The sequence below is a fragment of the Sphaerodactylus townsendi genome, linkage group LG03 (assembly GCF_021028975.2).
Source record: "Sphaerodactylus townsendi isolate TG3544 linkage group LG03, MPM_Stown_v2.3, whole genome shotgun sequence".
Lineage (NCBI taxonomy): Eukaryota > Metazoa > Chordata > Lepidosauria > Squamata > Sphaerodactylidae > Sphaerodactylus > Sphaerodactylus townsendi.
In genome coordinates this window covers 17,972,185-18,042,622 of record NC_059427.1, presented here as the reverse complement: position 1 = coordinate 18,042,622, position 70,438 = coordinate 17,972,185, and the positions used below count along the sequence as shown (strand labels likewise).

The 70,438-nt window shown below is 46.2% G+C and overlaps 4 protein-coding genes across 4 annotated transcripts in view; 2 read left to right on the top strand and 2 right to left on the bottom strand.

Annotated features, from left to right (window-relative positions):
• LOC125429648 (zinc finger protein 135-like) overlaps window positions 1–7,411 on the top strand; it is a 16,996-nt gene extending 9,585 nt beyond the window's left edge. The window contains exons 4-5 of the mRNA XM_048490939.1: window positions 1,926–2,150; window positions 3,292–7,411. Coding sequence (XP_048346896.1) covers window positions 1,926–2,150; window positions 3,292–6,278 — 3,212 coding nt within the window. The 3' untranslated portion in view covers window positions 6,279–7,411. The remainder of the gene's footprint in view (window positions 1–1,925; window positions 2,151–3,291) is intronic.
• Window positions 7,412–12,697: 5,286 nt separating this feature from the next.
• On the top strand, window positions 12,698–31,287 carry LOC125427728 (zinc finger protein 624-like). Its single transcript, XM_048487281.1, has 5 exons — window positions 12,698–12,749; window positions 15,308–15,546; window positions 22,111–22,231; window positions 24,572–24,775; window positions 27,348–31,287. Exons 1-5 carry the CDS (start codon window positions 12,698–12,700, stop codon window positions 30,404–30,406), a joined length of 3,675 nt encoding a protein of 1,224 aa, XP_048343238.1. The 3' UTR covers window positions 30,407–31,287.
• Window positions 31,288–40,931: 9,644 nt separating this feature from the next.
• LOC125429464 (E3 ubiquitin-protein ligase TRIM39-like) lies at window positions 40,932–53,553 on the bottom strand. The gene is made up of 7 exons (XM_048490594.1): window positions 53,429–53,553; window positions 52,003–52,435; window positions 48,553–48,648; window positions 46,163–46,393; window positions 43,967–43,989; window positions 43,491–43,597; window positions 40,932–41,901 (listed from the first exon to the last, which is right to left on the bottom strand). The coding sequence occupies exons 2-7, from the start codon at window positions 52,378–52,380 to the stop codon at window positions 41,309–41,311; spliced, it is 1,428 nt and encodes a 475-aa protein (XP_048346551.1). The 5' UTR covers window positions 52,381–52,435; window positions 53,429–53,553; the 3' UTR covers window positions 40,932–41,308.
• A 7,385-nt stretch (window positions 53,554–60,938) lies between these two features.
• LOC125427663 (zinc finger and SCAN domain-containing protein 2-like) lies at window positions 60,939–66,247 on the bottom strand. The gene is made up of 2 exons (XM_048487200.1): window positions 66,204–66,247; window positions 60,939–63,211 (listed from the first exon to the last, which is right to left on the bottom strand). The coding sequence occupies exon 2, from the start codon at window positions 63,198–63,200 to the stop codon at window positions 61,632–61,634; it is 1,569 nt and encodes a 522-aa protein (XP_048343157.1). The 5' UTR covers window positions 63,201–63,211; window positions 66,204–66,247; the 3' UTR covers window positions 60,939–61,631.
• Between the last annotated feature and the right edge of the window lie 4,191 nt (window positions 66,248–70,438).

Here is a 70,438-nt window from a genome sequence, read left to right as displayed (position 1 = left end):
AAGTAACTGCTGCTGTTGGAAATGTGTTTTAATGGGGTTAAGCTTTATTTATGCATTTTATGTGCTGTTATTGAGAACAGTTGCACTGTGAGCCGCCTCGAGCCCTTCGGGGGTGAGGTGGCCTATAAATCCAATCAGTCAATCAATCAATAAATACTGAAACCAGCAAGCTGATGAAGAGGTCTGGTGGAATGACCATGCCCGGTTGCTTTGGGGGTGGGTGGGGTGGGAGCAGCTGGCACCTGCTGTTGATTTAACAGGGCAGATAAAAAGATCTGTGGAAATTTCCTCAGAAGGTGGCTGTTCTCTTGATACCACTCGTTTTTCATACCTGGATTATAGCTCAGTTTGGGCGGGTCTTTCACGGAAACAGCAGGGAGCTGCAATGTGACACTCTCCTTTCCTGCCGCCTGAATTCGAATCAAGAGCCCCATGGTTGCTTCTAAAAGTCGTGGATCCCCAGGGCAGCATTGCCTTTGGTCCTCAGCTGCCTCTGATTTCAAGTGCATCGGCAGCAGAATGTTGAGAGTGATCCAGATGTTGCAACCATGAGAAAATCTTGTAGTCAAAATGAGAGAGCTGGTCTTGTAACCGCTCAAAAAAATGGGCATCGATTGGCTCGCGTGTTGTTTCAGCCGTCCTGGAGAAAAGAGGCCTGTTCCTTTAAGAGAGGTTTTTTATTGGATGTTCTCTATCAGGTGATGTCGTCTACTGTTTCAGCTGCTCAGTTCCACACATTAAACCTCTGTTAAAGGGACAGGACATTTTTCCAGGTCTTTTGGAAGCACTGTGTTTTACAATCCAAACCAGGAGAAGTTAATTAATTAAAATATTTATATCCTAATTTCCACCCCATTAAAGGCTCAAAGCAGATTAAGGCATCATTTGCCCCGCTTCCATTTTTATCATCACAACTACCCTGTGAGGTAGGTTAGGCTGAAAGGGAGTGACCGGGCCAAGGTCACCCGGCAAGCTTCCTTGGCAGAGCAGGGATTCAAACCAAGGTCTCTAGCTACTACACCATGCTGCCTGTCCTCCCCCAATATTGCAAAGACTATTTAACTTTTGTTGAAGCCTTTATATATTTCCCTTTCCCAAAATATCTACAAGCAGATCTTGGCAAGTTTACATGAGACCAGCTTTTTATTATTATTAATGCTGCATCTAAGATGGTTTTCTAAATTTATCTATTAAAATAGCTTATCTTTTTTTAAAAGCCTGCTTGTTTACTGAGGACTACCTTTTAAATTGACCGAAATATAACAGATCAGCATAGCCAGTTACATGTTGATTCCTCAGTGCAAATCTCCTTAATCTGCACCACCATATTGCAAAATTCAGAATCCGGGCTGGATCTCTATGTTGTTCTCATGATCTGCTTCTTAGGGCCTAGCGTGGTGGAGCGGTTAAGAGCGGCGGACTCTTATCTGGAGAACTGGATTTGTTTTTCTACTCCTCCACATGAAGCTTACTGGGTGACTTTGGTCCAATCACAGTTCTCTCGTGAACTCTCTCAGCCCCACCTGCCTCACAAGGTGTCTGTTGTGGGGAGAGGAAGGGAAAGGAGGTTGTAGGCTGCCTTGAGTCTCCTTACAGGAGAGAAAGGTGGGATATAAATCCAGACTCCTCTTCTTCTAGTCTGGGGCTATTCTGTAAGGATCATTTTAAGCTGCTAAATATTCTTCTGTTTTTCAGTGCTCTGGCTCAGGTCTTACCAGCCTGTTAATTTCAACAATGTTTGTGCAGTTTAAAAAAGCAGTATTTAGGGGTGTGTGGAAGGTGACTCCTTGGTCAGTTTGCTTTCCTAGGAACAGGAAAGCTGGAAAGCTCTGACTGACTGGGAGAACTGTTCCTCTACTTTATTTCTTTTTTCACACAGAAGAATTGATTGATAACTCATTCACTTGCTTTTCCTCTTCTTTCAGCCCCTCCTCTTCAGCTACAAGCAGGATTTCCAATCCACAAATCTGAACTACTGGCCCGTCTGGAGCCAGAGCCACAGGCCTGGGCCCCACAAGTCCAGAGGTCCGACGACAGTGCTGAGGACCAGCCAGCTAAACAGCAGCTGACCAGGAGTCCAGAGCCAGGGACGTGGTGGAATTCCTACCGGAGCCCAGTGAGCGTGCCCAGTTCAGACTCATCTTCTTCAGGTTAGGAGGACTGGCATCTTTGTAGAAGGCCTTGCTCAGAGCTGCCTACACAGTTGTGTCCTTGGGGCCACATAGAACACCTTTCTACGCCATGAGGTGAAGAGGAGTGATGTGCAGTTAATTAGAGGAGATGCCAACAGGCCTGGAGAAAAATATCCTACCCCTTTAACAGAGTCGTAAGGCGTGGAAATGGGTAACTGAAGCTTTTTCTGGAGTGGCGGTAAATAATAAGCCACTATAAACAGCCACAACATTTTTTCTCCTGCCAGTTGGCTATCCTACCTAACATACACACTGCATGGCGGCTGCTTTCCCAGGGTTAAATAGCAGGGCCTTGGAGATCAATGCTTATTCCAGGATAACTTTTTGTGAGTCAGAGTTCACTCCATATGCAGTTTTTGTTGAAAACAATTAAATTGCTACTCTTGAGTTCAATTGACGAGGCTGTGGGGAGAAGTTAGAAAGGGAGGACCCAATGAAAAAGTACCCACTCGATTCACTCGAAAAAGTACCCACTCAAAGTAGTTGCAAGCTGCTCTCACCCACTGATAGATTCATGAGGTAGGCATAATATGGGATGTAGTAGGCACAAAAAATACCAACAGATATTAATACATTATTATGATCCAAGATGAGCACACAGACACATTGATGATACACAGTCTACAATGATCGTCTTAAACAGTACTCAGTATCAGTAATCTACAGTGATTAAAATATAAAATTAAATACTGGGTCGTTAAAACTGAACCACAGTTTTCTGCCTGATGGAGCATGTCATTGCACAGAAGGCAGTTTCATTGGAGCTATTGGCAAGGAGCACGGAGATATAACACTGGTTTCATATGAGACACATTAAGAGAATTCAGTAGGACAGTACCAAGATAGTACAAAGGTACATCTTATGCTTGTAACAGGTGGATCATGCTGAGACATTAGCAGCTGTAGTGAATGAAGAAATGAAGATCTTTATTCAGGCTTGAGATGGGGTGCGTGTGGCTCTTTTGTGTGGTGGCCGACACAGAGATGCGTGCAGTCGATTTTCATGGGTATTTTTGTGAGTGAGTGAGTTATTGAGATTTCCTGCATCCTCTCCCTGCCTGCTCAGGGGACTGACTTCTTTCTGTCCTTATCCCGGCAGATAACGAATCATCAAGCGAGAAAGAGGAAGAGAGGAATGTTAAGACAGAAGGTCTGAGGATAACAAAGCCTCGGGCGGCTTTGCTGGGCAAATGTGAGTTGCAGCAAGAAGGCTGTGAGTCTTGGCAGACAGGACAGCCGCAGGACAATATGAGGATGCCATTTTGTTGGACGAGTGAAAAAGGCAGAGGATTCCTTAAGAGCAGAAAGAGGAAGTCAGGAATGGATCCCGAGAAGAATCTGTTTGTGTGCCCCCATTGTGGGAACGGCTTTAACAGGAAATCGTCACTTAAGAGGCATGTGGAAACAATCCACGATGGAACCAAACTTTTTGAATGGCCACCCCGTAGGAAAAATGTTCTTGAAAAATCAAACTCTGAAACCCATGTGAGGAAACGCCTGAAAACCTCCCATTCGGGAAAGGAACCTTACGAATGCCCTGAGTGTGGGGAAAGCTTCCAGACGAGTGCCTCTTTCACCAAGCATCGAAGGACTCACACCAATGAAATACGATTCCAGTGTCCTGCCTGTGACAGAAGCTACATAAAACAGCGGTATCTTGTCAAACATCTGATAACAGCTCATTCAGGAGCCTATCTCTCCAAATGCCCAGACTGTGGGAAAAGCTTTCTCGGCGAGGGAGATCTCAGTATGCACCAGACAAAAATCCATGGGGGAGGAGGTTTCCATCAGTGTCTGGACTGCGGGAAATGTTATCAAGAGAAACTCTCCCTAATTAGTCATCAGGCTTTGCATACAAAGCAAGATCCCTTCAAGTGCCCAGAGTGTGAGAAGACCTTTGTGTGTAGCAGAAGCCTGGCTAACCACTGGCGCATCCACCAAAAAGAGAAACTTCATAAATCTCTGAACCAGGAGGGAAGTGATACGGAGGAATCTCTTTATAAGTGTCCTGATTGTGGAAAGTGTTTCAAGGCCGAAAGATGTTTTGTGAATCATCAGAGAAACCACATGAAGGAGCAACAAAGTCTACAGCCTGACCAAGGGGAGGTCTTGAAGGTGGAAGTACAAGATCCAGAAATCCACACAGAAATGCAATGCCATACAGAGTCTGCTTGTAGAAAATCACTTGGAGCCCGTTTATCCCAGCCAGAGGCTGAAGTGGAAGAAATGCTCCATAGGTGTCCTGATTGCGGGAAGATCTTCAGGGACAGTCAATGTTTTGCTAATCATCGGCGCACGCACATTAAAGAGGGAACATCTGACAATGCTGACAGTGAGGAAACAGTTGAAAAAAGAAAGCTACCCCAACAGGAACAGCACCTTAAAGGAAAACCCTATCAGTGCAGTATTTGTGGGAAGTCTTACGCAACCCAGTACAATCTCAACAGGCATCAGCGCATCCATGCAGACAGAAGACCCTATAAATGTACCATCTGTGGGAAAACATTTTCCTACAGATACAGTCTAGCTCTTCATGAAACCACCCACAAAAAAGGAAAAGCCTGTCCACATAAATGTTCTTATTGCGGAAAGGGGTTTACCACTGAATCATCCCTCTCGAGGCACCTACAACGGCATCTAATGGGAAGGCCTTATCAGTGTAATGTCTGCGGGAAAGCCTTCCCCTACAAATATTCTCTCACTCACCATCAGGAAATCCATGTGCAAGGACAGGCCCATAAATGTCTTTTCTGCTATAAAGTCTTCAGAACCAAACATTCCCTTCAACGACACAAGCGTATTCACATGGAGACAAGATCCTACCAGTGCTCTGTCTGTGGAAAAGCCTTTGCAACAAAATATTCTTTCTGTAGACATCAGGACATGCATTTGAATGGATGTCTTTCCCCCAGCAGTGGGAAAGGTCAAGTTGATGGCTCAGCCCTGGCAGTAGAACAGGCAAGTGATATAGATGAAAACTCCAACAACTGGTCTGGCAGTTCAACTCTTTCTGGACACCATGTGGAAGAAACCCCTGTTGAATGCGCCAAGAGTGCAGATGGCTCCCCGCTTGCTAGATGCCAGAGTGTCCATGTAGAAGAAAATCCCTCTAAAGCGTTAGACTGTGAGGGAACCTTTAGAGATCACTCTGTGTCTCTTCAAGGTCAAACTTGCCATGCCGCTATGAATGCCAGCAACGGGACTCATACTTCAGCAGGTGCTGAGCATCAGGGAGTCCACATGAAAGAACCAACTGCTGAATTCTCCAACAGAGTTGACAGTGATATCTCCACTAAGGACCAGAGCACCCACTTAAAAGAAAATTCCATTAAAGGTTTTGATGATGGTGACATTGTCAGGGATCACTTGATGGTCACTAGATTTCAAGGTAGCCATGCTGAAGAAGATGTCCTCAAAGGGACTTACAATTTTGTCTACCCTAGGCAAGAAGGAGCTTGTATGGAAGACAGCGTCCCAGACTCCTCAGAGAAGAGAGAAGTGTTCACAGCTAGTCTAACCCTTAAAAAACTTCAGAACATCCACAGAGGAGTAAATCCCATTCCAGCATTAGATGGAGATGCACCTTGCAAAGATAGCTCAACCCACTCCAGCCTTCAAGGCCAACAAAAGTATACTTGTTCTTACTGTGGGAAAACTTGCAGAGACAGATATTCTCTCAATAGACATGAGAGAACCCACTCGTCAGAGAGGCCATATCAGTGCAAAGAGTGTGGGAGAAGGTTCCGTGAAACCAAAAACCTTATCAAGCATCAGCTAACTCATTCAGACCTCCGTCCCTATCCATGCACCGAATGTGGGAAACATTTCAAATCCAAGTCCAACCTTGGTAAACATGAAATGGTCCACAAGAGACCTTTTAGCTGCTCTCATTGTGGCAAAAGACTCACCACCAGAACAATTCTTAAGAATCACCTGAGAACCCACACAGAGGAGAAACCATTTAAATGTAGTGAGTGTGGCAAAGATTACAAAACAAAGACAGCCTGCAAGAAACACAGGGAGACACATTTCAAAGAGGGCTCATCAGAGGTGCCCAAAGTGGATCCGTCCAATCAGATTTTTTAAGTCTTGTTTTCCATGATGTAATGTGACAGTCACTGATTGACTATATGAGGTGCTTCAAGACTCAACCTAGGGAGTGTCAGGGCATAAACATTTGCATATTCCAGAGGGGTAGCTAGGTTACTATTTTGCAGCAAAAATAAACCGGTATTTTGGGACACCTTAAAGGTGTAACAAACTTTTATTCTAGCATAATTTTTCTGGACTAGAGCCCACTTTTTCAAATGCTGTGAATGCATACTCAGAGAAACCCGGGATCTTCATAAAAGGAAAGGTAATCCGCTACCTCACAAACACTGCCTTTACCTGTGCAGCCTGAATGCACCTATTGTCTTAACACAGGAAATGATGTTCTTGTTGCCACTTCCAATTATACCCTCCTGTTAATTTCACTCAGGGCAGCATGCATGGTTTACCCTCCCCTGTAACTTCACAACCTTCAGGGTAGGTTAGGCCAGGAGAGTGACTGAGCCAAGATCTTCCAGTAAGCGGCAAAGGAATTGGAATCCAGGTTGTCTGGGCACAGAACTAGATGGGACTGTGTCCTGGGGACGCACCACTGTTTTAACCACTGGGGAACTTTTTTTTAGCAGTGCTGCAGGGGCCCACTTCTGGTCAGACTATTAAGGGGGGGGGGTCTCTTTCTTTCCCTCCTGCACTATTTGTCTAACTTGGAATGGCAGCTGGAGAGCATTATTTACTGATATCCACCCCCTCCCCCAGTGTCATTCTGGTGCATCATAGGGGAATGTAGGTGCTTCTTCTCCTGTGATGGTTGCAACTTGAACTGGACCCCCATGGCTCTGTTAAACAGAGTTCCCCAGAGGGAGTTCACTGCTCCAAAATGGCAGGGCATCTCTGGGGCATCTGATTTGGACCTCAGAGTCTTTCACTGTGATACCATTCTGACTGTCAGTACTGTCAATATTGAAGCTTACTGAGGAGACAAAGGTGCGGGAAAGCAAAAGAGGAAAATGGTGAGAATAGTGAAGTAGCTTCTCAAGCTAGCTGGGAAGAGTGGGGACTTCCCATAATTCCTCTAAAGCATCATCCTTCAAGGGTGGAAATGAAGTATTGGAACCTGTTGTTTAACCTGACAGGTCAAGTCTGATGTGCAAATGGTCTGAATCCCAATTCACAGTTTGTCTTTACAATGTGTGCATATGTTGGACGGACTCAGGAAATGGCATATTGACTAAGACTGGGGGCATCAGTCTGAGAATGAGAACACAGAATTGCAACAGAATCCAGTGTCTGCAGACCTTCAAAAATGATATAGGTTGGACATATTCCAAGCCCCATTTTAATTATTTGTAAATGAAGCTCTCTCTCTCTCTCTTCCTCAGATAACTTACCGGTACTTTAGATACCAAATTCTAAAAAAGACCTGCTCACTTGACCACAGAGCATTTTCATTGCCTTTCAAAATATGTGGAATTAAAATGAGCTGTTTCCACCTTAGGTATGTTGATGTAAGGGATCTTTTATCTCCTCATCATCCCCATTTTGGTGGTGCTGTCCTATTTATCTCCCCCTCCGTCATTAACTCTGTCTCGGTTCTTGTCCATGGCTCATGTTAAAGTTTGGCAAAATGCTGTCTGGGGTTACAGTTCCTAGATATGCCAATGAGTGAGTGAACAAGACCACAATACCCCTTGGCCCCACTACCAAGTGCCCTCACTTGCCCACAAGCATGGGGTATTGTTGGAGCTGCCTGCAACTGGGAGGCTTGAGTTTGTTATTTGGAGTGGCCATCTCTGTTGCAAGGCCTGCTCTTGGTTTAATATGAGCTTGGTAGACACCACACATCCAGGTTCCTCAGCAGAACGTATAGCTCAGGAGCATACTTCTGGCAACGATTTTGTAGGCCCGAAACCAGATTCCCTACCCTGACCTGAAATGCCCAACAGAGGAAAAACATCTGAGGCAAAAAAAAACCTGACACAAAATGCAAAGTTAAAATACTGAAATTGCTCACGTGCCAACTCCCAGTGGTACAGGTTTGTTAAATAAATTGTCACAAAATAGCCACATCTGGCAGGAATCAAAATATTTCCTAAGAGAATTTTGCGCCATTTCTACTGTGACTCTAATAGGAGAAGATTAATTCTTACCCCAATGAGTGGTCTCGCTGCATTAAGTACAGGTTTTCTTCATAAAACTGTTGCCAGCAACTTGGGGTGTGTGTCTTTCTAGATAAGCCTAGCCAAATATTAGTATTCGAAAAAAGGGGGATCTAATTGCAGATCAGTTGAAACAGACACCAGGAAAAACATGGATCTAGCAATGGATCTTGTTGAAAGGAAGGAATGATTCAGAGAGACACATCTTAATTTTTTTTTAATTTCCATGAGCAGCTGAAAAATGTACAATATGTATTCCTTTATGTGTGCAAATGGGCATTTCAGCAAAGCTTCACAAAGACCGCAATTGTAAGCACAGTTACTTGGAAACACCCTCTCGATGATGAAGGATCTCTATATTTAGATCAGTATGAAAATGAAAGGGTATACCTAGTTTTGGGGAGGAATTTCAGAAATGCCTTCATTTCTAAATTTGTCCCTTTAAAGTGTGTATATATTTGTGTGTGTGTAATCAGAACTGTGACCTCCACCCTTTTTTGGCATACTCCCCTCTCCTTCAGATTGAATGACTTGTGTATTCATTGTGTTACATGTGAAACGCACAACTGTTGGGCATAGTTCTAAAACAAAACAGATCTTGGGTGGTATAGCCACTTCTGGACTTGACCATTTTAGACTGCATTTGGTAGTAGTGATAGATGGGAAATTGCATGGCAAATTCTTCCACCATATATACTTTTTAAAATATACTTTTTAAAAATACTTTTTAAAACCATTGCCACTGGAAAACTCAAAGTGAAAGGGAAGAGTCCTTGTCTTTTCCTTGACATTTTAGGTTTCCTGGGGGGTGCACAATTTTTCTGTCACATCAGGTACATCCCCCAGGTAACTTGGCCATCTCCTCTCCTGATTCTGAGAACTAGGCCTGAGAGAAAGTTTCAATGACTACTAAGTTTCATCCATCCCATTTTCTCATGGGTAACTATTCTATAGTTTTTGAAGACAAGTTCTATTCAGAGGGCAGATGGAGAAACTGTCCTTACGTCTGTCCACTATCTAGCCTGGTTCCCTCTTGTCCTAGAGAATCTTGCAAGAGCTCTCAGGAGTGCTTCCTTATTGTTCAGACAAGGCCAAAATGGCTGTATTCTTTAGTCCAACTGTGGGGTTTTCCTATCCAGCAAAATTCTGAGCGGGTTGTAGCCGCTCAGACAGTTTCCTCTTCATGAGAATCCTTGGTGATTTAATGACTTCCTCACAGCAATGTTTCCAGAGGAGCTTTCAAAGAAACAAATGGAAAATCAGCGATGCTTTTTAACAAAATATCGAGAACTGATGACAAGCTCAAACAGTTGTGTGTATTTTAGTGTCTGCATAGTTAGTATTAAAAAAAGGTTAAGCTGAATAAAAACTTTTTTTAATGTTCGGAAACTTATACCTTCCTATATCGAACACAGATCTTAAATAAAACCAATACTTCCTGCAAAAGGCATAGACTTGTGGATGAGTTTATGCTATTCAAAAGTCATGTGTCACAGAAAATGAACTGCAAATACCTTGAACTGAATGGCTGCTAAATGTTACTGCTTCATAAGAATTAGACTCTTGGTTCTGGTGGGTTTTCCGAACTGTGTGGCCGTGGTCTAATGGATTTTGTTCCTAACGTTTCGCCTGCATCTGTGGCTGGCATCAGGATTGGTTCCCCACCGTGTGATATGGACAATATACCACACGAAACTTTCCCTTCTCACTTAGGCTGATTCCGCATGGACCAAAAACAGTGGTGTGAAAACGGTGTGAAAATGGTGTAAAAGGGTTTAAAGCAGTGTAAAAGGGTTTATAACGTTTTCACACTGTTTTCACACTGCTGTTTTTGACCCATGCGGAATCAGCCATAGACAGTGTGAAACAGACTTTTCTCTGTGATACACCTCTGAAGATGGCAGCCACAGATGTTTTGTTTTTAAGTGGCAACTGACGTTGCGGTTTTCAATGCAAGAGCTATTCAGAGGACTACCCAGCTTATGGGGAAGGCATGGATGGATGTGAATCTCACTTGTTCCTTTCTCCCCAGTGTTACTGGCAGCCCCAGTAACTTTTATTGTGATTTCAGAGTGATTTCAGCTTTGGCAGCAATGAGCGAATGCAGAGGCAGGCTGCCTTTAGAGCAGAGGTTCTTTATTGCGATTTCAAGCTCTTTCCAGGCCAGACTGCCCTGCACAGAGCAAAACCCAGACCTTTTATACAGTTTTTCACCCAATCAGAGGGGAAAGGGGGCAGTCCTCATCCCCATAGTACAAACAAGGAAGGGGGCAGTCCTCTGTCACATAATACAGAAACAATCTAAAACAAAGAGGAGGAAGACAATCTTTTGCTTTTCCTGATGGGATTAAGCCCCAAAAGAAAAGGCTGCACCTTCTTGCCTGAGGCGAGTTCCTTGGGATTCTGTCAAAGGAAAAATCAAATTGTCCAATGGGTCTTGAGATCCTGTTAGCGGAGAGTTCAAATAATCCAATGGGAAGTAGGGTGACGTCTTCCAAACAGCCAAGGCACACCTTAATCCGATCACTTGTAAGTACAAAAAGTCTCTTGTTTATGTTGATGGGTTTACCTGCCAGGCAAGTGGCAGGAGGGTGTTGTCCAGTTACATATCCTGGCTGACTTCTAAAACTCTGTCTCAAGCAAGGTAATATTACAAGCAAAGCAATATCAATTTAATGCCAAGGGATCTACAACGTATCTAAAGGTATACATATATCAAGAATAAAGACAAGAAAAGAGTTATTTGAGCAATATCCTTATTTCTATGCCTATTTCTTTAAAAGTCTAAACAATTGCATTCTTCCAGGCAGATGCTTGGATTGGCTTCATGGGGGAAAAACTTAAAGGCCTAAACAAATCCTTTATTAGTACTAACATATACATACATATAAAGGCCTAACAAATCCTTTATTAGTACTAACATATATATATGGAGTAACCAGCCGTTGAATGGTGCCCCCTTCTGTTCTCGCCTCTGTTTATATCTTTTTTATTGACAGAGCCAGCAGTCTTCCCGTTTGGGGAGGGTTTTAAAAATGGGTTTTGCTGGGCGCCTTTGACTTTGGCTCATTCCGCACATGCAGAATAATTCACTTTCAAACTGCTTTCAGTGCTCTTTGAAGCTGTGCGGAATAGCAAAATCCACTGCAAACAGTTGTGAAAGTGGTTTGAAAACGCATTATTTTGTGTGTGCGGAAGGGGCCTTAGACTTTAAATTTTGTATTAACCGCTGTTTTTAAAAGGGATTTAGTAATTTATTTGTATTGAAATTTAATTGTTTAGTCTTGATTGTGTTTAGTTGTATTATGATTTAATTTTGTTGTACACCGCCCAGAGCCCTTCGGGGATAGGGCGGTATACAAAACTAAACAATAAATTAAATAAATAAATAAATAAAAAGAAAGAAAACATCAAAAGAAAAATATCAAAAGAAAAAAGAAAAAGATTTAAATGAATACTATTCTCATTTGTACATTCCTTAATCTAAAGTGTGGATATTTATATCTTCTCAGGCACACATACACACACCCTTGGGCTGGCTTCCTGGAGGAGAACATTAACACATCCTTTATTGAAGAAGCAAGCCTTTATTGGCATATTGGCATATTGAAGAAGCACGCCTTTATTGGCATAGACAACAGTACAACAGTAATAAAAAACAGATTAAAAAGCATATACAATACAGATTAGTTGAAATTCCATCATGCTTAGTCACATCCTTTATTAATTCAAATGCTTACACATCTCTAAATATGTGAGAAGGGTCAGGGTCAACTAAAACATATTTTAATAAATTCTGGGGGTTCACCGGTTATTATTAATAATATTAATATTATTTATTGGGTTTATAGACCGCCCTCCCCCGAAGGGTTACACCAGCAGTCCTTTCTGAACTCAGGAATGTTTATTCCTGGGACCTGTAAGTGCGCTAGTCAGTTATATGAATAGGGGGAGTGGGTAATATTGCTCTATCTTCCCATTAGTGGAGGAAAACACAGCTCAAAACCTCCTGCCTCCACTCCCAGTCCCCCCTGCCTCCACTCCCAGTCCTTGACACAGGTCCCATAACCTAGGAATCAAAGTTCCTTGGGTTAAAAAGAACGGCTTGGAAAGATCTGTGACCCTTGTGCCACGAAACTCTGCATCCAACCCTATAATTACAGCTAAAGTCCCAATTCCTGTTGTAGCTACAAATAGGACACAACCCACAACATTCACTTTTTATGTTTTTCCATACTAAGCCAGGAGTCAAAATGGTTGCCTTGCTGTATCAGGCAAAAGGTCCATCTATTTCTAACCATGCAGAGCATAGTTTCCCCTGTTGTTTGTCCCCAGGATCTGCGGACCAGAGGTAAACTGCCTCTGTACATGGGAGTTTCTTTTTATGGCTCAGTGTTTGTGAGAACTCACACAATGCCACAATTATGCTAAATGTAAAAGTGTGCTTTGGATGAAGTAGCACAGCTTAAAAACAACATTGAAAGGGACATGCCTCAAAACGTCATTTTCCTGTTACCTTTCATAGACCTTGGACTATGAAGACAATTGTTAGTTCCTGTTGGAGCTGCTTAAGGGAAAGCCATTAGAAGTAAGTTGATAAAAGAATAGGCAAGAGCTTTGCATTTGTTTTGAATTGCTTGGAAATCTGCTCCCTTAAGGGGACACTGAATGGAACTGGAATGGAATAAAACTGCCCTGGAGGCATACAAAAGGAGAAGAAAAATGAGCGGGCAGGGGGCGGGGGATGTTCAACTCCATTCAGGTCTAAGGGATGGGAAGGCCTTTCTCTGTCTCTGACTTTGGGGAATCCACACGGTGCAATATCATTTGCTCCAGAATCCATTCTGTAGCATCCTGATTCGTTGCGCAATGGAAAATGCTAGCAAGGGTCAAGTTCCAGCCATCGGCTTGAGCTCCCCTCTCTTAACACATGTAACTCTTATGTGCCGATATATGCAATCCTGTACTGTAGCAGAAGTCAACCTACCATCCACTTTTGATGCTGATTAGTCTGGCCCTAGGGGTGCCAAGTCTGGCTTGGAAAACTCCTGGAAATTTGGAGTCAGTGCAGGGAAGGGAGCTAATCAGAATGTGATGTCAGAGTCTACCCTGCAGGGCAGCCATTTTTTCCAGGAGAGCTGATCTCTGCAGTCCCGAGAGTGGTTGTCATTCCAAGCCACATCATGATGCTGGTAGTCCTACCTGGCCCTCGTTGACTGGAGTGGAAGAGCGGAGGCTCCTGTCTGAGTTGCCATCAACATAATGAAAAAGTCTATCAGAGGCTTCAAGTGTTGAATCCATGGCACAGTCTGGCCTGATCTTGTCAGACTTTGCTAAGCAGGGTGAGTCCCGGTTAGTATTTGGATGGGAGACCGCCTCGAAGTTTCAGGGATGCTATGCAGAGGCAGACTATGGCAAACCGCCTCTGAATGTCTCTGACCTTGAAGAAGATTTTGGATTTATATTCCCCCTTTCTCTCCCGTAGGAGACTCAAAGGGGCTGACAATCTCCTTGCCCTTCCCCCCTCACAACAAACACCCTGTGAGGGGGGTGGGGCTGAGAGAGCTCCGAAGAACTGTGACTAGCCCAAGGTCACCCAGACTAGCCCAAGGTCAACCAGCTGGCGTGTGTGGGAGTGCACAGGCTAATCTGAATTGCCCAGATAAACCTCCACCGCTCAGGCGGCAGAGCGGGGAATCAAACTTGGTTCCCCCAGATTAGAATGCACCTGCTCTTAACCACTATGCCTCTGCTTGAAAACTCTACAGGGTGACTATATGTTGGGTACAATGGGAAATAATGAGTATAGAAATTTCTATAATGAGTATAGAAATGGGCAGCTGAAACTTTTCCTGGCGTGGAGGTAAATAATATCTTATTATGTCTCTGTTCAGGGTGCATTTTTTTCTCCAAGTTTGTTGCAGCTCTGTCCCAATATTTGGAAGGGTCTAGTCAAGCCGGAAGCAGAATCTACCTTGCTTGTTTCCTTCTTGATCAGGACAGCTCAAATGACCTCTGGCAAGGGTGCTAGTCTGGAAGGGGGGGGGGGGAAATCCCCTTTAATTCTGTAGATGGGCCTTGACCTGGGTAGCCCAAGTTAGCCTGATCTCATCAGATCTCAGAAGCTTCGCAGGGTCGGCGCTGGCAACTACTTGGATGGGAGACCACCAAGGAATACCACTTTCGTGACACAGAAGCAGGCAGTGGCAAACTACCTCTGAAAGTGGCGTACGAGGTTAAGAGCTCGTGTATCTAATCTGGAGGAACTGGGTTTGATTCCCCGCTGTGCCGCCTGAGCTGTGGAGGCTTATCTGGGGAATTCAGATTAAGCATGTGCACTCCCACACATGCCAGCTGGGTGACCTTGGGCTAGTCACAGCTTCTCGGAGCTCTCTCAGCCCCACCCACCTCACAGGGTGTCTGTTGTGAGGGGGGAAGGGCAAGGAGATTGTAAGCCCCTTTGAGTCTCCTACAGGAGAGAAAGGTGGGATATAAATCCAAACTCTTCTTCTTCTTCCCTTGCAAACCCCACCAGGGGTTGCCATAAGTCAGATGTGACTTGATGGCAGAAAAAAAAAATCTGTAGATACATGATGGGAAAGTTTATGTTATGGAAAATTCCTGGCCACCCTCAAAACATCATTGACCATGGACACTTGTATGTCCTTATCAAAGCACAACATCTTGCAGCCTTTTTACTGCCACCTGCTGGGACAAAATCAACTGTGAATGAACGCAGTAACTTAACTGGTTGTGGTGGGTTTTTCCGGGCTGCGTGGCCGTGGTCTGGTAGATCTTGCTCCTAACGCTTCGCCTGCATCTGTGGCTGGCATCTTCAGAGGGGTTCACAACAAGTCCCGGGCGCCACACCGTGAAGGGAAAACGTTTCCTGCCTGGTTGAGGGGACAGGAGCCCAGTCAGGAGGCAAAGATGGCAACCGGAGGCGGCCACCAGGGGGCTCTGGCTGTGGGGAGGGGCGGGGAGGAAGGGGGCCATTGGGAGTCCAGCTGGCCCTGCGGAGGGGGAGGAGGAGGAGGAGGTCGCCTGCCTTGGCTGGTTGGAGGAAGGGTCGTTGGAGAAGAGCGGGATCCCCCTGCAAGCCTCTTGCCTGGGAAGCGATCCTTGAGTTTGGAGCGTGGAGGCTCCAGGTGAGTCCGGAGGGGAAGAGAGCCCCTGGTTTTCTTGCAATGGGGCGCGATGGGGATAAACCAGGACGGGAGGCCAAGAGACCCCCAAGGCGGCGAAGGGTTTAATGGCGAAGGTCTGCGGAGCGCCCCTTAGCCCCTGCCCGGCTCTGTCCTCCTAAGTTGGGTGGTTGGTTGGTTGCCCTTGGGCGTGAGTTGGGTGGGGTGTTTATCGGTAAGGATGGGTGGCTTGGGAGGAATCTGAGGGTGGAGGGGGAGGAGGGGTGTATTTTCACTAATAAGGGAGGATCTGGCTGGGTGAACGTGGACTGTTGCAGGGGGGCATCGCTTCCAGTTGCGACCTCCTTTGAGCCCTGTGGATTGGGCTTATTTGGAGAAGGATGTAAATCTGAATGGAACTTTCCTGCCTGGGATCAAAGTCCTTTCTGAACCTGGTCCTTCTCCCGCCTCAATAGGCTGCAGGACACGCGCCTCTTGTTTTGGATCAGGATCAACCCCAAACTCCTGGAGGAAGGGAAATGGCGTTGGTAGAGAGGGCTCAAGTAAGGGAGAGATAAGGAGGGAGCGAAGGTGAGAGAGAAGAATGACCCTCAAGGGAAAAGAGAGTGGAGACAGAAGCTGGGTTTTGGGCAGCGTGAAAAGAAGAGTCTTGGGATTTCTAGTTTAACATGCAAAATGGGGGTTGGGGCTCTAACATGTTTTCCTGCTGGAAACTGTATACAGTCAAGACAGACACAAAAGTTTGAAGCAACTGCTTTGAAAGGACAGTCCGTTCCTGTGATGTGGTGAGCGCGGACTCCTGAAAACTTCTGCAGAAATGTTTTTGATAGTATTGAAGGTACTACTTGATTCCTTTAAATTTCCTGCGGAGAAGATAAAAGGGGATTGGACAGGTTCATGGAGGGTATGTCGAAGAATGGGACCTGCAAGTTTGGAGGCAGAAGCTTATCAGAAGCTGGGGGGAGCAATCCACAGGCAAGGGGGGTTGTCTTCAGGCCTTGCTTGTTGACTTCCAGTTGCATTTGATGGGCTACTGCTGGTAAGAGGATGCTGGACTTGATGGACCATTGGTCTGATGCAGCATGACTGCTGTTAAGTCCATATGAACGATTTCCATTGTGCAGAGTTAAGTCTGATTCGGGGTGCCCTCTTAAACAGAACTACCCCCTTCTAAGTACATTGAAGTAAACAGACTTAGAAGGATGTAAATTTTAAGGACATAATTTTCAAGCAAATTGCTTATAATGGAAAGGTGTCTGCGCTCATAATTTTTAAGCTGGCACCTTTCTATTAACAAGGTGTTTTCTGGGCTGTGTGGCTGTGGTCTGGTAGTTTTTGCTCCTAAAATTTCAAATGCATCTACAGCTGGCATCTCTCTCTCCGTGGCACAGTGTGAAGGTTTGCTCTAAAATTATGAGCGCAGGGATCTTTCTATGAGCCATCAAAATTTTTGTTACATATTTTTGGTTTGGGGCAAGTGAAGTAAAAAAACTGAAACAGATTTCAGTTTAAATTTTTGTTGTTGCTTATTTACCCAGTAATGTTGCAGGAACACTTTATTACATGACAATATAAATGACACGGGCACTTTATCAACATAGAATTGCTCTTAAAATATTAAGCCCGTACATGTTTTTTTTCCCGGTTGCATTTGTCTTTCATGCAGCAGCAGAGACCAGGAAGTCTTTGTCCATAAACAAGAGAAAGGCAATTCGTACAAGAACTGCATGGCCTGGGCAGTTTTCCTTGTCTTTCCTAGCTCTGGGGCATTCCAGTATAGCTAGAACATCAGCTGCTGCTTTGTAATATTTCTCTGGTACAGCTCTTTGCATTAAAGTGTTTTTCTGTAGATTGCTTTTGAAAACCAGATCTGGGCTCTTAATTCAATATAGCACAGGTTAATTTGGGTGTCTTCAAGGAAGGAGAAAGTTCCATGGTTTATTTTAGCCAGTGCAGTTGAATCCTTTTCCAGATGTATTTATCCTTGATTTCTTACGGGAAGGATGGTTCACACATATTTGGTATGACTGGGGGAATCTTTTTGATTGTTTTTAGTACTGCATATGACGTTGATGCTAAATTGGATTTAACCTTTTACAAAACCAGAAAGGTAGCAAGTTAGCTTCTCACACTTGTATGTGTTCTTTATTTTCTTGCTTTTTTATCTTTAATCATGGATGTTTGTTTTATCATTTGATTTATAGATTGATTTATTATTCCACGTTTGCAGTTAGAATTCAAGTGACTTTCAAAAAATGGTTTCTTGATTGAACACTAATGGGAGGATTTAGAATTATGTAAAAAATGTTTCAGTTGGACCATCCCAAGCATCCGGTTTCCAGAAGTGCCCAAACAGATAGCCTCGGGGAAACCTACAGGCAGAGCATGAGCCAACAGTCCTCCTCACTATGTCTTTCGTGTTCGGTATTCAGAGGTATCCTGCCTCTGAACATGGAGGTTCCATTTACCCACAGTAGCCATTGTGGCTAAATTGTGTTGGAAGCAGAAAATGTGTATTTTAAAAACAGGAAAAAGTACAAATGAGTACAGTTAAAGTATATATACAGAGTGGTTGCAAGTAGCTATGTTGATCCAAAGCACAGTCCATAAACAGAAGCCACTCAGTAAGCTTTATTACTGACCAAAGCAACGTGAAACAGTGTGGAAGCATTAGCATTTTCTAGAACTCCTCATGAGGCTGTATATGTGGGGGTGGGATAGAGGTGGGAGGTTTTAGGCCATGATCTTCATGCCTTGCCTTATCCGCATCCTCCTGTGTAAATCAGAGCAGGTATGCAGGTTTGAAGTGGGGCTGGTTATCGGGTTGTACTCTCAGCCTTCTAGGAAGGAGCATTAGCTGTTGACCAAATCTGAAGACCCAACTAAAGTGAAGCCAGTGCAGATGCATATATCTTCTTATAGATCCCCATTGTTATAGAAACATTTTATTTAATTTACCTAGTGCATTCCTTGCCTTTCCCCCCACTAGGGATCCAGCACACCTTACCTTATTCTCCTGTTCTCCATTTTATCGCTGTGTTCTCCATCCCTACCCTGTGAGGTAGGCCAGGCTCAGCTTATGTCACTGACCAACAGTCACCCACCAAACCTCCAGGGCACAGTGGGGATCTGAATCTGAGTCTTCCAGATCCTAACTGAATACTCCAACTACTACACAACACTGCCTTCAAGGTTCTACAGAACTGATTTCTATCCCACCCCTCCTCCGCTGCGGTGGGGCTCAGGGCAGCTAACAACATGTAACTTATATCATTTAAATCTGGTGAATGTATGAATGCATAAAACTAACATCAAATTAAAATATAAATATATCTTAACATAACCCTAAAAACTCAATGGCATGCAATCTTTCCCCTGATATATTGTCGAAGGCTTTCACGGCCGGAATCACTTGGGTGCTGAGTGGTTTCCGGGCTGCGTGGCCGTGTTCTAGCAGCATTCTCTCCTGATGTTTCGCCTGCATCTGTGGCTGGCATCTTCAGAGGATCTGATAGTAGGAATGGAAAGCAAGTGGAGTATATATACTGTGAGGTCAAAAGGTGAGGCCCTCTGAAAAGAGTAGCCTGGCATGTGAGTCACAAAGAAGTCTGTAGCCTGGGAGTAACAATGATAGATTGTTTCCCCAGATAGATTGTTTAAGTTGATGATTGCTATCCCTAAACAAAAAAAAATCAGTGCTGTTATTTTAGTATTGATTCCGTTTCAATTTCTTATTATTGTATTCTCACTCAGTACTACTCCAAAAAGGAATATTTGCTTGTTTCAGCTCTTTATTTTTTCATAAAAACTGTATCAAAATGACAGTATCATGTAGTAATAATAAAAATATAATTTTTGCTCAAACATGACAGTTTCTCTAGGCAGTTTTGAAGAAATATGATGAAATCAAAATGTTTACCTATCTGAAGATCCTGCCTCTTCCAACATCTTCCTTTTCTCATATTCATCAGAGCACTTTTCATTATGTTCCTTAGTTTTGGCTACCAGGTGTTGCATTTCTTTGTTGCAGTGTTTGCCCGCATGCCAGCCTTACCCATAACTAGAGGAACTAGAAATCACTAGAAGTAATCACAAATATATCTAAATCTCAACATGGCTACTTAAACTGAGAGATTAGAGCCATGAACAGACAAGACTGAACTTTCTGCCAATCAGAAGAAAGCCTCAGGTTTTCAGAAAAATCTGAAATTAAAAAAAAAAAAACACAAGCAAACAACCTCTTCCCCAAAATTAGACAGTTAAAATAATACTAGCAGCACCTGTAGCATTAAGAAATGAATGACTGGTTAGTGACCATGATGGAGGTTAGTAGACAACCAAAACAGTATTGCCCGCCTTCAAGCCTTGGTTTCTGTCAATAAAAGGTACGGGCAGTGCCCTTTACAGGACTGTTCTGGCCTTTCAGGGAAAACACATGAGGGCTTAGCTTAGCAGCATCCCATCAATTATTCAGGGTCAACTTCTTGTTACTGTTCAACATCAGCTAACCCAAGAAAGCTAGTACAATGTAGTGCTAATTCTAGGAGATCCGGGTGTGAGTGCTTGCTCTGTCATGGAAACTCATTGGTCCAGTTATACGCTTTCAACCTGATCTACATCATCGGAAAGTAGGAAATGGATTAGAGGGAAATAATGTAAGTTGCTTTGGGTTCCTGTTGGGAAGATAAGTGGGTATGAATGAAGGAAAAAATAACAAATATAGCTGAAAGGAGCTAAAGTTTGGTGGGTGGGACAGAAGAAGAGAAGGAAAGATTAGAGTATGGGAGCTGCAGGAAGAGGGAAAGAGCAAACGGTATGGGGAGGAGAATACAGGGGAAAGTGAGGTGCCCCCTACAAATTCTTGCAGGTCCCCCACTTTGCAACTTGGTCTTGCCCAGTGGATGGTTTCACAGAACAGGGCCCACCCCAGTTCAGTCACTGGAACGGCACACAGTTTCTTGTGTAGAGTTTGCTAGGGAGAGGGAAGTAGGAGAGGCTGAATTCAGGGCAGATAAAGGTAGGTTGGCTTATGGTTAGGAAGGAGAGAACGAAGTGGGAAAAGGGAAGAGTCTATGGTAGCTTTCAGGACAAGGAAAGAGGAAGCAGTGGAGAGGAGAAACTGAGATGCTCCCCAAAAGTCCTCGTAGTCTCCCACTTGTCAATATTTCCAATTCTCGACATGACCCAAAGTTTGGACTCTTAAATCTGGAGACTGGAGCCATGGACAGAAAAGAGAGACCTGCAAACTGGAGAGGTGGGGAGACAGAACACAATGGAGTGTTAAAATCCCCCAGAATACTAGAGGCCACACCTATGGTTTGAAGAAGAAGGAAGAAGACACTTTCTCTACTGTAAGGAGACTCAAAGGGGCTGACAATCTCCTTTCCTCCCCCCTCCTCACAACAAACTCCCTGTGAGGTAGGTGGGGCTGAGAGAGCTCCGAAGAACTGTGACTAGCCCAGGGTCACCCAGCTGGCATGTGCTGGAGTGCACAGGCTAATCTGAATTCTCCAGTTAAGCCTCCACAGCTCAGGTGGCAGAGCGGGGAATCAAATCCGGTTCCTCCACCTGCTCTTAACCGCTACGTCACTGCTGCTTTAAGAGCTTAATGTCCTTAGTCACCATTGGTAGGCAACCACACAGCATTGCCAGCAGGTTTCAGCCTTGATTTCTGGCATTAAAAGGCAGAGGGAGGAGACAGGGCCATTTCTAGGGATGGTTTGACCTTTGAAAGAGGAGTCATTTGGGGTCTAGGCCACCAGCAACAAATGGGTTACTTGATACCACACAACTTGCATGACTCATCAAGGTCTTGCTGCTTGCTACTGTTTAACAACAACTGTCCCATGAAAGGTTATAGAGTGTTATAGTGTTATAGAGTTTTATAGTGTTATAGTATTATAGAGTTTCAGACTAGGATCTGGGAGATGCAGGTTCAAATCCCCACTCCCCATGGAGGCTCACTGGGTATCTTGGGCCAGTTAAACATTCTCAGCTTAACTCGCTGGGTTGTTGCATGAATAAAACGGAGGAGAGGAGAAGGATACAAGCTGCTCTGAGTCATCACTGGGGAGATAGACGGGGTATAAATGGAATAAATATAGCTGAAGATGGGGAGAGATAAAAGACAGGTTGTTTCAAAGGAGGGAAGAAAGCAGGGATGAGGGAGAGGTTATGGGGGCTGCCAGGGAAGGGAAAGAGGAAATAATAGGGGAGTGTTAAATGAGATGCCTCTTGTAGGTTCTTGCTGGTCTCCCAATCTGTAATGTGAATTTGAAGGTTTTGAAGCAATCCTCAGAAGCCCAGGGAATCGCCATAAGTTGTACGCAGAAGCAAGAAACCACATGCATAGTTGTATATTCTTATTTTCCCCTCAAATCCTATAAACTGGGTCAACTTTCTGCTGAACCGGGAAACTTTTAAAAAGTGCAGCTGACATTCAATCCTGAGCAGTATTAACTATATTTACTTAGAGTGTGGTTTGTTCCTAACGAAACATCTCCTTCCTATATAAATGAGTGGCTAAAGCTGCCAATTCCAGGGAAACTTTTTTGGTGGTTGTTTCAGGTGCCGGAAGCCTTTGTGGAGGTGACTGTGTGTTCCAGCGAAGGGCAGTGTCCGCTCATGGGCCGCCGTCGGAGAGTCTTGTACAAGAACGTCATGCAGGAGAACAGCATGGCTTCGCTTGGTAAGGATTCCACAGCAAAAAGTCTGCGATTGCTGAAATTACCCCTCAGCTGTGCTTTGCAGTGCTCAAATGCCAGCAGCCCCCAAAACGTGGGGGAGCATCCTTGTCCAGAACGGCAGAGGTAGACAGACATCTATACGTGCTCTCCTATATGTGCTCTCTTCCTACACATATACATGATTCATCCAATACAATAACAATACAATGTGAGACCAAAGGGAGAAAAAGACACCCAACCCACTTATACCAGGGATTACGTTTCTATTGAAGAAGAAGAAGAAGAAGAGGAGGAGGAGGAGGAGGAGTTTGGATTTATATCCCCCCTTTCTCTCCTGCAGGAGACTCAAAGGGGCTTACAATCTCCTTGCCCTTCCCCCCTCACAACAAACACCCTGTGAGGTAGGTGGGGCTGAGAGAGCTCCGAGAAGCTGTGACTAGCCCAAGGTCACCCAGCTGGCGTGTGTGGGAGTGTTCAGGCTAATCTGAATTCCCCAGATAAGCCTCCACAGCTCAGGCAGCAGAGCTGGGAATCAAACCCGGTTCCTGCAGATTAGATACACGAGCTCTTAACCTCCTACACCACTGCTGCTCATTTTCTGTTTTCCTGCTATTTTAGTCGGGTAGTGTGTTCTGTAATATATTAATATCTTATCCTTGTAAGCACACCTTGGTAAAACTCTAATTCATATGTTTCTTTTGTCTCCCAAAGGGCCCTGAGTGTTGTATTTCAGTGTACGTGGTATTTCTGATGGATTGGTTTTTATGAATGCATTGCTGTGTTTGTATTAATTGATATTTCTATGAACTGAGGCTGGTTGGTCCCTTGTGGTCTCATTGCTCGACCCAGTCACTTCCGTCTGTTTGTTCGCCTCACTTTTGGTTGCTGCTTTCCCATTCACTTGTGTTTGTTTATGCCGCTTGTGTAGATGTATGTATGTGAAAAGTCAGTCAACTGACCTCTGGAGACCCCAGCAAAGGGCTTTCAAAGCAGGTGAGAAGCAGAGGTGATTTACTGTTGCCTTCGTTTGCAGAGTCTTCCTTGAAGGTATCCCTTCAAAGTAGTGATGTTGCTTAGCTTCCGAGATCTGATGGTCTGCAACCTGCGGCTCTCCAGATGTTCATGAACTACAATTGCATCTCTCTCTCTCTCTCTCTCTCTAATCTAATATTAAATTTATATACTGCCCGTCCTCCGAAGGGCTCTGGGCGGTGCACAACAAAAATACACAACAATAAAACACACAAAATACAGAATATAAATAAATTAATTATAAATAGACCCTTAAAATACAGCATCCAGTACAAATTATCAGCGTCCATTAAAACCACATTAAAACCTTCCCAAGAGGGGGGGAACGGAGGGTCCTTCCCAAGAGGGGGGAACGGAGGGTCCCAAGATGTTAGGGACCCAAGAGGTAAAGGAGGATAAAAACAAAGAGAAGGAGGGGGCCATCCAGTTGGCCATGCTGGCAGGGGCTGATGGGAATTGTAGTTCATGAACATCTGGAGAGCCGCAGATTGCAGACCCCTATGCTATGCCATCTTCTCTCCCTTATATCATTTATACCACGCTTTTCTCCCCTGTGGAGACTCAAAATGGCTCACAGAAGTCTCCCCCCCTTCCTCATTTGTCCTTACAACAACCTTGTGGGGGTAGGTTAGATTGAGAGTGTGTGCACCTGGCACTCAGTCACCTAGCAAACTGCCATGGCAAAGTGGAGGGAGGAGGAGTTAAAACCTGGGCCTGCCAGATGCTAGTCTGGAACTCCACCCACTATGCCAGATTTTTAGGACATGGTCACTGAAATGTGATGATGACCTCAAATATACAAAGCTGCTGTTTGACTGAAACTAGTCATTAAGCCTCTTGTTTTGTTAAATTTTAATCTGGAGAACGGGGTTTGATTCCCCACTCCTCCACTTGAGTGGCAGAGGCTTATCTGGTGAACCAGATGTGTTTCCACGCTCCTACATTCCTGCTGGGTGACCTTGGGCTAGTCACAGTTCTTCGGAACTCTCTCAGCCCGACCTACCTCTCAAGGGGCCTGTTGTGGGGAAAAGAAGGGAAAGGAGCTTGTAATCCACCTTGAGTCTCCTTACAGGAGAAAAAGTGGGGTATAAATCCAAACTCTTCTTCTTCTAAAAGTGAAGGCTGATGGATCGATCACACCAGAGCCGCTATAGTCTTGTGCTATTCTAAGTTTTGGCATGATCAAAGCCATACAAAATCTCAGGAGGCCGTATTCCCTGAGCACCTGTGAAGCTTGCTTCATTACCACGCTTGCATACGTGTTGGCTCATGGAATAAAATGAGTGACAACTGTTTTCCATCCATTTCAGGTGTGATTCCTGTCCGGGCTGCTGAGTTGGCCACTCACTTGGAATGCAAGGAAGAGGCCTTCGTTCTGGAACTCCAGAGCTCCGATGAGAACGCTGACGAAGGGCCAGTTAAACCAACCCTGAAACAGTTACCAAAGGGAGGGATGTGGTGGGCGCGATACAGAAGCCCTGTTGCGTACGCCAGTTCCGACTCCTCCAACTCAGGTCAGGACAGCCTGTGAAAAGCATGTGTTTAAAAGTCTTCATTGAATCCACTGCTTACCAGTTACGCAAAATTCTGCAGTTTCAGAGCGTAGGGCAAATTTGCGACCTCTTAAGATTTTCCTGTGCAGTAGAATTGCATCTGCTCCAATCTGATCACGTAATGTCCTCTTTTTCTTCGGCTGTTTTGAATTTTGGCGAGTCTTTCAAACCTGACACTGAAAAATTACCAGCCGCAGAGCTACATGCTGGGCTCATTTTGGCCAAACCCACATTCAACTCAGTTCTGGGTCCAAAGCTGACGCAGACTTTGGAGGCAGTACCGCCAAGCCCAGGTGGACTTTAGAGGAAGTGTTCAGCAGGTAAGTGGGAGGGAAAGGGGTGCGCGTTCCCTCCCTCTTTTTTTAATGGTGACAAGCCAAAACAGCCCCCAAAGTGACCAAAAAAAAGAATCGGCATTTTTCAGGATCCACTTTCGGGCCCCTTCCACACACGCAAAATAATGCATTTTCAAACCACTTTCATAACTGTTTGCAAGTGAATTTTGTCATTCCGCACAGCTTCAAAGAGCATTGAAAGCAGTTTGAAAGTGCATTATTCTGCACGTGCGGAATGAGCCTTTGACTCCCTTAAATTGCTACAATTTTTTTCCAACAAAATAAACCTGGAAAAAAACCAAACCAACTTTTTTTCAAGTTTATTTTGGGCTCAGCTTTTATGCGCATGTATAGCCCTACCATGTTGTATTAAATTTCCTTTAAACTATATCTGATGTCCTCACGTTTTTGTTTTAGGGAGAGGAAAAAATTAATGCTACACAAGGAGCAAGCCGACATCATTAGCTTGTCCTCCCTTCTTAGCACAGTGACCATTTTTTCTTTTCAAATTATTACTGGCATTGCCTTTCTCCAAATCCAAATCCAAAACCTTTATTAGGCATAAAACCGGTGTGTGTCAAGAATTCCAAATACAATACAAAGATCATTATTGCACAACTTGCAGTACACAGAGTAAAAAATATAGCAACAGCTTCAGAGATTTTAACATTAGAGTTATTTAGAAGCTTAGCCATTTTTATCTTATCAGAAAGGAGCATAAATCCTGTTGGTAATACAGTTCTCCAATCAGTTCTGATGTTGTTGTATTTTTGAACAGTGAAGCAGAATATGAGAAAGTGAATCAGTTGTATCAGGACAAAATCGACAGCAACGCTCATTTTGTGGAATACTAGAGAAGCGACCTTGAAGATGTGTACTGAGGGAAAAGAGTTACACCTTGCTCTAGTCATGACCCATCTGCAATTGTAATTAACAAGTTGTTCCAGGTATATAGCAGGGCTAGATTTCTGAGGGATAATCCCAAAGAATATTGGAGAGCAAGAGCTTTGCGCTTTGCTCAGGAGAAATTGATATTCTTGATCGAATAATCTAGTCTTTAAGCAATGGTAAATCTCCAGAGCGGTGAGCATTTGTAGGGCCTCCCAAGAGAAGCCCATGGAAAAGATCTTTTTTTCAATATGTAGCCACCATTTCGAAAACATTGCCTTTCTCTTGTGGACAGAAAGCGTCTAATTGAGACTGATAAAAATCACTCAAATCAATTCCCATAGACAAATAAACAGCAGACAAAGTATTCATCCGCTTGTGGAAGGATTTTTCTTTAGAAGTTTGGCCTAACACCATTTCTAGAACTACAGTAAGTTGGAAGCCTAGTGTGTTCTGTAAGGCTGATCCATAATGGAGGGGTAACCAACAGAGAGAGCCTACAAACAGGCAGAGGCTGACTGACCTTCTCCCATGAGTGTATAACTCACAGGTTGTTGCTGGAAGACCAGAATTGCTATTTGCGGAGAGGAGATCCTTTAGGTATGTGGATCCCAAGCCCGGAAGTGCTTTAAAGGTACCAGTACTTCCTGGAAACATGTGGGCAAGTGGCATACTGTTCTTGACACAGGCACAGTGCATGAACTCTGGCTGGGAGCAGCTTACAAATATCACCACATTTTGCAACAGTTTGAATGTCAAGGATGTTTTCACAGGCAGCCCTGTGTAGAGCACATTACAGTAGTCCAGCCATTAGTTTGTCATAGTTCAGATCTTCCATATAAGTAGCTGTTCGTAATCATGGAGGCATTTTGGGTAATGTCTCATTTCCTGATTGCTACCACTTACGAAGACGTCAACTTGTGAGTTGTGAGCCAGTCCTTCCGCCTCCTCCACATTTAACAGATAAAATGCTGCCTATAGTCACTTGTGGTCATGAGCAGCTGGTCACCTGTCAAAAGCCCACAGAGGCTTCTGTGATTGCATAGAGTGGCCACTGCTGAACTGAGGCGCGGACAGGAAGTCCCTGGCTTCATATTTCACTCCATCACCATTACACAAATGCTCAGGAGGAATGCCTGTCTTTCTGGATCGGGTGGGAGATAGAGCTGAACTCCGTACCCATAACCCTGTCTAGCTAACTTGGCGCTGTTCATCCCTTTGTCTGCCCCTCCGCTGTGTCCTTTTCCATTCTTCTCCGGCTCTGATGTAACCTGCTTTTGTGAATTCTGTCTCCCTTTTTCTGCCTATAGATGATGAACTAGAGAGTGAAGAAGAAAAGCCTCAGCGTGGAGGTCAGAGGCTAATGGTTACCCACCGAAATTTGTTGGCCAGTTCTGAAGGGGACGGGTCCCAGAACCTCAAACTGAGACACACTTGTAAAAGTGGCCCCCAGCAGAAGAAACATCCCCCAAACCGGGTCGGTGTTATTGGCGAGAGCTCCGTCAAAGAAAGGGCTGCAGCGGGAGACCATCGGAGCACCTGCCCAGACTGCGGCCAGTCCTTCAGATCTAAATTATCTCTTTCGAACCACCAGAGGAAGCACACCAGGGAGAACCCCTACGAATGCTCTTGCTGTGGAGAAAAGTTCACAGCCAAAAAAGTCCTGGCTGCTCATCAGATGAGGCACGCAGAAGAAAAGGGTTACAAATATCCCAGCAGTATGAAAACCGCTTCAAAGCTTCAAATAGTCAATCCAGAAGAGAGACCCCACAAATGTACTCAGTGTGGGAAGAGGTTTAAGGTGAAGTTCCACCTTGAACGACATGAAAAGAGTCACAGCAAAGAGAGGCCTTATAAATGTCCCAGCTGTGGGAGGGGCTTCCTTCTAAAGGACTATCTTAACAAACACCAAAAAATCCACAGCAGGCAGGAAAAGTGTACATCTCCCAAGACTGTACAATTAGCAAGGGTGGAAAGTTCACCTGTTGCACCTAAAAAGAAACCGTCCTTGGACCCTGAGAGAGCCATTGCACTGAACACCAGGCATCAGAGATTCTTTCTAAAACACTACGAATGCCAATTTTGCGGAAGATGTATGCGTGCCAAGAGTTTGCTTGTTGCTCATGAGAGAAGTCATAGGGATGAGAGGCGCTATAAATGTTCCCACTGTAATAAAAGCTTTTATCATAAGCATCATTTTGAGAAACACAAGAGAATCCACCTGAGAAGGCAGCCAGAATGCAGACCTCCCAAGAGGATGAAACGGCCAAGCGCAAAGAGTTCCCCGTCTGATTGTGGAAACTTCCACACTACAGAAAATCCTTCTAAAAGCCCTGTTGATAGGAAAATCATCCCTCGCAACCTTCACCTTGCTCAGCGCCTGAAATGCCTGCGCAAGACAAAGATCTTTAAATGTCGGTATTGTGGGAAACGTATGAGCCAAAGTAGTTCTCTCGTGAATCATGAGAGAATTCACAGAGGAGAGAGACCCTACAGATGCCAGGATTGTGGAGAGAGTTTCCGTCGAAAACACCACCTTGACAGACACTTGGTAACCCACAGAAGTGGGAAACCCTTGAAGCATAGGAAGAACGTGAAACGATTGAATGTGAAGAGTTCCCTTCCTGGAGGAATCAACACTAGGCAGAAACCTGATAAGGACTTGGTCAAGGAACATACTGTCACTCACAGCTCACGTTTCGCTAGGCAACCAGAAACCCGTTCAGAAGATGAACTCTACAAATGTAAGTTTTGCGGGAAAGTCTTGCAAACCAAGAATTCATTTCTCAGGCATGAGAGATCCCACAAGGGAGCGAAGCCATACACTTGCCTGGAGTGTGGGAAAAAGTTCTCTCAAAAGAATTATCTTGGATGCCACCAGAGAAGCCACATGAGAAAGAAGCCTTTTAAATGCTCAGACTATGGAACAAGGTTGACCCGGCAAAATACCTCCCTCCGTTGCGGGAGCCCTCAGGAAAGAAAGCTGCCCTTTTCATGCCTGAAATGTGGGAAGAGTTTTCATGAGAATTATTACCTCAGGAGACATCAAAAGATTCACACTGGCGCAAAACCCTTCAAATGTGCCACATGTGGGAAAGGCTTCATTCAGACCTGGCATCTGAGGAGACACGAGAGAGTCCATCTGAAAGAAAGAAATCTCAAACAGCCTGCTGAGCCCGAGGAAAGGCAATTATTTCCCAGTCCTGCAAACGGAAACTCGCCTGAAAGGAAGGATCAGAGGGATCCACCTGTAACTATCAATGGGCAGAAGGCAAGTAAAAATGACCTCGGTCAGCTGGTCCCACCAACAAAGTGTCCCCAAAAGATTATCCTCCAGGGCCTCAAGAATGAAAAGGTCCATGCTGGTCAACCGCTGGAAGAATGTCTGGCGAGCCCAGTAAGAAAGTCTAAACGAGAAGCACAGCTGGCTGGGAAGCCGTGCAAGTCTTGCTTCTGTCAGCAAGAGGAACCAGGAATGACACCTGGAAGGAAATCTAAAGAGACTCTGACCTGCACGAAGGTAAAAGCTGACATCAGTCTTCAAAGGAAGCCCCAAGTAAATATTTCCTCAAATATGTCTAAAAGGCTGCTAAAAAGTCCCAACTCAAGAGAAGCCGTTCTTGATGAGGAATCCCAGCCAACGTTCTCTGGAGAATTCAAAATGGAGGCTGATGAAAATCCTGTGCTAGGGAACTCTGTAGAACTCTATAGAACTTCTATAGAACAGCAGGAAGTGCTAGGGAAGAGAGCATTTGTCTTTCCGAGTTGCATAGCAGAAAAATCTGAGCCCATTGACATCAGTGAGCTCCAAACATTACCAAGGCTTCCCGAAAGCCATGTCGAGAACAGTAGCCAACAAGTTCAAGCAACAAATGAGCTCAAAGGTACCGTTGTTCACAACTTGGGCATGGCTTCTGCCAATTGGCAGTTTGATGCGCAACCGGCATCATTAAAAACTGTGGAAAAACTCACTCCTCAGTGGAAGGCGAGAACCAGTGACGACCAGCAAGGGAAGGCAGTGAAGAGAGAACCTGAAACAGATGCTTCTGAGGGAGAAGTTGGTATTACTCCCGGTAGATCGGAAAAACTTGCATGTACGATATGCAAGAAGGCCTTTAGGAGTCGAGTAAACCTTATGATACACGAGGACTACCACACTAGGCAAAGACCTTTTCAGTGCAGTCAGTGTGTGAAAAGGTTCTGTGCTTTACCAACCCTTAACGTTCACATGCGAATCCACACTGGAGAGAAACCATTCAAATGCTCCGAGTGCCCGTTCCGCTGTAATGTCAGCTCAAATCTTAGTCGGCACAAGCGAACCCACACTTCACGACCAGAGGACCCCAAGCCTCAAGGCCACCCTCTGTGAAACGGCTTTTGGTTCAATACAGTCTCCTGCTCCCACTTAAAACCCACTTTCGGGAGGAGGGAGGCACCTTTTCGAGTGCTTTCTGACACTCAATGGGCGCGTTTTCACACACCAGAACTTCCTCAACCTGCACAGAAGATTCAAACACAGTTCGGAGACCAGTGAATGGCCCAAGGAGGAACAGCACACCCATCCCCCTGGAGGGGATTCCTAGGGTGCGTGATCAGTGCAGCACAGCACATGAAAGGTGAAAGCAAGGATCTTGGGTTGGATTTTAGCATTTTCCCCCACTGTGCACTGAAGGCAAAGACAGCTCTCATTTATGCTTGGCTTTTCTTCTTCCGTACAAGCTGAGCTTCTTGGGAAACTCTGTGTAGATCAGATTGAGCCTTCCTTGATATTGCATTTCATTTTCTCCATACAGCTAGGACAGACCTCTGCTAAACACTTCCTTGGGCCAGTGAACCTTTTGGACCTTGTTCTGTGCCCCAACTGAATCCTTCTTCTTACACGTGGATCTCATTTCTCCAGTACTGACTGCATCTTATCGATTTTTATGCGGGTCTGATGCTGGAAGATCCAGTAATTCGCATTTTTAGCCAAATATGTGTACATGGTTTTGTTGACGTTGATCATCTTAGATCTCTAACTTGGCAGTATAAGTCCCAGTGCTGATTGGCTCATTCAGAGAAATCACATGATGCAGGCTTTCTTGGCCCAAACCATTTTAAGAGGGGTGGATAGAAATTCAGGGGTTTGATATCTCTCCCCCACCCCATGCAAAATACTGCTAGGAGCCATCCATTCAGTTTTCCACATTGCGACACTAATTCCTAGTGCCAGTGTTTCCTCTGGGAAAGAAGAAGAGTTGGATTTATATCCCCCCCTCCCCCTTCTCTCCTGTAGGAGACTCAAAGGGGCTTACAAACGCCTTTCCCTTCCCCCCCTCACAACAAACACCCTTTAAGGTAGATGGGGCTGAGAGAGCTCCATAGAGCTAGGACTAGCCCAAAGTCACCCAGATGGCATGTGTTGGAGTGTACAGGCTAATCTGAATTCCCCAGATAAGCCTCCACAGCTCAAGTGGCAGAGCGGGGAATCAAACCCAGTTCCTTCAGATTAGAGTACACCTGCTTTTAATTACTATGCCACCGCTGCTCCTATTGTTTAGGCATTCAGGTTTTCTTTTTAAAAATCATTTTACATATTTCTCTGAAGTATTGGTCAACAGCCACACTTCTAATAAAACTAATTCATGTTACCTTCTGTTAACTAGGTTGATTTGATGTAAATGTTGTTTTAATGTCCTTGAGTGATTCCTTTCTGTACAAATCTCCACTGAAGATTTTCCCTACCCCATCGATCTGAGGATTTTGTCCCCTTTAATAAATGGTTTACATTTTGGTCATTGATAGATATTTTTAAAGTGTCTGTTATGCAATAAACCAGTATCTTTTTAAAAATTACAGACGTAATCATATGCAGTTCTTTAGTTTATTGTAATAGAACCTGTCTGATCCTTTGTATTTTGCCTTTTCTTTGAGCTAGTGTTCCCAATTACTTTCTTCTATACTAATTTGTACCTGTTTGGCACCGAAATAATGTGTAAATGGGAAAAGTTGGTGTGAGAAAGAAAGAAATGTTGATTGTCGTCCCCCCTCCTCCAGTCATGTCACTCTGTAGTCAGAGTCTCTCAAAACAATTTGCATTTTTGATGCTTTAGACGGAAAAACAGTAAAAAGCCACAACAGCAAAACTTTTGATAATGTACATATATGTACACACACACATTCAAATTTGCTTATTCTTTTCCTGACTAAGGGAAGATGCTTAAAGTCTGAGAACTCCTGCTGTAGACTAAATTCTGATTCCAGCTGCAGAACTGGTGGTTTGGACTGGCAGGGAGTGGGACCCACTTGGAAACCCCCCAAGCATGCTCAGTACTATCGATCCCCACAGTGGTTCCTGCTGCCGCCATGTTTCCTGTTTCCTGCGTGGAATAGGAAAGGGGAGGCAATTTTGGGCTGTTCCTTCTCTGCTGACTGACAAGTGAAGAGCTGAATTCAGCCCAGGCAGGAACATGCTAGCCAGGTTCTCTCTGCTTTGTCTTATGTCTTTAGAGTTGTCAACTTCTACCTGTGGCAGTGCAGAGAGAAAACAAGCCCAACGGCATCTGTCCCAAACCAGAGGACTGGTCATCCCTGTGACTGCCCCCCTACCCGGCGTGTATTTTGTACACCCACTATCCTTTCTCAAAATTACAAAAGTCCTTGCAGGCTCAACAAGTTTAGGGATCCTTGTTCAATGGAAACATTTTTTTCATTTTCCAAGTTGAACTGTAAAAACCAGTTTTGCAATTGGCAGCAAAAGCTGGCCGTGGATGGTGGCTGATGGCTTCTCTTCTAAAACAGTGAACTGAAGGAGGAGGAGCATATGACTGAATACATGTCTCTGTGCCATTTTGGTCTTTTAAGACTGACAACCTGCCTGCAGTGTGGAAATGGGGAGAGCAAAATTCATGGGGGTGTGCACCCTTAGAGCTTGATAAACTTTTAATGTTTAAAAAGGGTCCGGTACATAACGTGATCATTACACGGAAGCATCTTTAATTAGCTGCATGATGATAATGTTGGGCCCAGTCTTTATGCTAGAAGGAGAAACCAGATATACTGACTGAGGGAAAGATTGAGGGCAGCCCTGAGTGTTAACCTGCCATAAACAGAAATGTGTTATAATTAATTTACTCAGCGTCTGATGATCTGTGTTGGTATACATATTCCAAACTGCTAATGACTGTGCCAGTGTTGTAGGAAATCTGTATTCTTGGGAGGGTTAGCTCTCTTAATTAACACCCCATTAATTTTGAGAGTTGCTCACAACATGGAATTGTGCCTTCCTGCTTTTGTGGGGCTGGCTGTCACGGGAGGGGGGAAAGAAATCACTCCCTGTCTTCTGTTGTGTTCAGCCCACAAATGAGACCTCCCATCTGTGTCCACATTTTTAGCCAAAGATACCCTTATTGCCCTGTGGAAGTTGAAAAGGGTCCTTCACAACACCCAATTTTATGTGTAAGAAATGCTGGGAAAACAGGATTATCCACTAGTCTTCTGGGTTCTGTGTATAGCAGTGGTGGTATCCGTTCCATTCACTGCCCTCCCTCCATCCATCAGCTGCTTAGATGCTTGTGTGAAAAACATGCTGACCTTAAACATTTGTTGTGGGTCATCACACCATGCTGGGCCTCTCAAAGTCCAAGCCAACCTATTGACATGCTGAACTAGGACACCAACCTTGCCTCCACATTCAGGTGGGGAAAAGGGCTCATATGGTGGGCGACGTCCTCGTGTGGCTAGCCTACCACATGAGGATGCCACCCACCATCCGTGCATGATGTGGTTTTGCCCACCATATGAGGATGTAGCCAATTTTAGAGGCCAAAGGAAATTAAGGGGGGGGGTTTCTGGGCAAAGGGGGACAAGTGTTCTTCACCGTGGCTTTGCTTAGCAAGTTGGTTCCTACTCTTGACCACCAGGACCCCCTGACTCCTGTCAAGTGCGCTGAGATGTGGGCCTGATAGATGCTCTCACTAATAGCTGCACTTCAGGAAGAATTACCCATCTCTTTGTTAAAAATGGTGGGCCGAAACTGAGGTATGAGGCAGAAAATGGCCGTCAGGAATCTTGTGCTGATAGAGACTTCTTCCTTGTGCTGCTTGATGGTCAGTCTGTTGGCAGGGAATTGGCCAAATAAGATGCAAAATGTGAGGGAAGCCTTTTTGGGATCTCTTTCTGCCTCATTTGGATGACCACACATTTCCTTCTCCCTTTGAGTTGGCTAAATTCTGCCAGGAATGACTACCTTCCAGAAAGAAGAGAAAATATGTTCTGCACTTTTATTCAAAAACATTAAACTGATTTGTGTCATACAAAGGCAATTGTGGGTACATGGTAAAGTGTTAAGAAGACCAGGAACTAAGGGAAGATAATGTTCAGAGCAGAGTATAGGTCTTTATAACTAACAAATCCTTCACCTTAAAGACTAATGAATGTATGTGGCTTAACCTTCCAGCGTGCTGCCTGGTTATTCATCTAGGACAGGGGTAGGGAACCTGCGGCTCTCCAGATGTTCAGGAACTACAATTCCCATCAGCCTCTGTCAGCATGGCCAATTGGGATCTAGGAGAAACTATGCAAAGTTTTCAGCTGCTTTTACTCCAAACCTGCTGACTGTACTCCAGTAGGAAGCCAACGTGTCCGCCATTTTGGCTTAAATCTTAATAATACAATAATGCCTCCAAGCAAGTGAAAAAAAATACGACACGCTAATTAGAACGCATTTTTTCATGGTGTGTGTTTTGGCTTCAAGTCTCAGTTGTCTTGTGACCTTGTAGGGTTTTGAAGGCAAGAGACCTTCAGAGGTGGTTTGCTATCACCTGCTTCTGCATCCTTGGAGGTCTCTCATCCCAATTCTTGCCAAGGTCAGGGCTGGGAGTGGGTGACTGGCCCAAGGTCTCCCAGCAAGTTCCCATGGCAAAGTGGAGATTCGAACCTGGGTTTCCCGGATCCTAGTCCAACACCTGAACCACTTTACCATGCCAGCTCTCTTTTGCAAGGTACAGCTACGATACCATCTGATAAACAGCAGGATTTCTGGCAGTTTCACCAATAGGGGGATGGGCAGATAGGGTTTTCCGGATCCAGGTTGCGAAACTCCTGGAGATTTGGGGGTGGACCCTCGGGTAGACAAGGACCTCTGGGATACAACAATGCCATGGGGCATCCATTTTCCCCCAAGGGAAATGTTCTCTATAGTCTGGAGAGGAGCTGTAATTCCAGGGAATGTCCAGGTTCCACATGGAGGTTGGCATCCCTGATCAGCCTCACCTACTTCACAGGGCTGTTGTAAGGATAACATGGATGAGAGGCAGTGGTGGGATCCAAAAATTTTAATAACAGGTTCCGATGGTTGGATTCAAACAGTGGCGCCGCCGCACACACACACCTCCAGTCCCTGTTGGGCAGGGAGGTTACTTTAGTAACCTCCCTGTAACCTCCCTTCTCGGCACTCAGAAAAAATTAGTAACCACTTCTAGAGAAGTGGTGAGAACTGGTTGGATCCCACCTCTGATGAGAGGTGAACAATTTATGCCACTTTGGCTTTCCATCATGCAGGAAGAGAAGGTATTTAAACCAGTTTATGTCTGTTTGTATTGCAAACTAGCTATAATAGTATCTCATGCTATCTAAAATTTCAGAGATAAAAATTAGGATCACCTTTACTTATTTGTAACATCCCTGTTCTCAAACCATTACGTGGAGCTTCATATGACCCCTAAAGTTGCCAACTGACTTGGGATTGATACTTGGTCTGTTCCAGCACCTTCAGCAATGGCTTTTCAGGTGAGATTCTTTTTCCAGGAAATAAAATTCATTGCCTGCTAACCTCTGCAAATAACGCTGCAACCTTGACTGGCTGCCCTGAGAAGATTCTTCTCAGCCTTTGCCTGCAGTCTCTCTTATTCGGCAGCAGTTTCTCTTCGTGCTTTTATTTTTAAAGTTTTTAAAGTTTTTATATATGATGTCATATAATGTTATCAGCACTTCCACATTCACCTGAGCACACTTGCTTAGAATTTTTAAAAGCTTCAGGGTTGAAACCTCTTGTAAGTCGCTCAAATCAAATTGTTAGAAACCATTTTTGAGCTTTCTCTAAGGTGCGTTATAGAGCAACAATACAGTCCATTACTTACCGGCCCACCCCCAAATTCAGGATGTCCCCAGTAAGTCGAGACCATTGGAGCATATAATCCACTTCTCTGCCATTTCTTGTTTTTCTACTAAAGAAATTCAGCGCCTTCGGACTCTCCTGCTGCAGAAGAGCTGTTTTTCAAACTAATTGCTCTTGCTTTAGACTTAGAAGTATGAGATAAAAAACCTAACTGTCTTTCCTCTGGGTCTGATTGTGTTGCAGAAATTTCTTTTCAGCTTCTGCCTTTTGTTATTCAAGTACTTCCTACAGGTTGGATAGTCAGATTTGTTTTTCCCAAGGATCGGAGGATTGGGCTCTTCAGTGTCTCCATTCATGGGTAATTGTCCTCATTCATGGGAGTATTAAGCAGAGGGGATAGACGGATTCCAACTGAACTTTGTTTCCCACTGGGCAGTTAATTATAGAGTGCGAATTTCTGCAAGGACGCAAGCGCTTCCTGGTCTAAATATTTGCCGCTAGGAACCAAAGGATTCTTTCTCAGACTCAAGCACACACACTCTCTGAAAGTTGATCCGGTTTAGAAAGGCTGGGAGTACGCTGACACTACCTAAAATACGAACTCTTAGACAATTAGACGAACTCTTATAATTATTTGCAATAATTATAAAGACCTACATTTGACTGTAGGGTTATATACAACCCTTCCTGCTGGTTGGGTCATTTTTGCACTAATGCAGTATATGATTTGTAGTTGTGTGTGTGTGTGTGTGTGTATAAATATTGACCTCTGAAGACGCAATGCTTCAATCTTAGGTTATGTGCTAGAGCAGTGATGGCAAACCTATGGCACGGGTGCCAGAGGTGGCACTCAGAGCCCTCTCTGTGGGCACGCGCACACAGAGTTCGTCATGTGGAGGGTGGAAAATCACCACACACGCACACACCCCTCTAGGCTGGCCTGGGCCACTGAGCACGTTGTGCATGCACCGCAGGGAGGACTCGGCTGGCGTGCCTGGTGCCTGTACTCCAGGTGGCTGTTGCCTGGGGGGGGGGGAGGGCACAGAGGAGGCAGAGATGCTAGAGAGGCACAGAGTGGTGCGAGTGGGACTTGCTTGAGGCTAGAGAAGGGGGGGTGGGGCAGAGGAAGAGGGAGCCAACCAGTTTTTTCTAAACTAAAACCTCAGCATTCAGGTTAAATTGTCGGGTTGGCACTTTGCGATAAATAAGTGGGGTTTGGGTTGCAATTTGGGCGCTTGGTCTCAAAAAGGTTTGCCATCACTGTGCTAGAGCAATATTTGTAACAGTTTATGTGCTATTGTGTGTGTAAGGGGGTGGGTTTTGGTAGTATTGGAAATGCAACTCCTGGGTTTATATTTTTATTGAATTTCTACATTTTTAAATGGTTGTAAATCTCTTTAATATGATGCTTGTGAGCACAGTGTAATTTGTATGTAACTTAAGGTTTTACTATTCCCTCAACTTTTCTCAGCCCTTTGGTTCCTGGCTTATTTTATAGATTGGATTTGTGTTTCCCTCAGTGAGTTTCTAAACATTTGCAGGACGTTCACTCTCACTTTGGGGCTTGGCACAGGAGGCACGAACTACTGAAGGAACAGCCAGAGTTCTCACCAAACAAGCCAGAAACTGAACAGCCCAGATTACATGTGAGGCTGGAGTTTCATGAAACAAAGCAGTGGACTCTAGTCAGGAGAACCCCGTTCAGTTCCCTACTCCTCCATGTGAAGCCTGCTGGGTGACCTTGAGCCAGTCACAGTTCTCTCAGAACTCCTTCAGCCCACATAGAGGAAGGCATTGACAAACCAGCTCTGAACATCTCTTGCCTTGAAAACCCTACGGGGTCATCATAAGTCAGCTCTAACACAGCACACGCACACACACACACACACACACACACAATGCAGCTGGTGGAAGGTTGTGTATAGATCAGTATTGTGGTGATATTGAGGAAGTAATCCCCTGTCCTGTTAGTAGAGGCTTAATGGGATCTTATTTACCAGCAAATGTAATTTACCTCCATGCTGTGAAAACCTGGTGGTCCCAGTGTTGGGTCAGGATCTATGAGATGCAGGTTTAAACCCCCAGTCTGTCTTGGAAGCTTGCTGGGCAACTGTGAACCTGTTAGTCCCTTCTCCCTCACAAGATTGTTGTGAAGACAAAATGCAGAGATCAATGCCTTTATTATTTTTTAGAAGTTGTGAATTAATCATTAGTTTAATAATGAACTAAAATATGAATAATTCATTAGCATGTCATTGGTTGTCAGCATTGTTTCTCCTTATTCTTATGGAAATAATGGGTATGACTCACTCCAAACGCTTGACACACAGTATATAAACTTTAGGTATTTGTTTTTACTACTGCCATCATTTATTTTTAGGACGATATTCTATCCTAAATTGAGCTTTCAAGACACCTTCCAAAATAAATAAAACATAACGTTCAAAAAAATGCCCCTTTTCAATTAAAAATTCTTTGTGAAATTTTCTATGCCTACATATGATGGATTTCTTATTATTGGAGCGGGGTGGGAGGAATCACCATTTCTAAGCTGCTAAACAAATGTAGGCCACGTCTGCTTTGCAGCTCAAAAAGATGTGTTACTTTTAAAACTGTACCTAGTCCAAAAGAAGTTACTTGGAAATAAGTAACTTAAGGTTTTTCCCCCTGGCAGATCTCCTGGGCCTTTAACAGCTGGTTGGCACGATGAATGTCATCAGTTGAAGGTTGTGGCAGCCTGAATTCAGAGAAGAGCTACCCCCTGCTGAATTTCTGCCTTTTATATTCAAGAGCAGGGGTAGGGAACCTGCGGCTCGAGAGCCGCATGTGGCTCTTCTGCCCTTGCACTGCGGCTCCATGAGCCAAGCCGCTGGCCCCATCCTTGCCCGCCCTGAAGGCAGCAGGGCAAGCGCACCAACTGCCCACGGCCGGCAGGGCTGTGCCGCGGGCTTCCCCTCTCGCCCGCCCCATTGGAGCGGGGCGGGCACTTTCCCGGCGGCCGGCGAGGCCGAGCTGCTGGCTTCATCCTGCAGGGCGGGCGCACCAATTGCCCACGGCCGGCCGTGCCGCGAGCTTCCCCTCTCTCCTGCCCCGTTGAAGTGGGGCGGGCGCTTTCCCGGCGGCCGGTGAGGCCGAGCTGCCGGCTTCATCCTTGCCTGCCCTGCAGGCAGCAGGGGTGGGCGCTTTCCCGGCAGTGCGTGCCCGAGGCTGCGCCCGCGAGCTTCCCCTCTGGCCGCCCGCCCCATTGGGCCCAGGCGGAAGGCGCTCCGGCTGACCCGGAAGGCCGAGCTGCTGGCCCCATCCTTGCCCGCCCTGCAGGCAGCAGGGCAGACGCATCCATGCGCTTCTCAGAATGAGCTGAGTAAAAGGTAAAAACCCCCCAATATATACAGTGTTATCTTTATTTTAAATGTCAAAAATTATTTGCGGCTCCAAGTGTTTCTTTTCCTGTGGAAAACGGGTCCAAATGGCTCTTTGAGTGTTAAAGGTTCCCTACCCCTGTTCAAGAGCCTTTTACTGTATAGCTCTGCTTTCACCTAACACTCCTAATACTTGGCTGCCCATTCATGTTTATTTCCTATTATTTTTTTCGTTTAGTACATTTTAATCCTGCTCTCTCTGCCAAGAAACTCAAGGTACCAAGTATTGTTCTCCTCTCCTTCATTATATTCTCACAACATCCTTATGAGGTAGGCAAGGTTCAGTGTGTGTGTGTCCAAGGTTACCCAGTGAGATAAATGGCTGAACTGTTCATTACCATACTGGAGGGTAACCTACACGTGCAATTACCCTCCACCCTTTTTGAGCTTGGAGGCACCCTCCCAATTCTGACACAGTGTGGTAGGAGGAGCCCAAAATGCCACAGCTTCCTTTCAGCCATACAGTATAGATCCTTGTCTTTTGGTGGCAGCTGTTGCCAAAGCAACCAAATCTGCAATGGCCAGTCAGAAACCCTGCCATACAAAAAGCTCCATCTGGCCCCGCTAAAAACAACTGACAGTCATCAGGAAAGGTATCTGTGCACACCATAGCGCTCCTGGGCAGCACGATGGATATCCTGCCTTCCTGAATCTTCCGATTTTATTTTCATACCTCCACCAATAGATGGCAGCACAGGCTTTTCTTGGAGCAGTGCTTATTAAGTTCAGGGGGACAGTAAAACAAATAAATAGTGAGGGCACAAAGTCAGTGGTAAAAAGACTAACTAAGTACAATTACAAGCACTAGTTCAGTTAAGTTTCCAGGTTTCAAAGTCCAAGACAGAGTTTCTAGTTGATAAGACCCACTTGATTCTAGATCTTTGAAATGCAGACTGGGAAAAAGGTCAAAATTAATGTCTCCTCACTCACAGGTGCATGAGTGCTGAAAATATCTCATTCACTGAGGACCGGTGATAGTTTAAGTTAAAAACAGTGATTATTCAATAGTGTCATACTAATATCTGACAGAGTATTGAATCCCATTTACTTAGTTCCTTTAAATGCCAAACAGTATTTACTAATGTGGAACCAATTGTCATTATAACATATATGTTGTAATAAAGCTTGATAGCAAAAAGGAATCAAGAGGTTTTTTTATTCATACTTGCAGAGAAAATGTTAACAGTGTGTAGTTTCAGAAATACAAATTTCAGATATACAGCTCCTGGTTCTTTCGAAAGAAGAGAAAGGATGGGAGAATAATAGCTAGAAGAAGAGTTTGGATTTATACACCTTTCTCTCCTGCAAGGAGACTCAAGATGGATTACAAACTCCTTCCTGTCCCCACAACAGACACCTTGTGAGGTAGGTGGAGCTGAGAGAGTTCTGAGAGAACTGTGACTAGGTCACCCAGCAAGCCCGTTCTCTAGATTAGAGTCCATCCGCTCTTAACCACTATACCATGCTGGCTCTCTTGGAAGAATAGCTTAACCACATAGTTAAGTCTCATAGGAGAAAATGGATGATGTGTAACCTCTTGAGTTTCCAATTTACTGCGGTTTCCTATATATCAGCTGGAGAAGAGATGAAGGCTCTTGCCTAAACGTTCCACAACAAGCTTTGACTCTCTGGTCTTAATGGACTCTCTGGTCTTAATGGAGGCCTGGAATTGCGATCTGTTTAATGAAGCTGGCTGTTCTGGCATTTGAACTAAACTAGTACCTCCTGAAGGGAGGAGCCCTATTTCAGTGGAGATTCAAGGATTTAACACTTGGACAGAGCTTTGATTTTTGCTTCTCACACTTTCCTTCTTTGGGCAGACAGACAAAGAGCATGCATTTTCCCCTTTCCAGTGGCGGCATGGACTAAAGAAAGGTCGCAAAGGGGTGTAGAAGGTCCCAATGTATGTGTAAATGTGGGTTTTCTCTGTCACATTATAAAATGAAACCTCCCCTTCCTCATAGTCCAAGAAGACCCCCACTCGTGTTGGCTTCATGCCCAAAGAGAGAAGAGTTGGTTGGGAGATCAGGACCTTGTATCGATCTCCATCCCTGAGCCACAATCTCCAGAATCCACTTTTGGGAGAAAACATGGTTCTCAGGCCCTTCCTGTTCACAGATTCCCTACAAATACCCAGGTCCCACTCCGGGCTGTCTCCTACTTCCACCTCCCAGTAGTGCCTCCCTGAGGTGAATCTCTCTGAGCCCAGAACCAGGATGTAAGCATCAAATTTCTCAGGATTGTCTTCACTGGGTGGTCCTTGCTGCATTCCTCCATATTTTACAGCCTTCCTGTCCTCAGAGAGGACAAGGCCGGGATGAGCCGTGGCTGGATCCAGAGATACATCCGCTAGAGAAAGGAGACAGTTCTGAGGACAGGACTCGAACAAAAACTTTCGACAACTACAGACCTAGGAGGGATCCCAAAGGGGCATCTAACAGGGGAGTAGGTCTACAGCATCATACTAATAGACTAGTCTCTGGGCCAGCACTCAGTTCCACTCAGTGGCCAGATGCTCTCAGAAGCATGCCATACCATATTCCCCATATTGCCCCGGTAGACCCCTCCGCTCCTCGGAGGAGGACCTACTCGTGATCCCTGGCCCCAAAATGATCAGGCTGGCCTCGACGAGGGGCAGGGCCTTTTCAGCCCTGGCCCCTACCTGGTGGAACAGGCTCCCTAGGGAGATCAGGGCCCTGCGGGACTTACAGGGTTTCCACAGGGCCTGCAAGACAGACCTGTTCCGCCAGGCGTTCCGCGTTTGGCCAGCCTGGTTAAAAACAAACAAAACATCTACCATGTCATCTGGCCTCCCGTGGGCACAAGGGGGTAAGGGGAGTAGTCAGACGCCATCCACATTTTAAAATGGGTTCTGTTTTTATATAATTGATATTTAAATTATGTTTTAGTTTGTTTTAACCTGTTGTGAACCGCCCTGAGCCCTCAGGGGGAGGGCAATATATAAAACTACAATCAATCAATCAATCAATCAATCAATCAATCAATCAATCAATCAGGAAGGAAGGAAGGAAGGAAGGAAGGAAGGAAGGAAGGAAGGAAGGAAAGGCCAAAGGTCTCCCCTGCTCTACGCAGCAGTCCCGTAGTGGTTAAGAGCAGGTGTACTCTAATCTGGAGGAATTGGGTTTGATTCCCCGCTCTGCCGCTTGAGCTGAGGATGCTAATCTGGTGAATTCAGTTTAGCCTGAGCACTTCAACACATGCCTTGGTGACCTTGGGTGAGTCACAGCTCTTCTGAGCTCTCTCAGCCCTACCTACCTCACAGGGTGTTTGTTATGGTGGGGAGGGGAAAGGAGATTGTCAGCCCCTTTGAGTCTCCTTACAGGAGAGAAAGGGGGGATATAAATCCACCTCTTCTTCTTCTACTTCCTACTCAGTAATCTTTCGAGGCATAGAGTCTCAAACCATACCTCAGTTCTCCTCTCTCCTCCAGCAGGACAGAATTGAATTCGTTCAGCTGTTTATGCAGCTTCCTTTAAAATCCCATGAAAGCATTGTAACATTTTCCCTATCTGCCCATTTCTACCAGGCAAATTCCAAAAAGGTATTCCAAGTTATTCAGAACGGGAAACGTGAATAACACTATCTTGTGGGAGGAACAGGCACATTCGGGTCCTGATCTGGGGCCAAGATACACGACTCCACATGTCTGCTGCTCCCAGAATTGCTACCTGCCTCAACAACTTTTTCATGCAAGAACAGCTACAGGGGCTTTTTAAGCCTTCTCTTTTCCAGGCCAAGGAGGAGGCTGCAGGATGTTTTTGCTCCTTACAGAGTTCCTGGGAAGCTGGAAGGTGCAAGAAAGCGCTGCACTCTGGTTCTGATCTTGCTAGGTGAAGGCCAGGGCAGACATCTTGCTGTGTGGGGAGTTCTCTGAAGGCTGAATGAGTCCCAAGATCCAAACCTCACTGGGCACTTACCTTTGAACTCTGTTAAGATGTCAATGATGTCGATGCAAGGAATGTTATACACATGCTTCAGCATAGTGGGCACGGCTTCTGTTTCCTGCACTGTCACGTTTTCACTTCTGAAAGAGATAGAAAAAGTGCAGAGAAGGGCAACGAGGATGATTGAGGGACTGGAGCACCTTCCCTATGAGGAGAGGCTGCAGCGTTTGGGACTCTTTAGTTTGGAGAGGAGACGTCTGAGGGGGAATATGATTGAAGTCTACAAAATTATGCATGGGGTAGAAAATGTTGACAGAGAGAAATTTTTCTCTCTTTCTCACAATACTAGAACCAGGGGGCATTCATTGAAAATGCTGGGGGGAAGAATTAGGACTAATCAAAGGAAACATAAGGCCACCTGGTTACAGGCCTGCAGATTTTTTCCTCTCGTCTAATGGATATTATTACATTTCCAGGCTCTAAAAGATGAAAGGAACTGAAAAGATTACCTGCTTAATGTGTTATCCACATCCTAGGAAGTAGAGCAATGGAAAGAAATATGAATAGTTTGTTTTAAAATCCCCTCCCCCCCTTGTTTATCGTTTTCTGATATAAAATTGGATGACAAGTTGACATATTTCCAGTTTTGAAATAGTTTTAACTACTTTTTCCTGAATATTCCACGCAGTTGAGTGTTGTTAGGGGCTGCTTCCGCATTTGAGGGGATTCTTACTGCAAGTGTGTACAGTGCCTTGCAGCAGCTGCTGTTGCTGCTCTGGCGCAACAACAGAAGATCCACACTGTAGTTTTTCCTACACTTTCCTTGACTCAGCAGTTGTGTCTACCATTCCCCCCTGTTTTTAATTTTTAAATTAAAAAAAATGGAAAACTGATGGATTGGTACAGGATTATAATTTTATAATCTCTTTCCATTATCTACTAGTGTCTCTGAATTGCCAGCTATAGCCTTTCTCATACAAGAGATGCACATTTCCCTTTATACCTCTTCAACAAAAAGGCAACATGATCTTTAAAAAAAGAAAGTTGGAGATAGCCAGGATCTTATAATTCAGAGCAACAAGTTGTTATGTTCTACTACTCTAGAGACTGTGCATTTTATGTTTTTGTAAAGCTCTCAAAAGCTTTCTAGCGGTGGGGGAAAGTAGCTACAAGAGGTTGAGGCAAGGAAAATGGTGCCATTGTGAGCAGAACCTTGAACATCCCAAACCTTTCTGTCTACACGGTGTACAAAGGGGCATAGGCTGCAGCCTTTCCAAACATACCATATCCAGACAGGTTTGGGAAAGACTGCATCAATGCAGGGGAAAACTCAGAAAGTGGACAATTGGAGACAATATCATATCACTTGCTTCAGTTTGCATGTCAAACCAGAGCAAATCTCTGGAAGCAACCAAGGATGGATTCACAGATCCACCCCACCTGTTTAAGAAAGGTCATCTTAACTAATAAATGGCTAAGCAATGGAATGTTGCGACAGCGAACCCTCCACCAATCAGCAAGCAGGACTCACAAATATAGTCCTGCTCACCCATTGGTGGGTGACATTTCATCTGCTCCCCTGCCCACCTTCCCCTGACCCAACAGCAAGTCCCAGCAGCTCATCCCAGCCAATGGAGGAGCTGCGCCTTCCCACCTATTCCAAGCCACACCCTTTCCGACCTCTCCCACCCCCAAGCCACAGACCCAAGACCAGGTAGGTGTCAAGGATTGCTCCAGGAGAAGAGGATGTGCTATGGCCCCAGTACAGCCCACTGCAGGGGGAAATGCTCCCTCCACCACCCTTTGCTAGGGCTCATTGCATATCCCCCATAATGGGTTTTGCTTTTGCTGCTAGTTCATATCATATCCCAATCTGTTTAAAGGTTCAATGGGAGTTCAGGTTCCCGGTCTTTCTGTGTTTGCAAGCCTTGATTTATGAAGATTCCCAAAAACTGTCAGGCTTCCCGTCTAAACATAAGTGGCTGAACCACTGGCAAGCCAGAGATCACATTGACATCTGAGGGGGAAAAAAATCTTTGAAAGTTGCAAGATTTCAATCGAGCCTCAGTGCTCAGGAATTTCATCTTCCATGAACGGCCAATCCTAAAGTATCTTGTGTTTATTCACAATTCAGTCCTACTGATTCCTAGACAAGCATCTAGAGCAGTGGTGGTGAACCTATGGTACGGGTGCCAGACGTGGCACTCAGAGCCCTCTCTGTGGGCACGCACAAACAGAGTGCCCCCTGCCCCCCCATCTAGGCTGGCCTGGGCCACTGGGCTCGATTATTAGCATTAAACCTAAGACCTAGTTTTGGGGAAGCAGTGTAGATAACCCTTTTAAGCGCTGGTAAACCCCACTGATTTTCATGTGAAGAACTAAAGCGTGATCCTTTACCTGGGAGTAAGCTCAGTTGCTGGCAATGGGGCTTGCTTCTGAGTAAACCCTCCTAGGGTCGTGATTCACCCGTTGGAAGAGTTGCACGGTTGCTTCAAAGCAGAGCCACCGACTACCACCAAGCTTACTCCCGAGTAACGCACGCCTCGGAGCCCACCGTCCTTTCTAAACTAAAACCTCAGTATTCAGGTTAAATTGCCATGTTGGCACTTTGCGATACATCAGTGGGTTTTGGGTTGCAATCTGGGCACTCGGTCTCGAAAAGGTTCGCCATCACGGATCTAGAGAGGCCTCCAGGTCTCTCTCACCTTCAGAAGCTCGCCTGCTGGTTGCCGGCTCTTCTCCTTCACTTCTGTGACCAGCTGCTTCAGGGCGGAGCTCTGGCCGGACAGCTGCTCCAAATTGGAGTGAAGCTTCTTCAAGGTCTCCTGCTTTTCTTTCTTCAGCCTCTTCAGGAGCCGCTCTTCTTCCTCCACCAGGAAGGTGTGTAGTTTGAAAAACTCATTCTCAATCCGTTCTTTCTGGCCGTGAACTGCATTCTTCATCAGACAAGGAGCAAAGACATTCACAGGCAGATTCTCAGGGGAGGATACATCAGTAGTTTATTCATTTACTTACTTCGTTTATAAGAAGAAGAAGAGTTGGATTGATATCCCCCCTTTCTCTCCTGTAGGAGACTCAAAGGGGCTGACAAACTCCTTTCCCTTCCCACCTCACAACAACCACCCTGTGAGGTAGGTAGGGCTGAGAGAGCTCTGAACGTGACTGGCCCAAGGTCACCCAGCTGGGAGTGCACAGGCTAATCTGAATTCCCCAGATAAGCCTCCACAGCTCAGGTGGTAAAGCAGGGAATCAAACCCGGTTCCTCCAGATTAGAATGCACCTGCTCTTAACCACTATGCCACTGCTGCTCCTGCCTCTCTCCTGCCTATACCCTGCCTTTCTCCCGAATGAGGACCCAAAGGAGCTTAAGCTGTTTTCTTCTCCATTTCATCCCCACAACCACCCAGCGGGGGAGGTTAGGGTGAGAGTGTATGGCCCCTTCCGCACACGCAAAATAATGCGTTTTCAAACCACTTTCGCAACTGTTTGCAAGTGGATTTTGCTATTCTGCACAGCTTCAAAGAGCACTGAAAGCAGTTTGAAAGTGCATTATTCTGCATGTGTGGAATGAGCCTTAGCCAAGGGGCATCTAGCAAACGTCCATGGCAGAATGGGGATCTGAACGTCATTACATCACACTGTTATTTGCGCATGACTCTAAAACGGAACTCCCATGTTCAGAGGCAGTGTGAAGAGAGGGCACAAACAACCGCTAACAAAGAGGGGGAGTTCAGATCCCATTTTTCTCAATCATAAAGAGTCTCAAAGTGGCTTACAAACTCCTTCCCTTCCTCTCCTGCAACAGGCCTCTTGCGAGGTAGGTGGGGCTGAGAGCGTTCTGAGAGAACTGTGACTGGCCGAAGGTCACTCAGCAGGCTTCATGTGCAGGAGCAGGGAAAACAAACCCAGCTCACCAGAGTCTATCACTCTTTGAAGAAAGTGTATATATTCCTTTAAATATATGTATATAAATATATCTGGCAAGGTTTTGTTTCTAGTGTAGTATGAAACCAGTGAGGACACCAACCTCCCGCCATCCCCTAAAAATTAACTCAAGCCTGAGTATCTCCCAGGAAAACTGTACTTTTTTGCAAAATGGATGAGTAGGATTTATCCACACAATCCACCATTTTATGTACCGTATATACTCGTGTATAAGCCGACCCGTGTATAAGCCGAGGCACCTAATTTTACTGCCCAAACCTGGGAAAACTTATTGACTCGGGTATAAGCCGAGGGTGAGAAGCTGGAGGCAGAGGGAGCTCCTTATTTGGGCAGTGACATCAGGGGGGAGTCACTGCCCAAATAAGGAGCTCCCTCTGCCTCCCAGGTTTGAGGAAGCCCAGCCAGGCACCCAGCCAGGGTGCCTCGGGGTTTCCCCTTCACCCTCCAAGGAGGGCAGCAACAAGCCCGGCAGCAGGGCTTTGACCCAGCCCCGCCCCCAGCCTCGTGACTGATAGAAAATGGTGACTAGCGTATAAGCCGATGGGGCTTTTCTCAGCCTTTAAACAAGGCTGAAAAACTCGGCTTATACGCGAGTATTTACGGTAGATATTTAACACACATTTGTTGCCATCTCTTGGTCCAAATGCTTTTCTCAAGTAACTACATATGAATGTTTTCTGAGTCTCTCCCAGGCCTTTTTGAGAGGCTCAGGCCCCTTCCGCACATGCAGAATAATGCACTGTCAATCCACTTTCACTATTGTTTGAAAGTGGATTTTGCTCTTCCGCACCGTAAAATCCAGCTGCAAAGTGCATTGAAAGTGGGTTGAAAGTGCATTATTCTGCATGCTATTATTATTATTGTTATTATTGCAATTATTGCAATTATTATTATTGTTACCTTTTGTTTTGCTGTATTGCTAGTATGTATTTTTGCTGGGTTGTGAGCAGCCCCGAGCCCTTCGGGGATAGGGCAGGGTACAAATATAATTGAAATGAAATGAAATGAAATGAAATGTGCGGAAGAGGGTGGCAGGTGGTGTTATCCTGTGTGGCATTTTAATGTGTTAACAAACCCCTCAGGCAACCCATACGTTGCCTGGTTCCACCAGCAGGAGCCAGTCCTTGGAGGCTCGCAAAAGGACACCTGCCTTCCACTCTGCTGTCTTCTTCCCTTCCTGATATTTCAGCTTCAGAGACTTGTCCAGATGCCGTTCCAGCAAATGCACAGCCCGTTGCAGTTTGCCCTAGAAGGACAGGAAAAGCATCACTTTTAATGAGAATTTGTATTTATTTTACACATCTAAATAGCACATACATAGAGAGATAAAGAAAAGATCCCAATCTAGCTTCCCCTCCCTCCTACAATAATAATACTAAATGAAAAGGAAAAAAAAACCACATACACAAACACCTACACATATATATGGTGATTTCCAGCTACCTCACTAAGGATCCAAGCATAAATCCAACTCTTCTCCTTCTAGTCATTTTATTGTCTTTTCCCCATTATTAATCTATATCCATGCAGGGTGGGCATGTCCTGGTGAAGATCACATTTGCCTCCCTACACAGTCCTGATTTAAATTCGGGCCTCCAGTGGTTGCAGTTCATCTTAAAGGCAAGGGCGGAAAAATCTGGGCTGCAATTCTGCAAGCGCTTTTGTGGAAATGAATAAAATAGGCCTTCTTTCCAAGTAAATCTGCATAGCATTGCTCCCTGGATCGTAGGCCTCCGACTGTCTCATCTGTTTCGACATCAAATTTCACCAGTTTTTATTGTATTCATTTCTAATTTTTATGTTGCATCTCTCTGCTCAAACGCAACTTGCAGATGCAAATAGAAAGTGAATGAGGCTCTCCAGCGTCTACATATTATGTAATTCCAGACTGATTACTGGTGAAACTAACCCACTGCTAGTCATGCTTGAATATTCATCTTCTTTTGTATGAAGTTGGGTAACATGCAGTGGTGGGATCCAAAAATTCTAGTAACAGGTTCCCATGGTGGTGGGATTCAAACTGTGGCGTAGCGCCAATGGGGCTGGATGGGGCATGACAAGGGCGTGACTGGGCATTCCAGGGGGCGGGGCATTCCTGGGCGGGGCTGTGGCAAGGATGCAGCCACTGCGCCGGTCCTTGGGTGGGAAACGAATGCACGCAGGCGCAGGCTGCCACGCACGGCAGCGCACCTCCTGCTAGACTGCTTCAAATTTTGCGCGCTACTGCTGAGAGGAGGGGCGTAACTAAGGCAAAAATCACATGGCAAAATCACCAATTAGTAACCCCCTCTTGACACACACAAATAATTAGTAACCTACTCTGTGAGAACCTGCTGGATCCCACCTCTGGTAACATGCACGTATCATGTGGCAGGAATAACAGTTGTCAGTGATACGTTAAAAACCTTTATACTTTGCACTTTAGGCAGCTTGCAACTAGCGATCAACAGAACTGCTCTGTAGTTCACTTTGTACAGGACAGGGAAAGACCAAGCAATATAAGACGAAGCCCAATATGAGCGAAAGGTTTCCAAGGAACTTAGAGCCATGAACAAAGCATGCACCGGAAAAGAAGCAATTCCTTGCCACCTTGACTGGATCTCAGGGACAAGACTTGCTAATGTTTAGCTTAGTTAGGGCAGAGTCAGGGAAGTCAGTAAAGGAGGGAGAGACCGTTTACACATGGCCCAGATTAAGATCTTCTGGATTGTTATCACCTTGTAAAGGAAATGTATGCATGTGAAAAGTTAATTGGTATTGGGAGGCCCAGTAAACTGAGCATGCCTGGTATTTACTATAACCATAGTTGCCAAACTATATTTTTCCAGAGGAGGACTGTTGCGTAGTTTTTATATTGTTCTGCTTGTTTCATTTCATGATGGAAGGATCTAGTGCAGGGGTCTGCAACCTGCGGCTCTCCAGATGTTCACGGACTACAAATCCCAATTGGCCATGCTGGCAGGGGCTGATGGGAATTGTAGTCCATGGACATCTGGAGAGCCGCAGGTTGCAGACCCCTGATCTAGTGCAAGGCTCCCCTTTGGATAATCTCCAGGTGACTCCTAGCTCAAAGAATATCTGGCTGGTGCTCAACGAGGGCCACCGTTTCTTCAGCTTTGACCCCAGCCAGAGTCTAAGGAGACTCAGGCCCTGACTCACCTGTTGCAGTTTCAAAAGGCCTTGGACAGAGTTGCTCTGCCTTTAGTTGAGGACAGCAACAGCATTATCATCATAGTTATCTTGATTCCATTTGCTGGTCTTGGGACACCTGAAATACTTTGAAACTACTCCTGGTGATGCTCTTATCTGGACTGCCACCAATCTCCCCACTTTGTTTATTAGTTATGTGTCTTATCTGTTTGTTTTTGGTTGATTCTGCACTTGCGTTATCAACCTAAGTTCGAGCTGCGTTCGACCTAAGTGCTCCGCACAACCACTGGGATCTACGTGGTTTTGTACCAGCTTCACCATGTGTAACGGTCAAATTTCCGACTCCAGTTGGGAACTACTACTTTTTCAGGGAACCACGCTCGAACTCAGCTCGATTCCAGTAAAGTGCGGAATCTCTGGTGCTAGGAGTCCCCCATTCAGCCAATCACAGCTGAGTGTTTCAGGCATGCGTACAGCTGGCCAATCAAAAAACGCCACCTTCGCCCCTCCATTCCTGTGGCAGTTTTTTTAATAACGTGTGTGGGGATAGACGGAACCTGGCCGTAGAACAGTATCCAATCGGAACAGAGTGACGAAGAGGCACAGGATGATTCCGCCCTCCGAGCTGGGATCAAGCTGGTTGCAATGGGGAACAACAATGGCTTCGACCTAGGTCAGTACCCTTCTCAGGGAACTGGGTCGAACCTATTTTACTCATGTGTGGAATCGCCCTTTGTAATTATTGTACTAGATCTGCTGATGATTGCGTCTTTTCTGTTGTTCTAAGAAAACATTTTGCCATTACATAACAATATTTGACCACTTCATTGAGTCTTGCTTGACTGCTCTAATGCCCACTCCTTCCTCACAAGATTCCACACACACATCAAATAAACTGGATCAGAAACCCTTTTCTACTATATTTTTCTATACTGGAGATTAGAGCCAGTGTGGTGTATTAGTTGAAGTAACTTCCTGAGATCTGGAAGACAGCAGTCTTCAAAGGAAACTGATCTCTGAAGTCTGGAGATCAGCAATAATTTCAGGAGAACGTCATACTTGGAGGACAGTTATCCTAGGACCACTACTTCCCCTGCTGAATGTACAAATCAGAAGAATCGAGAAAATGCCTCCATACATCACACAGAATGTGGATACGGGCTTTTAAGGGTCAACCAATCAACATTAACACTAAGTGATCATAAGAATGTACCCTCCATACCAAGGAAAGAAATGTGCATTACAAGCTCACGATGTGGTTGTCTAATGAAACCACCAGATTTCCACAAAATTTTAAAAAACACAGAATTAAAACACAAAAAACTTTTTCTAGGAGAGCCAGAAATACCCAGGAGTAGGCCTTTGTTTCACTATCAATAGCAAACGCAGTTGTTTGAGTTAGGAAATAATATTTTTTAATAAGCCTTTGATTCAAGGTAAAGTTTCGCACCTTGTACTCCAGGGCAGCGTCTTCGGCAGGCACCATCGAGTGAGAGGCATGATCCTTGGATGCCTTGCAGATCTCACAGAGGGGGATTCTCTCCTCGGTGCAGAACCAGGTGAGCGGCTCTCCGTGTTCCTCACAGAGCCCCTTCTTTTCCTCGATCCCTTCTTCTGTCTTGCTCTTTGCTTCCCTGGTCGCCCTGTTTTTCTCTTTCGAGGAAGATGGGTTGGCCAGGGCTTCCCTCTTCAGGCTCGAAAAGCAGAAGCGGCAGAATTTCAAGCCATCAAAGATTACAGGATTCTTGAAGGGCCCCTGGCAGAGGACACAGACCTGCGGCTTCCGGGATTTTGTTTTAGGGACTGGTTTGGAAGGCGCGGAAGCCATGGCTCCCTCGGGAAGCGAAGTACCCTTAGGTTTCGCTTTCCTGCTTTCTCAGGTGCTGAAATAAAAACTGCAATTACTGGGAACGGTGCCAGGACGTAAACATCCTCAGCCGGGAGGGGGGAAATCGAATCTAAACCTATCCATAATATTGAAGTAATATTCTGCTACAGTTGTTAGGCAAAACTGGTAAAGTCCATTCAGGCCTCGTTCAGTAGGCATTAAACCAGTTACTGAAACAAACCAAACTATATTTTTTAAGAGCAAAGGGAAAACCATGTTTCAGCAAATTCCAGCAGCAGCCACCAGAAATGGTGGTGGAAACTACAGCCAATTTACGGGAGCTCTCAAGGCAAAACAATAACAGAGGGGATATGCCAGTGGTGGCGAACCTACGGCACTCCAGATGTTCACGGACTACAATTCCACTCCAGATGTTCACGGACTACCATTCCCATCAGCCCCTGCCAGCATGGCCAAATTGGGAATTGTAGTCCATGAACATCTGGAGTGCCATAAGTTCGCCACCATGGGGGTATGCCAGAGCTTCTGCAAAATGACTCAGGGCTTCTCTGGTAGTCTCCCATCCAAGCATTAATCAGGCCTACCTGCTTAGTTTCTGAGATTTTGACAAAAATCAGGCTAGCTAGCCTGAGCTCTCCAGGCCAGGGCATCAGGTAGCAGGTGATGTGACAGACCTCCCCCTGATACCCTGAAGAGCAGCTGACAGTCTGCGTTGGCAGTATTGACCTTAATGGATCGAAAATCTGATTCAGTTGAAGGCAGTGTCATGTGTGCACTCCAATCCTCCTGCTTTGTTTTAGATATCAAAGCGGAGCAAAACCTCTACGTGAAGCCAGTGAAGTTCCTTGTGCCTGAACACCTTTCCACTTTATCAACTCCACATTTGTATTATTTAGTAAAGGAGGAACCATGTTTACCTGCACATCACATGATGCTAGTCTGAGGAAACAGTGCTAGCCAGAGCAGACAGTCCTCGATGATTATTTATTTAGATTTTTTTTAATGTCTCCTTCTCCAGAAAACCTACCTGAGGTGCTTAACAAGGTGAGGTGGCTTTAAGATTTTAGAACATAATAAAATGTAAAGTCTTAAAAGCTATGCGTTGAAATCCATAATGAGCAAAAGGGGGTGGTGGTACACAACCACAAGATAGATGACATGTGGGACAGCAGATAGGTAGCAAAATGTAAACAAACATACAGCAATGTAGATGTGTAACAGGAAAGAAAGGGTTTCTTATTTTATCTCCATGTAACCCTCCCTTATAATTAGTAAACTAATTTATAAAAAGCAACTGAGAATCTCTCTCTCTCTCTCTCAATATATATATCTCCCAAAATAGAAAACTATATTTAGATAGATTTTTCCTCTACATGCATTTCATTTGAAAAATCCCATTTAAAAATTTAAAAATCTAAAAAGCTGATACTCTGAAAATACTGTGGAACATTATCAGTAAACTTTAGAAGCTCTCTTCAAATATAGAATATTACTGAAGTTTCCGTTTTCGTTAATAACGCATGTGTGTATTTCCCCCGTTTTTGTCAATTATGAAAAATAACAAAATGTATTTTTAACATTCTGATTTAAATGTTTAAAAATCAGATTTTTTTAAAAAAACATTGCTTTTTATCCACTCTGGGTGGGGGTGGTGCAGGCAGAGTTCTGGTCGTTCTCATGAGAGCACCTGATGTATCAGCTGTTCACATCTGGTGTTAAAGGGCAGTGTCATAAAAACATGCAATACCCCCCCCCTCCTCCCCCCAGCTCCACGATGTATTGTAAAAGGTCATTAAGTGAAGAGTCAGAAGCTTAAAGCTTAAAGCCTGCGGAAGCTCCGTGGAAGGGAATGCATGCATCCCAGATTAAAGCAGATCTAGACCTGGTAGTTGGAATCTGATGAATCAAACTAGAGTTCTTCCTTTCCCCCTCCCCTTCCCAGAAAAGGAGGAAGCAGCTGCAGCAAAGCGCCAGACCAGCTGAGCAGCTGCACAAAGAGGAATCAAGCGAGGAGGGTCGCAGCGGCAGAGGGCGCTGGCGCCCTCTAGTGGCCTTGGAGCGGGAAAGCCGGCCCTGCCTGACAGCCTGTTGCCGCCACCTACTGGCTTTGAAAGGCGTGAGCTGCAAATTTCACGTGGCGCCTGTTGCCCATGCCCATGGAACTGTGCGTGTCTTCGACATTGTGTTTCTAATATGTATTTCAAAGGCTTGTGTTAGTATCGGCGCTGCCTAGAGAGTCAGCGTGGTGTAGTGGTTAAGGGCAGGTGCACTCTAATCTGGAGAACCGCGTTTGATTTCCTGCTTCTGCCACTTGAGCTGTGGAGGCTTATCTGATGAACCAGATTAGCTTGTGCACTCCAGCACATGACAGCTGGGTGACCTTGGGCTAGTCCAGGGGTAGGGAACCTGCGGCTCTCCAGATGTTCAGGAACTACAATTCCCATCAGCCCCTTCCTGCATGGCCAATTGGCCATGCAGGAAGGGGCTGATGGGAATTGTAGTTCCTGAACATCTGGAGAGCCGCAGGTTCCCTACCCCTAGGCTAGTCACAGTTCTTCGGAGCTCTCTCAGCCGCACCTACCTCACAGGGTGTTTGTTGTGACGGGGGAAGGAGAATGTAAGCCCCTTTGAGTCTCCTTACAGGAGAGAAAAGGGGGATATAAATCCAAATTCATCTTTTAGGGGAAAAGATAGATCTACCTGCCTGCCTGCCTGCCTGCGTGCCTGCGTGCCTGCGTGCCTGCCTACCTACCTACCTACCATCTGCTCCCATGTGGTGAGCTAGGGCCTGGTCAATTATGGCTCTCTAAGATCTCCTCTTGTTTACCAGTTTTCTGGGATGTGCTTCCTTCCTCTGAATACAGTTTTTGGGAGGGGCAGCATACCCACGGTTACAACAATACCTGAAGATTTTGGGAGTGGAGCCTGAGGAAGGCAGGGTTTGGGGAGGGGAGCCCGCCTTCCAAAGCAGCTGTTTTCTCCAGATTTATGCCCCCTGGAGATCAGTTGTAATGGTCCTACCTGGAGCTTCAGGGCAGCTGGGTGGCAAAAGCCTAGGCTGTTTTCTTGACACAGGGGGACACTTTTTGTGAAACGTGCGGGAGGTGGGGGATTTCTAAAGATGCTCCTCTTTCCCAGGATTCCTTTTAGACCCCCAATATATACACACATTCATCTAGTGCAGGGGTGCTGAACTCATTTGTTATGAGGGCTGGATAGGACACAAATGTGACTTGATCGTGCTGGGCCTCAGCTGGCAGCCCCCGCCCCACCAGCCCAAAAACAGCACTGAGGGAGGGGGTCAGCACTGATGGGGAAGGGCTGCCTCAGCTGGCAAGCTTGCCGCAAAAAAAAATGGGGCCCCTATCATTGTGTGATAGTTCTCTGGCTACTCAGCCTTATCCTTCCAAGGCGCTCCATGTGTATTTTCCTTCTAAACAGCTACCACAGTATTGCTTGGATTAAAGGACCCCTGCAGCTTTGCCTTATGGCACAGGTGTCCAACTCGTGGCCCTCCAGATGTTATGGACTACAGTTCCCATCATCCCCTGCCAGCATGATGCTGGCAGGGGATGATGGGAACTGTAGTCCATAACATCTGGAGGGCCGCGAGTTGGACACCTATGCCTTATGGGAAGGGAAGAATAGTGACACTGAGAAGGCTTTTCTTGAACCCTGCTGAGTTTTACCAGAAAAGAGGTGGTGAAGAAACCCCTCATGGGGTTGTCCCAGTAAGAGACCTTCCGAGGTGGTTTGCCGTAGCCTGCCTTTGTGTGGTGACCATGGACTTTCTTGGCGGTCTCCCCTCCAAGTATTAACCAGGGTTGACCCTACTTAGCTTCCAGAGCTGGGGCGAGTCAGGGAAAAAGGTGGTGGGGATGGGTTAATTCATTCTGCAGAAACACGGAGGGGGAAGAGGTTATGCATGGACAGAGTCATCTGCAACTAATTTCACAGCAGCATATTCCAGCACCTGAATACGGCAAACAGGAATGCATTGTGATCCACCTTAGCTCGAAGGGATGCACTCAGTGAGAAAAAAATGTAAGGTGAACATACTGGTAAAGCATACAGAGTGAATGTGGAAGGGACTGGATATCTCCAGTTATGATGAAGTTGCTTGAAAATGCGTGGGCGACCGAGCTCAGGACCCATTTGGGGGCCTGGAAAAGATAAGAACATAAGAACGAGCCTGCTGGATCAGACCAGAGTCCATCTAGTCCAGCTCTCTGCTACTCGCAGTGGCCCACCAGGTGCCTTTGGGAGCTCACGTGCAGGATGTGAAAGCAATGGCCTTCTGCTGCTGCTGCTGCTGCTCCTGAGCACCTGGTCTGCTAAGGCATTTGCAATCTCACATCAAGGAGGATCAAGATTGGTAGCCATAAATCAACTTCTCCATAAATCAATCCAAGCCCCGTTTAAAGCTATCCAGGTTAGTGGCCATCACCACCTCCTGTGGCAGCATATTCCAAACACCAATCACACATTGCGTGAAGAAGTGTTTCCTTTTATTAGTCCTAATTCTTCCCCCCAGCATTTTCAATGGATACCCCCTGGTTCTAGTATTGTGAGAAAGAGAGAAAAGATGTGCATTCTTCTACTTTCTTACTACTTTGGAGACTGCAACACTCTCAGTTCCACCAAGAACACTGCCATCGAGTGAACACTAACCTAACATCAGCAGTTGTGTTGACAAGCAGTCTTGAGGGTCCCGCAAAATGGGTGTCCGTAGGTCAAGGCGGCTTCTCCATCAAAACCTAGAAACAGCTCTGTTAAGATTTTCTTTTGTCTGCCAATTTTAAGGAACCATCACAGTGCCCACAACCGACCACACACACACCGGGGGGGGGGGGGCAGAGGTAGAGTTCACATGCTTCCACACAGCAAAACAAACAAACAAACAAACAAACACACAAACAAACAAACACACAAACAAACAAACAAACAAACAAACAGACAGACAGACAGACAGACAGACAGACAGACAGACATCACCCTGCAGGTAAAGTTTCTAGTTTTTGCACATGTAGATTTTATGACCTAGCACGCTATCCTTTGGCCAGCTGGAGACACTTTGGTGGCCAAGACAGAAACTCCACAGGACACCTACACAATGATGAAAGCAGATACTGAATACTCAGAACTTGTCTGCCCTAGGGAGGTACCCCAAAACTGAAGACATGTTGTGTCACCCTAACAGGAAGTCCAGCTTTTTGCCCTTTCTACCACCATTCGGAGGTGGTGGTGCCCTCTCCTTCGGCCAAATGTGCAGTAAGAAGCATGGCCCAAAGGGCAGTGATTTTCTCAGCCATCCTAGAGCACAGCAAGAGCAGGGATCAAAAGCACATAGCACAGTTTAGACAGGAAAATTACTTTGGTTTTAGCTGTGCACACTCAGATCCCCTTTGTCATGCTAGAAGAAGAGTTTGGATTTATATCCCCCCCTTTCTCTCCTGCAGGAGACTCAATGGGGCTTACAATCTTCTTGCCCTTCCCCCCTCACAACAAACACCCTGTGAGGTAGGTGGGGTGGAGAGAGCTCCGAGAAGCTGTGACTAGCTCAAGGTCACCCAGCTGGCGTGTGTGGGAGTGTACAGGCTAATCTGAATTCCCCAGATAAGCCTCCACAGCTCAAGCGGCAGAGCTGGGAATCAAACCCGGTTCCTCCAGATTAGATACACGAGCTCTTAACCTCCTACGCCACTGCTGCTCACTGCTACCAACAGCCGCTCTCCCAGTCCACCCCCCCCCCACCTGAGTCTCTACCCATGTGTGTGTGAAGTGCTCTCAAGTTGCAGCCAACTTTTGGGAACCCCTTATGGGGTCTTCAAGGCAAGAGGCTAACAGAAGTGGTTTGCCATTGCTGGCCTCTGCGTAGGAACCCAGATGTTCCTTGGTGGTCTCCCATCCAAACACTAATCAGGGCTGAACCTCCTTAACTTCCAAGACCTTCCGAGATCCGGCTAGCCTCGGCCATCTAAGTCAACCGAGATAAAATTCACTTAGCACCACATGTGGCAAATGATAACTTGCAGCATCCATTAAAATACCTAGGAATTTGGTAAGGGAGAGGCCTTATGAGATGGCCAAAGGGCTAATATCCTTTAAAGTAAAGCCGGAGCTTGTGGGTTACCATCGTCATGTTAGGTCTGTGAATGGAGATGTGATACAGAAATGCTTGCTTTTCCTTGAAGAGAGAGAGAGAGATTGCATACTGAAATGGGGTCCCCATTGGTTCCCACCAGGACAGTGACAACTTCTTAGAGTCCTCGATGCCTCCAAATCAGGAGGGGCTTAAGTAACTCCAATGGGATCCATCCTGACGGGGGAGGGGGAAGTAGGGAACTTTGGAGGGCAATTCTAAGCAGAATCGCATCTTTCTAAGCCCAATTACTTCAGCGGAGGCAATAACTCTGCCGAGGAGGGCCCCATGAGCCCCTACACAGAGAAAAAAAAAACTCCCCAAGATCCTCCCACCTTAGCAAGGACCCAAAGGGCACTGCAGGGGATAATGCTTCTAAATCTGCATTGTCCTCAGAACTGCTGGCCCCCACCCAGAATTCATTAGTTCTTTTGATCCCAACCAGCTACTGTGAAGAGGGAACATTCTGAATTCCAGAACTGATTAATTTTTAAAAAAGCATTCAAAATGCCATTCCTTCTCCCCCTGCCTTTCCTTTGTTCTTTCTAACACAAAGAGGTACACAAGATCCACTTTCTAACATGAGGATCAAACCCTTCCTCAGGAACCTCAGACTGCATGAAAGGCCCCTGGGTATTCTTCTCGACCTGTAAACTTGCAGTTGGAAGTCTCTGCCTGTAGGCGCATAGCCCTGTTAAAAGGATTTCTCTAATCCCGATAAGTATGATTGTTTCCTCCCCCCCATTATTCTTTTCCTTGTAATGGGGTGTTGGCAACCACAAAGCTGCTGAACAAGAATCATGCAGGCCTCAAGCACTACACTTTTCTTTTCTATTGACCAAAGATTCACAGCCTTGATGAATAGCCTTTGTACTAACTTACTCAGTGGAATTTGGGAGATATTAAATGATGTGTTCATTTAGGCCTTGTAATGCCTGCTGGCACCAGAAGTCTGTCCTTTTTCTGCTACAAACTAGAACACAGCCAAATGTTTAGGCTCTTTGTTTAGATAAGTGCGGCAACTGAGAACAATACTGATAAGATGGTGCTAGGTCCTAGTTCACAGGATGTCAGAAGTGTGAAATACTGACATCCTCCAATGAATGCATTAATATGTCCAAAATGTTTTGGGTAAAGGGAAGATCCTCCTCCTCCTTGAATGATTGACTGATGATGATGGTACTTTGGGGTGTATTCTTTTTCTGCCATTTTGATGTAACCCTTCTTTATCCTATAAAAGTAGGAGACCGCAGCCATTTTAGTGTGGCTCCTCTGATGCTAGCTTGCCCTTTGTTGGCCTGAATAAAAATATTTCTTTGATTTTATTCATTGTCGGCTTGAGCTTTTTGGCTTCAATATTTTGAACCTGTTACCCCGCAGTAACATGCCTGCCCCCCCTTTTTGTAATTTCTGTCCCTGGAAAGGATGGTGGTAGAGGTGTGGGCCATATCTGACTTCAGTTATCTTTGGAAAGAGACAAGTGAAACCCTATCAAGATCAGATTGTCCAGAACGTGTCCTCTGCTGTCCCAGAGCCTCCTTTCCCCCCCTTTGGCTCCCTTCAGCATCCCTCATCCACTGACCCCTTTACTCCTTATTCACACATGGATGTTAAACACTTGACTATGGAGGCATGAAGTGACTCACTAGCGTGAATGAGTCTCAAAACTGCTTCTATCCCACCCGCAAGTGCTTTTCAAATCAAGGGACAGGAAATCAGGAGGCAGGCAGTGTGCGTGTGGGGCAGTGATGACGAACCTTTTCGAGACCGAGTGCCCAAACTGCAACCCCAAACCCACTTATTTTTCACCAAGTGCCAACACGGCAATTTAACCTGAATACTGAGGTTTTAGTTTAGAAAAAATGGTTGGCTCTGAGGTGTGCGTTGGCTCTGAGGAGTAAGCTTGGTGGTCGTCGGTGGCTTTGCTTAGAAGCAACCGTGCAACTCTTGCATGTGAATCATGACCCTAGGAGGGTTTACTTAGAAGCAAGCCTCATTGCCAGAAACCAAGCTTACTACCAGGTAAAGGATAGCGCTTTAGCTCTTCACATGAAAATCAGTGGGGTTTAACAGCACTTAACAGGGTTACCTACACTGCTTTCCCAAAACTAGGTCTTAGGTTTAATGCTAATAATCGAGCCCAGCGGCCCAGGACAGCCTAGATGTGGGGGGGAGGGGGCACTCTGTTTGTGCGTGCCCACAGAGAAGGCTCTGAGTGCCACCTCTGGCACCCGTGCCATAGGTTCACCACCACTGGTGTGGGGTATACCCCAATATATGGCAACCAACAGCCCATTCCTCAGTACTGAAAGACTCTTGCCTCCTGGAGATCTTATTGCTGAGCCCTTCGGGGGCTATAAAGCCAATAAATAATAATAATAATTCTACAAGCTGGTTTGCGTATAAACAACCCCACCAAGTCTTTACTTTAATAAATGTTTCAAGAGTTCGGCCGTCACTCGGAACAGACATTGATCAAACGAGAGATCAGCGTAGTTTTCCTTTTTCTTTACTACAAACAAAAACTGAAGCGCTCTCATGGTTGCGTGCATCTCCCTAGTCTAGACATTTTGCTGCCGAGAGGGGGCTGCTCTCCTTTCCCTCGCCAGGTAGATTTCCTCAGCTTACAGGCCCTGTGACAGATGGCACTCTGCTTCTATTCCGTGAGAAGCGTGTTCGGGCACGTGGTTTCTCTGCCTCACAGGTCTGCTCTTTTTGCTGCGGTCAGCCCTGTCATGACACCAGGCCCTCTGCAGCAGACGGGGATGCAAAGAAAATGCGGCCCCAACGACAGAGCACCGTTCTGAGATGCTGCTTTCAGGCCAGAGTCGGCAGAAGGCAGCTTTTTGTGTGTATGTCGGTGCGGTGTGCGTCAGTGAAGTGAGAGTTACAAGGCAAGGAACATTCCTTGGCATTAAAACTATCCACAATACAACCACCTCCCTTTGCACAGTACAAATCCATTTGAGGCCAATTCCCCCCTCTCCCTTTTGAGAGTTTAAAAAGACAGCGCACAAGAGGTTAAGGGCCCAGGCGCTTCTTTTGCGCAGCCAATGTAGGTCCAGGCTAGGCTTAAGCTCCGTCCTCATCAGTCGGCTCCAGAGTAAATCAGCTGGGTGGGGACAGGTTCAAGGCCAGCATCTGTTTCCTCATCCCCCCAGAAATAAGTGACTAGGTTGTCAGAGTCCAGAATGGTGGCAGGCACAACGTTCGCTTTGACGGGGTTAAACGGCACGTTAGGGTGTGCCTTGTGGTGATGCCGGGCCAGGTGGCTCCTCTGAACATAGCCCTTTTCACAGTGAGAGCACATGTAGGGCCTCTCGGCCTGGTGGAGCATCTGATGCCTGGTCAGAGTGGACTTGCCGGCAAAGCTTTTCCCACAGATCTCGCAGTGGTAGGGCTTATCTACCAAGTGGATTCTCTCATGCCGGTAAAGCTTCGACATGGAACAGAAGCCTTCCCCGCACACCACGCATTTGTAAGGCCGATCGCCTCGGTGCATCCGCAGGTGCTTGTTGAGGCTCCCGCTGTGTGTAAAGGCCTCTCCGCAATCGGGGCACACGTAGGATTTCTCCTCCACTGGAGGCATCGGATGGGGGAAAGGGACTGGGTAGCTATACTGGAAGCTTTCCTCCCAACTGTCATTTTTATAAGGACTGTCCTCCTGGTGGCTCCTCTGGTGCCTGGTGACACTTGTACTACGGGTGAAGCTTTGTCCGCAGTCGGGACACTTGTAGGGTTTTTCCCCCGTGTGGGTCATCTGATGGGTAAGGAGGTTGAGGTTGAGGCTGAAGCTCCGCCCACAGTCGAGGCACGAATAAGGCTTCTCCCCCGTGTGGGTCCTCCAGTGCCGTGTCAGAGTCGACTTCCTGTTGAAGATGCGCCCGCACTCGGAGCAGGGATACATCCTGCCTCCCAAATAGAACTGCTGATGGAAAGAAGATTCAAAGGCCTCACCCAGACTGTCGATGGATGCGTCCCAGTAGTCTTTTGGATAGTCTCCCTGATACATGTCAGGTGTGAATGGGCTCTCGCACATGGGGTAATCCTCCGGACCCTGGGAAAGGCTCACTTCCTCGGAATCTTCGAAGAACGCTAGCTGGACTTCTACCTGCTGGTCTGCACTTCCTGGCTGGGCGACCTCCCCTTTTGTTTCCCCCTCCAGCATGCCCTTAGCTGGGGGAGAATCATTTGCCGCAAACATCGGCTGGCCAAATTGAGCGGGTCCATGCCGCTGGCACTTGGGATAATCTATCTCCAGCGGTTCATCGGAGCTAATCTCACTCGCACAGAGTCTCCCCTCGGAAATGCCTCCTTCAGACTCCTCCAAAATGGTAAAATGCAGTTCAACCTGCTGCTTGGGACCCGGCTGGGGATAACTCCCCATCCGTCTGTCTCTGGCTCCCCTCTCCGGGGCTGGGGGAAATCTCTGCCGCTCTGGCGAGGGAGACCGCGTTCGGTCCGAGTAAACGGATTCATCCTCCGGATCGGGCAGAGAGGAACTGTCCGGCTGCAGCTCCGCGTTAACGTCACAGTGCCAGAGCTTCCCCTGAGAAATGCCCCCTTCGGATTCTTCCAAGATGGTGAAATGCAATTCAACTTGAGGCTCAAAGTCCTCCTCGTCCTCCTGCAGGCGCTTCCCTTTCACGTCCTTCATTTTTCCATCACCTGTGGGGACAGGAGAAACCAGATGTCAGTCACTCCAAATCAAAGCCATATGGAGCAGGAACTAAATCCCACCTGCAGTGCAGGCCCTTCCCACCTACCACCACGTGCCATCTCAGCATGAAGAGCACACGTATGGGGAGAGGCCAATGAGCCAATGCCAGGGTGATTTCGACACTAAAGGCCTGTGATTTCAGAAGACATATGGGAACCCTACTACGCAGCAGTGGCGTAGGAGGTGAAGAGCTCGTGTATCTAATCTGGAGGAACCGGGTTTGATTCCCCGCTCTGCCGCCTGAGCTGTGGAGGCTTACCTGGGGAATTCAGATTAGCCTGGGCACTCCCACACACGCCAGCTGGGTGACCTTGGGCTAGTCACAGCTTCTCGGAGCTCTCTCAGCCCCGCCCACCTCACAGGGTGTTTGTTGTGAGGGGGGAAGGGCAAGGAGATTTAAGTCCCTTTGAGTCTCCTGCAGGAGAGAAAGGGGGGATATAAATCCAAACTCTTCTTCTTCTAATTCCTTACAATACGGGAAAACTTGCCTTCTGTACTTCAGCACCCAGTTTTAGGTAAAAATTTGGACAGTTTTGGCTCTCAAAAAGTAAAAGTGTTTCTAGCCCTCAAAGTAAGCCTGTCTGTTCACAAGACTGGCCAGTATACAAGTAATCCACCCTAGTAAAAGTAAAGTTTCCCCTTCAGTCGTGTCCGACCCTGGGGTACCACTGCAAGCCGTGATTTCATAGGCAAGCCGTTTTTGTGGGGTAGTTTGCCATTGCTTTCCCCGGCTATTCTTTACCCCCTAGCGATTAGCTAGGTACTCATTTACCAACCAAGGAATGGATGGATGACTGAGTTGACCATGAGCCAGCTGCCAGGATATCTGACTCACAGGGGGCTCGAACTCCTGACCATGTGAGTGGCAGTGCAAGCACTTAACCACTACGCCATAAGATGGACAGGTGAACTGGGGATGAGTGGAAATTCAAGGCCTATTGATCCAAATAGCCATGAGTGCGATGACTGATGTTTGGCAAAATACAAATCAGCTCAGGTTCTCAACTCAATACATTATTGACAGTAGATAGCAATTCTGGACATGGGCTAAGAATAAAACGGCTAGCACCATAATGCCTTCATATGTTTTGGCTCTGAGCAGAGCCTTTAAATAGGTACTTTTGAAATACTGTGTGTTGTTTTAGACAGGTTGCCTGTCTAAAAAGGACACAGGAGAAATGTTTTACCCTAAAGTACAATTATATGCATAAGTTCAGAGCCTGTTATACTAACTATAACAGTGTTTCCCGAACGTTTTTCCCATGGCCCAGTTATTTTAATACCTCTCCTCTGTGACCCACTAAAAAATTTATGGTCTATTTATTAGTAAAATAAAACAAATTTGAATGTCACCCAGCCCCGCGCTGGGCCACGTCATTGTCAGGGAGGCTCCCTGGGGTGCTGCTTTCGCCCCCACCTCCCTTGCGGCACCAGTGTCTGCCACAAGCCATGGCTCCGTCCCTGGCCCCTTTCTGAGTGGTCGGTTGGCCCGGGAGAAGCCCCGAAACTGATGTATCATTCTGGCTGATCCAGCTCCAGAAAAGGTGGGTGGTGTCCTCTGAGCAAGGTGAGGTGGTCGGCCCCAGGCCTGGACATTAGGTGAGCCAGCATTTTGCTTTCGTGACCTGGTGCCGGGTCACAACCCACCATTTGGGCAACGCTGAACTAGAACAATGCTGTTAGTCTTCAAGATGCCACTGGACTTCTGAAACCGGCACACTCTGGCTTCATACACACAAGCACAAGGGCTGGAGGTTCTTTGGCCACCACTGGCTGCTAAGGAAACCTCATGATCAGTCAGTGTTAAGCGGCAACAGAAGGCTGCCATCTTCCTCTCAGGCCTTGCTGTGCTACAACTGGACAAGCATTCCTTTTCTACAGTGCTTCATTGTGGGGGGATGGCGGCTCTAAGGGAAACGTCATGGTCTGGTTGAGAATGCTGCCGGCAGGGCGGTTCCCATCACGAGATGACATGACCCCCACCTCAAGACCCTCAGATGTGGATTCGGCCCAAAGAATGTTGACCAGGCAGACTTGCAAGCCAATACACATTCATCAATCACGTTGCTAGTGCATGACTTGTATCACGTAGCCCCTACTGTCTTTCTACTGATAAGAATGTAATAAAAGGTGACCAGGGACAGCTATCGGCAGAGTCGCCACTGGCCCTCTCCAACTGAAACCAAGGATCTGTGTCTGCGTCTTCCTTCACTTCATAATTGTACATGCATGTTAAATAAAAACCCACATGACCAACTGGACCATCTTCTGCAATTCTTCTCTGGTCCCTTGGATGTCCTACAGTGATGGCGAACCTTTGGCACTCCAGATGTTATGGACTACAATTCCCATCAGCCCCTGGGGTACCACCATCAGACCGGGTACCACTGCAAGCAGTGATTTCACAGGCAAACCGTTTTTGTGGGGTTGTTTTCCCCAGGTATTCTTTACCCCCAGCGATGAGCCAGCTGCCAGGATATCTGACCCTCGGAGGGCTCGAACTCCTGACCGTGTGAGTGGCAGTGCAAGCACTTAACCACTACACCACGCGGGTCCTGTGCCAGAGAACAGAGCATTTACCCTGTTCAGATCCTGTGCTCACAAAAAAGGCTCCTGGGTATTCAGCAAAACCGCACACCGTGCAAGACCTGGTGCCTCTGGAAAGGGAAGAGCTCTGCTTCCTGGAGGTGTCCAAAAGGTGCAGGAGAGAGGAATGGGAGCTGGGCTCGCTGATGCCACCCCTGCGATAGAAACCCAGCCCTCTTTGTCCTCAGCCAAGACTATCCTCCCCGGGGAAAGAATCTTTCCAGCTTGGAAAACAGCCTAATCAAAGGAACCGCCTGGAGGCAGAAGGAGGGGCTGACTTTGGCCTCCCCGCCAAGCAACAAAAGGGAGCGTGCAAGCCCGCCGGGCAATCTGCATCAGGGAAGGTGGGCTTACCTGCAATCCTGGCTCTCGGCTGCTTCTCTTGCAACCGCACCCCCTTCCCCCCTCCCTTGCATGAACGGCCCTGGCAACTTTATCCACCCCTTTCCCCGCCATGGGCTTGCCACGATGGCTGGATGTAAAGGGGGGGGGGGGGTTTGAAAAAGAAAGCCAAGCCCACCTGGGCGTCGCCCTGCCGGGGCCGCTCCTCACCTGGGTCGTGCTGGCAGGCAAGCGCAGCCGAGAGGCAGGCGATCCAGGGAGCTTCGGCTCCCACCTTACAAACGCCGATCCCCTCACCTGGCCGGGGAGCCGCGGCTGCTTTGCAGGCGAGCTCACTCCCGCTGCTCCGGATGCAGCAAGCGCCTGAGACAGGAAACTCATCCCGAGGCGCGGCAAAGAGAGAGCGCAGCCGCCCGGCCCTCCTGAACGGCCAGGGCCCTCTGGTGGCTGCCAGGCGTGGGGAGAAGCGAGGCAGGCAGGGCACTGTCGAAGGCTGGCACAGCTGGAATCACTGCTAGGATGTGGCGGGTGTTCCTGGTTGTATGGCTGAGTTCCAGTAGTATTTTCTCCTGACGTTTCAACTGCATCTGGCTGGCACCTTCAATCCTAATGCAGAATACTATAGTGTATATATATAGTGTGTGTACACACACACACACACACATGCACACACCCAAGATACTTTTTTGTGAGCACAGGATCCGAACCGGGTAAATGCTCTGGCACCCATCCTCTTTTCCAAGGGCGCTGGTAGAACATCACTATGTATGTACCCTGTTTCCCCGAATATAAGACATCCCCTGAAAATAAGACGTAGTAGAGGTTTTGCTGAAGTGCGAAATATAAGGCATCCCCCCCGAAAGTAAGACGTAGCAAAGTTTTTGTTTGAAAGCATGCCCAACAAACAGAACACAGATCCTCTGAAGATGTCAGCCACAGATGCAGGCGAAACGTCAGGAGAGAATGCTGCTAGAACACGGCCATACAGCCCGGAAACCACACAGCACCCAAGAACACAGAAAAATAAGACATCCCCTGAAAATAAGACATAGCGCATCTTTGGGAGCAAAAATTAATATAAGACACTGTCTTATTTTTGGGGAAACACGGTATAAAGCATCCCCCGAAAGTAAGACGTAGCAAAGTTTTTGTTTGGAAGCATGCCAGCTGTGGAGCGGAAAAATAAGGCACCACCTGAAAATAAGACATAGCGCATCTTTGGGAGCAAAAGTTAATATAAGACACTGTCTTATTTTTGGGAAAACAGGGGTATGTGTGTGTGTGTGTGTGTGTAATACCACACACACATATATGCCACCATCACTGCTGCAGGATCCAGACACAGATGGGATGGAACTGCAGCCAGGCTTTAGCGATGAACCTTTTGGGCTCAGCGTGTCAAAAGTTTGAAAAACGCCTCTGTTGGCGTGTCACCCCCCTCCAACAAAAGAGAAACAATTCTTTACATATTTGTTTATTTTTAAACATACAGTGCAATCATGTGCCGTGCTATGTATCATACAAAGAAACATCAAAAAATTGCAAACATGACTTAAACCCAGGCAGGGAGAATAGTTGCCAGGTGTCGGTGAATGCTGGTGTGCCGCCCAAAATGTTGTGGTGTGTCACCTCTGACACACGTGTCAAAGGTTCGCCATCGGGGTCCCCGAGAGAGACTTGCCCCAAGTAAGCATAGCAGCCTGAAAAGAGCCTTCCCCCACACCTACACAAGGAATTCACATACGCATGTGTATTTGAAACAGATTTAAAAACATAATTGAGGGGCAATACCTGGATATAAATCGCACGCCCCATTGCACAGAACTGTTACTCAACATGTGAACCAAAAAAAAAAATCACTACAAACCCAATGGTACGAGCATTTGCTCCAGTGTGAACCTAAACATGTTTTTTTTAATCTCTAGAATGTTGATTTTATTTTCTACTTCCTCCAAGGTTCTCCCGCCAATATCCTCAGAACAACCCTGTGAGATGGGCCAGAACTGATCTCTTGCTTGGCTGATCTCTTGCCTAGAATGGGAATTTCTTTCTCAGGTCCTAGTCTCTAACCACACTACCAACCCAACTGAAAGCATGTGGGGGGGGGGAGGGGGAGGGAAATTGGATGCTAGGAGTGGTGTGGGGCTATGCCTGCGGATTTGCCCTCCCTGGGGCACTTGTCCCAGAAGACGGGTGGATTTGTCAGCAGATGGCTACTGTGGCCCTTCCTGGTCCTGGAACGCAGTGCTGAACACCTTGCCAGCATCCCGGCACCCTGGCTGCTAGCATAACTGAGGCTGCCCAGGGGCATGGCTGGCAAGGGACTGGCACTAGTCGGCTTCCACCCAGCCATTGCCCCTGTTTCACTGGCAGCTGGGGCTGTGGACGTATGCCACCGAAAAGGTGTCGTAAGTCCATTCATGGAGGTTTTCTGGCAGCAGGAGGCTTTTGTTTTTGGCCTCACCATGCCATTGGAAGGCACTGTTGGGAATGACATAGTGAGACGGGCACGGAGTTGGACTAGATGGCCTGTGTGGCCCCTTCCAACTTTACGATTTTGTGTATGAAATCCATGCCAACTCTGTCTAGCGGTGGTGAAATCTCAGCCCAAGAATGGGGAAAACCTGACGATGCCTACAAACTACGCCAGAACGCAGACGGCGGCGTTTCTTTTTGTAAACACATCCAGCTCTTTAACCCCTACGTTTGCTATCTGCACACAACACATATATGAGATAAATCAACATACATTGGGGGGTGGAGGTGGATCAACCAGAAGACACTGGCCCTACACCTCACGTACATATGATGATAGGCTCATGAGCAACGTGGAGGAATGTATTTCACGACTGGAATCAATTGGCCATGGAGTAGAGCACAGCTTGTTGTGACATGCCTCTGAAGGTGCCAGCCATAGCTGCAGGCGAAATAGTAGGAGAAGCTACTGGACTCCAACCACACAGAAAACCACAGCATCTGACCTGGAGGAAGTATGCAGATGCATGTTATTTCCCTGTGGTGTGGAATATTTGTAGAGCTGTGTTCCCGATTGCCAGGAAAGCATCAATTACACGTCCTCTAAACATGAACGCCTGCGACTGTGTCGGTACCCTCATGCTTGCTCCACCTCTAAGCGCACTGATGTGACATTTTTAGAGCAATGACGCGACTGTCATGCTCTTAAAAGCTATACATACATTCCAGAAAATACTCTTCAAAAACTTTAATGTAAATTTATTTTGAAAAAGCTTCCACCAACCTTAGATCACTAAAATATAAATGTTTTCTTAAAAAAATGTTTTCTTAAAAAAAAAAAGAATGGAAAGAACGTAAAAGAGATCAGTTCCCTCTGAGGAAATGGTAGGTTTGGAGGACAGGCTCTATGGTATACCAGTGAAACTGAAGCCCTAGAAGCGACATCACATCCCCACAGAGCTCCCTCCCCTGTCCAAACTCTCCAGGCATTTTGCAAGCTTGTGTTGACAGCCCCACCACTATACCTCCCTGGGTTTAGGACAATTGTAACGTCCAGTGCAGTGAGACATCTTCCATGAAGATGCTTTCGGTGTTGATTGGGTTGAGTTCCAGCAGGAAGATCCTGCCAACTGGCCAGGGCCCAAGGGTACAGCACTCCATTAGATGTGGCATTTCACACCATTTTTAGCAATGGCAGGACATACTTTCTAACCATTCCCTGCAACCGGGGAAGGAAGAAGAGCAGAACCCCTCCCCCACCTCCCGCCAAGAAAGGTTAAGAGGGAAAAGACAAGTGTCATGGAACAGGACAATGAAAGATGAATGGAAACTCTGCTCAAGACGCTTGAGTCCGTGTAAGAACGTCTTGAACTATTATAACACTATTTTTATGTACAAAAAAAAATATGTATTTGCCCATTAATTCCATTTGAAATGTAATTAATGAGAATGTAGTAAGAAATGACTAAATTGACGGAAGGGCTGTGGCTCAGTTGGTTGAGTATTTGCTTGGCTAGCAGAGATCCCGGGTTCAATCCCGAGCACCTCCACATAACAGGGTTCAGGTGGTAGGAGATGTGAAAGAGAACTCAGCCTGAGACCCCAGTAAGCCACTGACTAGACCATAGGTGTCAAACTCGTAGCCCTCCATATGTTATGGACTACAGGTCCCATCATCCCCTGCCAGCATGATGCTGGCAGGGGATGATGGGAACTGTAGTCCATAACATCTGGAGGGCCACGAGTTTGACACCTGTGGACTAGACAACAGA

What these genes read in the sequence shown, in the direction of transcription:
- LOC125429464 (XM_048490594.1), bottom strand. Translation starts at nt 52,380, where the DNA reads ATGGCTTCCGCGCCTTCCAAACCAGTCCCTAAAACAAAATCCCGGAAG. An exon ending in ACGCTGCCCTGGAGTACAAG is followed by an intron (nt 48,649 to 52,002) that starts GTGCGAAACTTT and finishes CTGTCCTTCTAG; the next exon opens with GGCAAACTGCAACGGGCTGT. An exon ending in CATCTTAACAGAGTTCAAAG is followed by an intron (nt 41,902 to 43,490) that starts GTAAGTGCCCAG and finishes TCCTTTCTCTAG; the next exon opens with CGGATGTATCTCTGGATCCA.
- LOC125427663 (XM_048487200.1), bottom strand. Translation starts at nt 63,200, where the DNA reads ATGAAGGACGTGAAAGGGAAGCGCCTGCAGGAGGACGAGGAGGACTTT.
- LOC125427728 (XM_048487281.1), top strand. Translation starts at nt 12,698, where the DNA reads ATGCAGAGCATAGTTTCCCCTGTTGTTTGTCCCCAGGATCTGCGGACC. An exon ending in TTGGAGCGTGGAGGCTCCAG is followed by an intron (nt 15,547 to 22,110) that starts GTGAGTCCGGAG and finishes TGGTTGTTTCAG; the next exon opens with GTGCCGGAAGCCTTTGTGGA. An exon ending in GAACAGCATGGCTTCGCTTG is followed by an intron (nt 22,232 to 24,571) that starts GTAAGGATTCCA and finishes CATCCATTTCAG; the next exon opens with GTGTGATTCCTGTCCGGGCT.